Source organism: Zeus faber, assembly GCF_960531495.2.
Source record: "Zeus faber genome assembly, chromosome: 2".
In the NCBI taxonomy this organism is placed as follows: domain Eukaryota; kingdom Metazoa; phylum Chordata; class Actinopteri; order Zeiformes; family Zeidae; genus Zeus; species Zeus faber.
The window spans coordinates 2,637,878-2,709,966 of NC_137189.1; the positions used below are offsets into that span (position 1 = coordinate 2,637,878).

General features: G+C 44.2%; 2 protein-coding genes across 2 annotated transcripts in view; one reads left to right on the forward strand and one right to left on the reverse strand.

Annotated features, from left to right (window-relative positions):
* Window positions 1-2,452: 2,452 nt before the first annotated feature.
* On the forward strand, window positions 2,453-28,453 carry LOC307227311 (interphotoreceptor matrix proteoglycan 1-like; the record flags this gene model as incomplete). Its single annotated transcript, XM_079996592.1, has 15 exons — window positions 2,453-2,465; window positions 3,136-3,351; window positions 5,889-6,071; window positions 7,806-7,936; window positions 8,878-8,979; window positions 9,517-9,666; window positions 10,870-10,928; window positions 14,922-15,118; window positions 15,526-15,686; window positions 15,819-16,215; window positions 17,440-17,655; window positions 18,283-18,971; window positions 26,500-26,719; window positions 27,365-27,575; window positions 28,315-28,453. The coding sequence occupies 15 exons, from the start codon at window positions 2,453-2,455 to the stop codon at window positions 28,451-28,453; spliced, it is 3,084 nt and encodes a 1,027-aa protein (XP_079852718.1).
* A 12,952-nt stretch (window positions 28,454-41,405) lies between these two features.
* The window catches only part of LOC307248231 (unconventional myosin-VI-like), a 146,117-nt gene continuing 115,433 nt past the window's right edge, over window positions 41,406-72,089 (reverse strand). The window contains exons 28-34 of the mRNA XM_080024561.1: window positions 64,241-64,401; window positions 62,658-62,699; window positions 62,207-62,242; window positions 55,112-55,215; window positions 52,870-53,001; window positions 43,847-44,065; window positions 41,406-41,653 (exon numbers count right to left, since the gene is read on the reverse strand). Of these exons, the coding sequence (XP_079880687.1) occupies window positions 41,454-41,653; window positions 43,847-44,065; window positions 52,870-53,001; window positions 55,112-55,215; window positions 62,207-62,242; window positions 62,658-62,699; window positions 64,241-64,401 (894 nt within the window). The 3' untranslated portion in view covers window positions 41,406-41,453. The remainder of the gene's footprint in view (window positions 41,654-43,846; window positions 44,066-52,869; window positions 53,002-55,111; window positions 55,216-62,206; window positions 62,243-62,657; window positions 62,700-64,240; window positions 64,402-72,089) is intronic.

The following is a 72,089-nucleotide window of genomic DNA, read 5'->3' on the forward strand; positions in this document are numbered from 1 at the left end:
AGGCACATATAAGCACTTTGTTGACCTGTTACTTTCCTGGTTTGAGGCCTATCAGCATGTTATTGTTGTCTGGATGAAACAGTCATTTGGAAGTTCAGGAAATTAGCATCTATAGTTTCAACAGCTTTTTATTTAATTAGGTTTTTAGCCTTTGATGTACTTAGTTTGTTTTTGTGAGTTTAACATGCAGGAGAGCGCTGTGGATTAAAGATTCATTTTGTGAAATAAATTGCAACGGTTGAAATCTTAAATTAGATTTGAGTCGTGACTTCAAATGTTAAAAATTCCAATGATGTATCAACGAAAAAAAAAAATTGCATCTGAGAGATTCTGTGCCTTAGATATTGGACATAAAGGATTGCATTTTTCTATCCTCATTGGGAATGGATGCAGCATACAGGGTGTGAATAGTTCTATTTTCAAAGCTTGCACAGGCAAATGTTCACAGAGAATATATTATACAGAATGTAGTCCATAGATATAGATGAATACCTTCTGTTTGCTAGATTACGACAGTCAAGTAGGTGATCCTCTGGAAATTATTATTCATAATGTATAGAGAGAGGGATAGAAGTGTGTCAGCATTTAAAATGCCTTTCTAGTATCATGAACGTTGTTGGTCTCTTCTGATTTGGGGCGTTTAAACTGACCATTGAAGACAGTTAAAACACGCGCTGTCCTCTCCAATAAGTGATCAGATCACAAAGGATGGATGAGTGGCTCCGCAAAGCAGAGAAATTCCGAGGTACTGTATTATGTCAAAGGGGAATTTGCTCTTGGTTTCCTAGGGGATGCCACTAATGGCTAGCAATTTTGATGCCTGTGTTGTGACAGAGGTGCAGCGATTGAAAGATGTGGCCCACTCTGCATTCCCAACACAGTTCCTTCGAAGGAGGATATACCATTTCTCAGCAGGTTTGTGCCAACCCATTGTGACCGGCCACTGTGAACTGGACACTAGTCACTGGGAAATGGCCAAATGCCAAGGCCACAAGCCATTGGCCACTAGTTACATGGCTCTAGCTACTGGGAACTAACCAATGGGAACTTGCCACTGCTCACTAGCTGCTGGCCACTAGCCATTGGTGCAGAACCTGCCTTGTGAAAAGATAAAGCAAACAAACGTTTAAATCCCCACAAAGGGATGTTTGCTATGTTAAAGGACCAAATATTCATAGAATCAACTATACAGCCATCCACCACTCATCACATCCATTAATCCCCTTGTGTTTGTAGTTTCTTGATGAATTTGATGATGAAGAAGGAGTGACCGCTGACGCTGACTTGAGTAAAATAATAGATTTATTACAAAAGAACAGCATCAGACCAGACTTCCCTAGGACGTCCAGGAGAGAACCGAGCCGGATGGATTCTCTCTCGAATGCAACTGGGGCATGTTCTTTTATGCCTGCCCACGGACAACATTTACCATTTGGTTCCCCTACACAGGTCACAGGTCACATTTCACCTCCCTTATCACCAGGACCCCTGGTGATGTGCTCTCTCTCTCGGGACCCCTGGCACCGTCTCTTAGTAATTATCTAATACGATGGGGCTGTCTTGGGACGCCACACATTCCAAGACACCTCATGTTCTCCTGCCAGTGTGCATCCAAACATCATAGATGGGCAACAGGGAAAGGGGTTGCTACACCACAGAATTCAATGATTACATTCTCATGTGCAGTGGCTGCTTTGCCAAAAAGCACTACAGTGATGATCGAGAGAGGGGGAGAGTGTAATTCTCTGCTCGGTCAGGGACTAGAAACGAGCAACAAAGTGGCCACACACTCTCCCTCCAACTTTTCAGCTTCTCCCTCCACATCCGCCTCGAGATATCCCTTCAGTCTTAGTATGAGCAGCCGTGCAGCAGGGCTTACATGAGTGCATTTCCTGTTGGATTTATAGAGGTCAGAGGCACATTATGCATTCATGGCATCAGGAAAAAGTGGCAGGTACGAGCAACTATAACCACATGCAGAAACTGACGGCGGAAAAGTGGCAAAAACTTTTGAAATATGACTGTCAACTGCTATATTCCTGTCATATACCTGTCTGTTGACAGGCGTATATCTTAACTGCCACATCCCATATGCCGTGTTTATCTCAGGGAAATTCACTTTTTCACTTGTCATCGAGTTTTACTACATGGAGGTGCTTCCGTATCTCATCAGGAGTTTTCAGACAGCTGAAAGTGAAGATAGAGATGATTTAGTCCAAAATACTTTCTCTGACATAAATTTCCTGTCCCTATTACCGACATAACATTGCTACTCTGGTTCCAATGGTACCTGCCAAGGGGTTGGATATATTAGGCAGCAAGTGAACGGTCAGTTCTTGAAGTTGATGTGTTGGAAGCAGAAAAAAATGGGCAAGCGTAAGGATCTGAGCCACTTTGACAGTGGCCAAATTGTGATGGCTAGACAACTGGGTCAGAGCATCTCCAAAACGCCATGGGTGCTCTCGGTATGCAGTGGGCGGCTGAGGCTCATTGATGCACATGGGGAGCAAAGTCTAACCTGGACTTCCGATCCCACAGAAGAACTACTGTAGCAATAATTGGTGAAAAAGTTAATGCTCCTATGATAGAAAGGTGTCAGAACACACAATGCATCGCAGCTTGTTGCGTATGGGAGCAGTCAGAGTGTTCATGCTGACCCCTGTCCATCGCTGAAAGTGCCTACAAGGGCATGTGAGCGTCAGAAATGGAACATCGAGCAATGGAAGAAGGTGGCATGGTCTGATGAATCACGTTTTGTTCTACATCATGTGGATGACCGGGGTTAGGGTCCGCTCCGATGGAGCATCTCTGGGATGTGCTGGAACAACATCTATCTGCTATCTGCTGCTAACGTTCTGGTGCCAGATACCACAGGACACCTTCAGAGGTCTTGTGGTGTCCATGCCTCGAAGGGTCAGAGCTGTTTTGGCGGAATGAGGGGGAGCTACACAATATTAGTGGTTATTATTGATGGTTTTAATGTTGTGGCTGATCGGTGTATAAAGGTTTTAGAAATTATAAACATGTAGATAAATAACTAGTAATAACTAGTTACATTTGCTCCAGACCTTGGTTCGTCTCTCAGGAAGCGCCCGACTAACTGAGATGGTTTTCTTTTGTGCCTTTTGTGGTTAGCCAGCGCCGGGTGGGATTTGAATGTGAGAGAGCAGGCGAGCTCTTTGCGCCTGGTGGATCTTTTGAGGAAAACCAAAGCATCCCACAGCACCGTGTCTGAACTGGAGCGACATCGAACAAAGAGGTCGGTCTTTCTTCACTCCGGAGTCAGAATCTGCCCCCAGGAAACCCTGCAGGAAGTCCTCACCAGCCACCAAGCTTATTACCAGCTCAGAGGTACTCAACAGCTCCATTATTCCCTTTTTCCCACAGTTTATTTTTAATTTATTATTATCATTTTTTTTTTTTATTATCAGGGATGGATTTCACTCAGAAGACACACACACACACACACACATACAGACACACACACACACACACGCACACACGCAGGCACGCACGCACGCACACACACACACAATGAAGATGTTCATACATTAATCAAGTAGCTGTCCAGTGTTCCCCCTGAATTCCTCCATTATCTTGCGAGCAGCTTTGCTGCAGTGGCTGGAGGTTGAATGAATGTTGAATGTTTGCTTATGGAGTGACATTTATTTAAATGTTACAGCCGCGCAACTCATTACGTTCAAACACAGAACGAGTGTCATTCTCAGACGGTTCTCCCTGTGGTCTCAACAACAACACAAAAACAACAACAACAACTTAAGGTCTCTGCTAGAGATCTGATCCAAGTTGTTCGGTGTTGATCGTGTTTGCATGCAGTGGAATAATGAAGAAACCGCTTACAAAACATGATAGGGAAATAACAAGGAAAAGGAAGAATCAAAGTGCAGCCTCTCAAAGGATCTTTTTTAATATCCACTGAACTGCAACAGCCCAAGAGAAATTCCCTTTGAATGCATAAATAGCAGCGTTCTTGTCTTATCAGCTGAATTAGAGCCTGATCAGAGCCTCAACTTTATACATTTGAAGATTAAAAAGAAATATAAATATATGTCTTTTACCCAAAATAAGTATTGATAGGAAAATTACTTTTCAAAGATTTGTGGCCAGTGGGATTTTTTTCTTTTTTTGGGTGAGGGTGTCGGTAAATTAGGGATTTTATCTCTAAAAGAAAAACGTCTTCTAGTTGTGATGAGTCACTCTAGGTCCAGATAGATGCTTTAAACCACAGAGGGGCAAATTCACAATGAATGGTTTGCGGTTGCTAATAGCGCCATCAATTGCGCCCCCTATCTGCGCTGTCTCAAGGTCCGATTCAATAATTAAATAATGATATGACAGCGTGAACGTGCCCATAAAGTTCTGCTGCTGAGTGCAATTTGCCCTTGTTTTGCAGCGTCTGGTCGCAGTTATCCATGTGTCAAAGTAAATGAGAGCAATCAGTGTAAAGAAATAAAAATGAAAAGGCAGCGGGGCTTTGATCCGCTCTGCTGCGTGATCAACAATAAGCAGTATACCTGTCAACATTGGGATCTGAAAATAATGGAAATGGTCCGGCACCCCTTGTCGGTGGGTGGGTGTTGGAGGGGAGGGCTTCCTTACAGGGAGACACGCAACAGGTATGGATAATGCGCAACAGGGATTTTGTGATCAGACATGTACCCCTGTCTCGCCCTAGGGGCGTTTGCAGGTGCTTTGTGAATTAGACAGTTGCTTTTTTGTGTTTTTTTTGTGCCATTTTAGCCGCCACAAAAGCCGCGCAATCCTTTTGTGAATAAGCCCCAGAATGTTTGGTTTAAGGCGGGACGATATGGATAAAATCAAAGTCACAATATTTATTGACGCAGACCTCAATATTGATTATATTAACAATATTTTGGGGATGACTATTGGTGCTTTCATAAGATAATTATACACTAGTAATGTGGATATTATGACCAAGCAGGTAGAGGTGTTTAGAACAGCTGGAAAGGTCTATGAATTTCAGAAAAGTGCTTTACTTTACTGTAATGGTCCTTAAAAACAACATTTCACTATATCGTGATATTACAATGACCAAAATTCCAGACAATATCTACTGCAGTTATGTGTAATTTCTAAAGTGGGGACGGTAGCTCAGGAGGTAGAGCTGGTGGTCTAGTAATCTAAAGGTTGCTGGTTGGATCCCAGGCTCCTCCTGCTAGCATGCTGTAGTGTCCTTGAGCAAGACACTTAACCCCTCGTTGCTCCTGATGGCTGCGTCTGTCGGTGTTTGAATAATTGTAAGTCGCTTTGGATAAAAGCGTCTGTTAAATGACAAAATGTAATGTAAAGAGTAAGTTTATTTAAAAGGAAATTCCATCACACTGCACCGGCCGGTCTATCAGCACAGATCGAAGATGATATCTTACGATGCTGAATTACAATTGCCAAGTTGGACTAAAGTTTTAAAATCTGAAGTTGTACTGCCAGGACAAAGGTACAATATCACTCTGACCTTTAAAGCATAAAACAAGCCACCCCATAACAGTAGACGGCAACACGCATGGGAAGGGGTTATATACCTACAGTATACACACAAATCACATTAACCAAATACTTGCATGCACACACACACACACACACCAATCATCGGGAGCCACTTACCCATCCTTCCGTCCAACCTTCCATCCATCACTTTTACAAGCCCATAAAGTTGCATAGGAAGGGCGATAAAACACAGAGCACCCAGCAGCTCTTCCAACTCAAATTTGGTTTTGCAACATCAACACCAACACAAAAAAACGAAACAGCACCGATGCATAACACAAGCTTATTCAGGAGGGTGGATCGTAGAGTTAACTTCCCAGTTAAGCGTGCAGTGTCTGAGCTAACCGGCTGGGACCTTCCAGTGTGCCAGGAGGCCGTGTGGGAAGCCTTCCGGATCTTCTTCGACCGGATCCCTGGCACGGCTGAGTACCAGCACTGGGTCCGCACATGTCAGCATGAATCCCTGTGCATCTCGGACCTGGCCAAGAACTTCAGCGCCTCAGAGGAGCACATTAGCCTGCTCAGTAAGGTGAGGAAGTCCTGGAGTGAGATTTAGAGCCGTTAGTCGGCTGCTTGTGCAGACATACAGTATGTGTGACTGGGGAAGAGTGGTCAGCTCCATGAGACACCCCGGGGGGGAGGGGGGAGGGCGTGTGTCCAGCTCCCGCCCTTTCTGCATTTGTCTTTCCTCTCACTTCTAAATTCATGCAAGAGAGTTGAAACTCTTTGTTCCCCCTTAAAAAATGTGTTTATGTGTAATGACCCGGCAAAACACTAAACAGAACGTTTTCCATCTGCGGTAAAGACCAGAACAGACGTGAGTTGTGGTTTGCCTCCAGGAAAGGCAACAATCATTGCGGCAGACAACATGGTGAATCGGGCATTCTTGTGTTCTAATAGGTCTTCTGTACTTGTTTTGTTAATTTCAGTATTAATGTTGTGTTTCAAACAGAGAATGAACCGAAGGCAAGATGGAAGACAGCCCTCACGGTACGGTACGGTCTGTGTGTGTGTCTGTGTGTGTCTGTCTGTCTGTCAGTCTGTCTGTGTTTGTGTCTCTCTCTCTCTCTCCCTCTCCGTCTGAAAGACAGAATGTGAAACCAGAAATACAAACATGGTCTAATTGAAATTCAGAGGGTGATGTTGGACAGAGACGGCGACGGCCCAGAGAAATTATATTAGCTGGCATCCACCCTACCGAGCCATAATCTTAATGGCTCCAATTAAAAATCTGAGATATTTCAATAACCAGAAAAGAAGTGTTGCAGTCTGTGAGCGTATATCGAACCGTTCCCTTCCTCTGATGCACTCAGTGCCTCTGTAAGAACAATCGATGAATTGCACTTGAATTTGTCAATATAATACTGCGGGTCCAATGGGTTGTCATGTTTTGCTGCAGGTTTTAGGTTTGAACTAGCTCAATAAGACCAGGGATAGAGGCCGCAGTGAACACTTACTTCCATCGTGTGCCAACCTGGGGCGCGGGTGTCTGGTGCCTCAGGTCCATACTGGGAAAGCCCATTGGGAAGTCCGTTCGCACCAGTGCAATGTAGGGAAAGGCCGAGGGAGATAGCCATTTTTATTTGCTCATGGCTAACACACAATGCAATCTTTTGGGTGATTTGAGAGCACTCATTACATTTACATTACATTTAGCAGACGCTTTTATCCAAAGCGACTTACAATTGTTCAAACACCGACGGACGCAGCCATCAGGAGCAATTAGGGGTTAAGTGTCTTGCTCAAGGACACTACAGCATGCTAGCAGGAGGAGCCTGGGATCGAACCAGCAACCTTTAGATCACTAGACCACCAGCTCTACCGCCTGAGCAACCACTCCCCACCCAAAGTCTCCCAATCTTTACCCAAACTAAGTGTGACCTTTGGTGTACGTGCCCAGTTCTCAGCCAGCTACTTCTTCCCAAACCATAATAAAATAACCCTTTATAACCATTTTTTTAAACAATTTATAGTGTCACAAGAGTCTTTTCCTGGTCACAATGGCATTGTTCATTGTGAACCTACTGTTTTCTGGTTCCCAGGGTGATTCCAATCACGGCAGCAAAGCGGGAGGCCCCTGAGACAACAGGTCAGATAACAAACAAAAGACAAATGATAAACAGGAATCCTTGGGTTGTAACTTTCATCATTCCATACTACAAAATAATTATGAAAAAAAAAAAATGTTTTGCCATGTTCTCATTAGATTAGAGACAGAGACCTTCTGGTTTTTTCCAAAACAACAGATTTAAAGTGATTCTAATTCCCTTGCACTTCAGGTTCAGAGGTCCGGGCGACGTCCATGGGTGTCGCAGAAGCTGTAGCGTTTGTCCCCTTCACCGGCATCCTGGTCAGCCCTCCCAGCAGCTCCACAAGCCCGACTCTGGATCCATCCCCCGCCTCGCCTGATGTACAGTATCTTTCCGGCTTTCTTTCTGCATTTTAGGCTTCTATGAATTCTGTGCCCTTGTCAAAGAGCTTTTGGGCAACTGCCCGGAAACAATGGAAGCATGAGTGTGGGCCATCCTATTTAAATACCATCAAGGGACATTAGATGGAGAAGGGCGCAGGGTGGAGGGGATTCAAACACCAGCACCTTTGGGAAACAATTTTTCTCCATTTTCCATTTCCCAGGGCACGCAGCGCTATCGCCATTGGCCAGGGGCCGTTGTGTTCTCAGCAGCGTTTTTAATAAAGACAACGTTTAAAAAAGTATAACATTTGAGGCATGGTTTTTATAACACAACCCTTGGATAAACAATTATGGGTTGACAAACTCCAGCCAATTTTAGTTTATCATTAAATGCACATGGTGTTTGTACCTTTGTGAAATTAAACATGTGCAGAACAGAATAAAGGTTTAGTCTGTAGTGTTAGGGCTTGTAGTACAATTTGGGGTGCACAGTACTCAACTAATTTACACATTATAGGCATCAACTTTCTGCTCGATGTCTAAACAAAGGGAATTTTCCATTATTTGGCTCAATTTCAAGGATGACAGATCATGTTGTCCACAGCAGACGGATCAATATTACACAGAAAGAATCATATTACCACATATTAAAAACCAAAGACCAATTGCTGATGAAGTCAATCCGGTCAGTGTTCCCAATCCTTTTCCAATCTCCTCTTTATTAAAAAGTCCTTCTGTATAATTGCAGCCTGCTTGGGTTGTTTTTTTTTTTTTAAATACCAGATGGGGATTCCTTAACCGCTTAACCACAGATCCTCCCACAATCCCCGCTGTGCTTCCTTTAACTCACTCGCAGCTTTTCCCAGTTCAAAGCTCACGTCGCTCACTGGGATTTGCCGCGTGTCCAGCCCCACGCTGGTTTTTCCTTGATGTTCCAGGGCGTCTCAGGGCTTTATCAGCCCGAACCATATGGTGTGGTGGAGCATCACGCGCCGCTAGCTCCTGTTCCCTCGCAGCACGTCAGCTGCAACGGGAACGAGGTTGTTTCCAAAAACACAACCTCTGTTTTCTTGTCCAGCTAATCGCTGCTGTGAAGAGCAAAACACAGCATCAGTGCATTAATCAAACAAGGACTGAAATTGCCTGGCCAGGAACAATAAATTGTTTCTTTAGTTTGTGCCGGTGAGGGTTTTGCTGGTTATGTTTTTGATGGTTATTCGCTTAAAGAAGACTCACCACGGGCCAGGAGGGCTTTGATGCTTAATTTTAGAGGCGGGTGCAGATCTGCTTCTTCTCTTTCTGTGCATGTGTGTGGGGGGGTTCCTCTTTGTCCTCATGCAGTGGTGTTTTAGTCTTTAACAGATCTGTGTTAATAGAACGCGACAAAGTTATTAGCTTCGTAAACAGCAAAGGTAGACTGGTTGACGTCTTAAAAGCAGTATGTGACAGATGGAATATCACATCCGAAAGGAAGATTCTGAGGCCCGTGTCGAGTCCGTTTGCTGTCTTCCATGACCGTGAATTTGCTTCTTCTTCTTCTTCTTCTTCTTCTTCTTCGTCTTCTTCTTCTTCTTCAGGACTTGGAGCTTCCCAACCTGGTGCCCGAGAGTCTGGTGGAGCGCGTAGTGGAGTTCAGCATTGACCTGGTGGACCCCGGGTACAGGGAGCTGCTGGACGACCCGTACTCGCCCCAGTACATAGACCTGGCTCACCACCTCCAGGATCAGGTGAGGGTTCTGCTGGCTCGTTCAGATCCAAGAGACAGTATTCAAAATATGCAATGGTAGTGCTTGCTGTGATTCTGATGAGGTGCTCGCAGTAGGGGTGTTTGCAGGCAGGAAATTTTCAACTAGTTTAGTCTTTTTTGTTATCTTCCTAGTCATTTTATGCCACTCATTTAATTAAGCCCCTTTTACTGGCTTAGCCTTGGGGGGTCTAGGTGGGGGAGGTTACCCACTTACCCAACCAGACCCTGTCAAAGCTGCCTCCCTACTGTGCCTTCCTCTGGCCTGGTCCACTTCTCTGTGGTTCCATCCATCCCTCCTTCATTCTGATAAAGTAAAGATGAGTTCTTCATGACACGTGACCCAGGATGCAGGAGAGAAACCATGATGAGGCAATCTTTAAGCAGACTATCTTTCATCGTCATGACACAAATTAATGAGCAGTATTTCTGTTCTTCAGATGTGATGGTGATGACGATTTTCGTTTTTGTAAACATTATTATCAATATGCTTGTTGCTGCGGCTGTTTGGGCAGCATCAGCATATAGTCGCCTCTCCAGGTCTGCTGTGCACGGTTCCCAACAGAGTCACACAGCGTTCTTTTCCAAATGGCCACCTGCCGGGGCCATTTGGAAAAGAGGCTTACACCCAGAAGCTGAGGGGCCATGTCAGAGAAAGGGAGCAGAATGCTCAAGGTGCACTTGGGCAGCAGAGGCACTACATCTGCTGAGCTCTCCACAGGGAGTCATCGGGGATGAGTATATAGAACGTCTTCAGTTTAGCTTTTCAGGGATGAGGTGAAGTGCATTTCAAGGTTTTGGGAAAAAGTTGCATGTGCAAGCAAATGGGCTGAGGATGTTCCCTGCCATGGCCTTTAAAGATGATTATGTCATAAGACCGTTCAGGTGCTTAACATGCCTATAGATAGATATAAATGAGGGTTTCCCATTCATGCATCCCTGGACGCGTGTAAACGGATTCAATTAAAGGGATTAGAGTTAACTAAAATTACATTTGCAGAGGGACCATGAAAATCATCTTCAACTGATTCAATTGTGTTGTAGATTTACATATATTTAATATATTCCTATTGCATTCATCGATATTTTTATGTCAATGCTTTGGGTTTAATATAATGTTTTTATTTATATTTAGGCAATAAAATCAACACGGAACTCTATTACCATTGACTGTTTTCTTTTACAGATGCAACATGTGTTTGATAGACTTTCAGGATACAAAGCCATTCACGTCTTGGGCATCAGGTAGGAATGGTGATATACCTGTGATAAACCTGACTGATAAATAAAAAGATTTATGATCACAAATGAGAATGGGACAATGGATGGAAGAATAGATAAATTGATGGATGGACAGATGGGTAGATGATGGATGGATATATACATACACATGTATTAATGGAAAGCTAGACGTTTCACTGTGTGCTTAAGGGTGGATGAATAAACAGGTTAATGGTTGGTTGGAGGGATAGATAAATGGTTGGATGATGGATGCACAGCTAAATTATTGGCTGTGTGCTTAAGGATTGATGAATAAATAAGGTGATGGATGGATGATGGACAATCGGAAGATGGATGGATGGATGATTGGTGGTCTCCTTTAGGATGGATGAATAAATAATTTAATGGCTGGATGGCTGGATTGCTGGATTATTGGCTGTGTACATTAGGGTGGATGAATAAATAAGTTAATGGATGTACCACTGGACCAATGGATGGATGGATGGATGGATGGATGGATGGATGTGAGGAAGGATGGATGATGGTGTGTAATCAAATCCCTGGAGCCGTGGTAACAGTGAGAGCGCGGCATTTCACTGAGCCTTGATAATTTCATTAGGATTTGATGAGGAGATCATTGGAAATTGACAGCCATTTAAATAGAAAAGAGCCTCATCCTCACCTGTGTCACGCTTTGATTATGTGCGATGGTGGCGGAGGAAGATGTGGTTGTGCCCAAAATAACAATATGGGCTCCAGAGGGGAAAATTATTACCTCCCCTGTACCCCAGAAGATAACATAGCGCTGACTCCTCTGTACTTATTCTGTACTGTATGACACCACGTGTCTCACAAAGGAAACTGTTTAAACAACCGTTTAGTTTGAGGCATTAGAGGAATGCAAACAAGTAAAGAATCATTGATCAGGACTGAAAAACACACACAAGCTGTTAAACTACATAAGATATAAACTTGCATTTCTCTTAGGCTATTGGATTCCCAACCTGGGGTCTGAGACCCCCACAGGGGGTCACCAGAGATCTCAGTGGGGGTCACCAGGTCTTGGGACGATTGGAGGCGTATGTTTTCCATATGTTTGACATAAACCAAAATTAGATTTTCATTAAAAATTTTAATAAAAAGTAATATAAATGAGAAAGGAATCCATGGCTATGTGTTGCAATGTATTGTATGTCCTAAAAACCCTGACAATAGGACTAATTCAACACAAAGATGATGTATCTGATAGTTGAAAATCTCAGATTAAATCAGGTTGGATTTAGGGTAAAAACAGATTGTGAACCACTGCTGTACACTGACAGAACAGAACACAAGGTTAAAAGGAGTATTAATTGGCATTTCATTGCCCTGGTGTATGTCATGTCATTACTTCCAGCACTAATATTATTTTCTTTTCCCCAACGCAAGCGAGATCCTGGACACAGACGGGTAATTGAAACATAAACTGTGTGTGTGTGTGTGTGTGTGTGTGTGTGTGTGTGTGTGTGTGTGTGTGTGTGTGTGTGTGTGTGTGTGTGTGTATGTGTGTGTGTGTGTCCCTGTCGGTTTCACAGCTCAGCGCTCAACATCCAGGTTGATATGAATTACCTCATATTACCCCCAGCAGCCTATACAGCTCAATACTACACACCAAAAATGAGCACAATGACCGGCCATTAAGAACAAAATAACCGCTGAGACGTCCTCAAATTAACGGTTAACGTAGCCATATGGGGCCGATCCCCACGTACACACACACACACACACACACACACATACACACACACACACACACACACACACACACACACTAGGGGTTTCACAACTACTGATTTTCACTTGTTGCCAAGTTATTCATACTGTAATAGTAGTCGACTAGTCGATATTTACCTAGTATGTAAGAAAGACAGAGAGAGGAGTTCTAGGCAATCTCAGGACCCATTGGCTACCGCTATTTTTTTGTATTTTACTACTTATCACTTGTGAAACAATCGATAAGAGATTGTTTCACAAGTCTCTCAACTCCAACTCCATTCATGGGTCTCAAGTTTCTGATCGGACTGCAAACAATGACTCGAACATGGAAGACAAAGTTTTGGCCCGGATATCTGCTGGCTACACCGGAACCCCATAATTATTGGCAACTGTATTTTGTACAATTCATTAAGTAGGAGAACATAGCTGAATTAAGATATAAATGTAGATACATATTTTAATGAATTATTTTACGAATACAATTATTATTGTGAATCTGGTGAAATTGATAAAAAATATGTTGTCCACGACTAGTTGACAGCGCCGACTAGCCGTTATAGTAGTCGACTAGTTGGCTACAGTAGTTGGTGAAACCCCGAACAAACACTCATCTAAAAGTTATTAAGGCTCATGGCTCTTTCTCATTCACGGGGGAGGCAGGTGAGCGGAGATACAATCTAGGCTAAGACACAGTAATTGTGGAGCAGCTCCCCTCATTAATTTCTCTTCCTCGTGGTGTCGAGCACTGTCACGGCCAATAACACTGAGGCTGGGCCCCGGGGGGAGTCTGTCCTCTAATCTTGTAACGGATTCTCAACCCCCTTGACCTGTCTGCCAGACCGCTGCACTCACTGAGGCAGACCGGGGGGAGACGAGGGGGAGATACTTCTAATGTCAAATAAAAGAGGGGAGTTTGGCCAGTCAGCTGACGCTACCTGAGGGAGGGAAGGGATGGTTTCAAAACACTCTAAATGAGACTATACGGAGGGGTCAGAGGAGGAGGTTCCGATGGTTCCCGAATTGCGTTTAAATCGGGACGGTTGAGCAGATTTGCTCAGCAAAACACCCAGAACCAGAAGTGGCAAAGGTGTGCAATCAAGGCGGTAGGATGAGGGAACGTGGGAGCGGGAAAGAAGAGGCAAAGAAGTGATGGAGAAGCGGTGAAGGTCTCCTGATTATGGAGCCATGCGCCGCGGCTGGCTTCTAGGGCAGAACGGGAGCGACTCCGCTCGGACACTGATGCGCTATGGACGAGTGGGTTTTCCGGCGAGGCAGCTTCTGCCACACACAAATGCAGGGATATTCAACGTTCAACATCATTACCATTCTTATCAGAATCACATCGAACAAATCAACTTATTCTCTGTTGATGCAATTGGCCCCGCTGAATATTGATGCCACGTGACGCTTCTCTGATGGCATCCTTTTAGTTTTCAGAAAAAAGTGACGGATATACGTGCCCTGCATCCTGAGCGAAATGCATCTCAGTGCGGTGCAGTGCGGACTCCTGATTAATTACCGGCGTTGTTTAAACCAAGGTCCTTGTTGTCCGGAGGAAAGGGTGTTTTTAATTGCTGTGTAAATTGAACGCATACGGGGTTCGTCCTGTTGACACCCACGCAGACAAGTTGACAATTTGGGTTTCATGTGAGTTACACGGAGTCACAAACACAGCACGCTGACGTGCTGCGTTGTTCATTCAACATTATATCTGACACACTTATTATAGCTTTCATGGAACATGTCTCTCTTGGAGGGAGGTGAGAAGGTCGCTACTTTATTTTGACCTTCGTTTTGCTCTTGGCTATGGTTCTGACTGGGTAACAGGGAATAATTTACCACAATAATCAAATTTCCAGAATCCAGCTGTAGTTCATCAGTGAACTATAAAGCCATTTCATTTGATGATATTAAGGTCAAACTACCTTAAATTTCAGGCCTCTTCGTGAGTACTTGTTTGTTGTGTCATATTGTTGCTGTATAAAAATTGCACATCCTGCAAAATTATGATGCATTGATTTCATTGCAATACTGCGTCTCCATTTATCACCCAGCCCAGGCCATAGCCAAAGAACAGTCTGTTTTTAATTACATAATTTACTGACAATTGGAGAAACACAAAGCAGACTACTGTTTGTGCTGAGGATTGTTTGATTTGATAAAAATGTTCACATTTGTTTTATTGAATTTCCGGCAGGTCAGAATTTATTTTGGTCAGTAATCAGATAAGACAAACTCTTCTTTTTTGGGGGCTTTGTTCAGGCCTGGAGGAGTCACCGTGCAGTACTTGCTGCTGTTCGACATGAGCTCCCCTGTCACCGAGGAGTCGGAGGCCGGAGCCGAAGCCGGAGCCAGGGAAGCTCTGTTTGGCGACCCCAGGTTGAGGGAAATAGTGACGAAAGCTTTGCGCGAAGACGCCTCCCTGCCCATCAATCTGAACTCACTAAACTTTGAACCAGGTACACAATACATTTTCCATGAATTGCTGTAAAAAACAAACAAAAAAAAACATCAAAAAAGTATGTCATAGTGGCTATCAGTAGAGTCGGGCCAATACATTTAGAAAGTTTAATTTATACATGATTGTATGACATGACCAGAACAGTCTTAAGTGATTCATATGGGAGGGGATGACTGTATTCATTATATTTTACAGAAAGCCCAGCTGCAACAGCAGCTGTCTCAGCTGAAGAAGTAAGTAAAGAACTTTAACAACCAATTTAATCTTAATAGTTTATAGTCCAGTTTTTAATGTGTCACTTTTAACAATAGCACTAATAGCTCAATTCTGTAATTTCTTCTTCATAGTCTCGTGAGCTGGATTCACACAATGACTTTGACCTTCCCTCTGTGGAACCGGAGGCAGAAAATCCCATCCTGGTCGTTCCTCTGACCCCTGTGGAGAAGGAAAACGCCCTCACGACCCTCCTGGATCCCACAGCTGCTGCAGATGGAGACACTGCACCAGACACTGACGTGACGAGCTGGACAGATCAGGGAGTCGCCGGTGACTCAGAGGCATTTGATGTGAGTGAGCCTGAGCCAGAGGAAGAGGAAAAGGAGGAGGAGGAGGAGGAGGAGGAAGAGGAAGGGGAAGAGGAAGAGAAAGAAGAGGCAATGCCAATCATTACACATGTGATTGAAACCATATATCCAAAGAAAACCGGTGAGCTTGTCAGGGACTACATCCCCACCACCCCAGTGACTCTGGAGCTCGTGACGGATGCCGCAAATATTGACCTCTCTCCCAACCTAATATCAGGGGATGACAACAACAAAGCCCATTCCAGTTTGGATGGTGTCCTGCCGGCCTTCACGACTCAGATTGCCTTCACCGCGGCTCCAGCCGGGGGGTCAGTGTCCAACACAATACCAGCTGTCACAACGCTGTTAGCCATTACAGGCCAGCCGCTGACAGAACAGACAGCAAGCCTTCTGGAGGATGAAGAATTCAACGCTCTGCCAGATGAGGAAGACGCTGACGTAGGCATCACTGAACCCAAGAAACCCAGCGAGTTCTCAGGGGTGAAAGTGGAATTCATCTCTGAATCAGAGAGTGTGGTTACAGTCGGGTCACAAGGGGAGAATAAGGAAGAAATAGCGGAAGTTTTAGAACCAATTGGTGAAGTTGTTGAGGTTTCTCCATCGGAACAAAAAGAAATCGAAGAAGATAAACTTCCTGAAACACTAACAGAAGTTTACAAAGCTCCAGAATCAGAAGACGACTCAGCAATAGAACAGGAGCAGTTGGTGGCTGAAGTTCCGGAACCTCAAGAGGAAGTAGCAGTTGCAGTTGTGTCAGAATCTGAAGAAAAGGAGATTCCAGAACCAACCTCTGAACCAGAAACCTTAAGTGAATCAGAGGACGATGTGATCCAAGTTACCGAACCCGAAGAAGAAGATGTTGCGGTGGTTGAGGAACCAGAAAAACAAGAAGAAACAACTTTGCAAGAGGAGTTAACTGAGGAGTGGTCAGAGCCAGAACTGGATGGAGTAGAAGTTTCAGATCCAGATGAAGATGGGGTTGATATTGTGGGGTCAGTGAAAGATAGGGTAGCTGAGGATTCACAACCACAAGAGGAAGCAGTTGACATTCCCCAATCAGAAGAGGTTTTGTGGCCACGTGATGAGGTCATTGAGGTTGTGGAAACAGAAAGAGTAGTAGTAGAGGAGCCAGCAGAAGAAGTAGATGAGGAGGAGAATGTTGAAGCTTCAGAACTGGACCCAGACAGTAGGGTAATAAATTCCCCAGAACCAAAAGGTGAGGGCGCTGTAGTTGCAGAGCCAGAAGAGGAAGACAGAGATTCAGAAGCAGAACAAGGGGTGGCCATGGCTTCTGACTCAGTTCCAGAACCAGGAGCAGAACCAGAGGAAGGTGTATTTGAGGTTCTGGAACCCAGGGATGAGGTGACTACACCTATCATGCTGGAAGAAGAGTTTGTGAATCTTTTGGAGGCAGAGCCACAACCGAGGGACGGAGAGGAAGTAGTCATGATGTCAGAATCAGAACAAGAGGAGGGGGTAGTTGAGGATTCAGAACCAGACCGAATGCTATACCTCAGGGATGCGGTTGAGGTTTCACAGCCAGCACCAGTACATGATGAAGAGGAAGTTGATGTTGATTATGAACCACAGCTAGAGCCAGAGCCAGAGCCAGGACCAGAACCAGAACCAGAAGAAGAAGAGGGGGCTGTTGAGATCCTAGAACCAGAACCCAAAGAAGATATTACTGAGCCACTGGCTAGATCAATTAAAATCCTTCACCCCTTCCACACTGCAGAAAATCTTTATGTTGGAGAAGAAACCGTTCATGATACGGAGTTCCTTCAGCCCGAGGAACCTGACTACCAGAATCCTCCGAGTGAGGATAATCTACCCATCATGCCAACAGACATTCAGGTCTCTGAGGATAGTAACTACCCCATCGTTGATGACTTCTTCCTTGACCAGGGTGCCAATAGCACAGGTGCACTAGGGGAGCTCCAGACTGAAACAGGTGAGAAGTCAACAGACCAGTTCAGTAACCAAGAATAGGAAATCATTGAAATTGATGGACCAACGAGTAATGGGATGAGCTCAAGTATGTCGATTGCTTAAAGTCTCCTTTTTGTCCTTACACTGAAGTCAATTTGCTCAGTATCATTAGCTAAACGGCCAAAATGTAAATGTGATAAAAAGCAATTAACCATCAGTTGAGTTGTACACTGACATTACAGATAATGATTGCATGTTCACTCCTCTGAGATATTGTTGTTCTATCTTTAGGGGTGGGTGGCTGATGAAAAATGTTATCTGTCATTAATTTTATGAAATGCAATAAACGCAAAACTTCTGACACCTCATTACTTGCTTAGTGGTGGGGATATCAATTCTGTGATACGTGATTCATCAAAATTGCAGATTGACTTGGTGTAAAAGGTTTACTTAAAGATCCTCAGAAATGATCTTGGATATTGCTACAATGACAAAGTGGGGGTTCCAATTTATGAAATGAACACACTATGAATGTATAATGTATTAGTTTGTTGGAAGAGACATCCAATAATCTTTCAAATCAAAATCAATCTTTCAAAATCTTTCTTGTGTGGGAAATCAATTGAGTCTCCTGCTCTGTATTTCAAAGTTCCAGCATCCCAGGGCACCCCAGAAAGCAATGAAGTCAAGGACGACTTGCCTGAAGAGATGAAAGAAAGTATCTCATTCCCAGAAGAAGAAGAAGACATCCATGTGACAGAAGAGCCCGTCTCCTCAGACTCCACCCCAACACCTCCAGCAACTTCTGCCACTGAGTCTGAGGCCCCTTCACCAGCCCCGGCGACCGACTCCAGACTGTTTGAGGTGGGGGAGCAATCCCTAAATACTTCGGATCAGGAGCATGAGGTGGATAAGGCTGCAGGTCCAGTGGAACCAGCTGTGGTCATCATTGATGAAGACATGGTACCAGCGGAGCGACAGGGCGAGAGACAAACTGGCCCGAGCGCCGGGAAGGGAGACACCGTGGACGAGGCCGTGAAAGACCTTGCGGGGGAGCTTGACCGTGCGGACATGGTTGGCGAGGAAGCAGCGGACCTGCTGAGTGAAGGCAGTGGCTTCTCCTTGCCGGGTGAGGACAAGGAGACGAAAGTCTTGGACGATGCCACGGCGCCGCCCCCGGTGAGGTACCGGACCACGCCCTCCACCACCGCAGCCAGCCCCGGCCGGGAGCTGGTGGTGTTCTTCAGCCTCCGGGTCACCAACATGAAGTTCTCGGACAACCTTTTCAACAAGACGTCACCAGAGTACATGTCGCTGGAGAGCACCTTGATGGATGTGGTGAGTAGAAAAACAGGGCTGACAAATTAGACTAGGATAAAAGGCATAATGGTAGAGGACATAATGCAATGAAATGCATTCAAATGTATCTAGATGATACCATAATACATAAACCAAAATATTGGCATTAATATTTTATTTGCAGGATAATTATCTTTCGTATTCCAATGGTAGTGGAAATTAGACCATTAGATCAGAGTGAAATGAGGCATGAAGCATAAAATGTGTGTAATGACTTTTAGTAACAACCATGGGTCATTTGTGGAAAGGTTAGTCTCTGTCATGTCTTGTTTCCAGTTCAGTCAGTTCAGTTCCTCCTGTTCCTTCTGGAACATTGAGCAACGAGTCCCCACCATTTTACCAGAAGGGCGCCTTCTCGTAGTTTCCATAACATGCTTTTTTTTATGGGGTGAGGTTGTTAACCCCACGCCCAACCCCCAACCTGGAGGAAAGACTCCTATTTGGGAGATAACAGAGCACGGTGCCAACAGTGCCCCAGGCGCAGGAATTGAACCCAGGACCTTCTTGCTGTGAGGCAGCAGTGCAATGCACTGCCCCCTTGTTTCCAAGTCAGCAATATTTAATTGCTGCAGAGTTATGGGTAATGCATGGGAGCGACTAAGTAGGGAAGTGACCTCGTAGGCTGCGGCTCCTCCAATTCATGTATTCCATCCATCCATCCATCCATTTTTCTCCGCTTATCCGGGGCCGGGTCGCGGTGGCAGCAGGCTGAGCAACATTTTCCAGTTCCTCCTGGGGGACCCCGAGGCCTTCCCAGGCAAGCTGGTATACGTAATCCCTCCAGCGTGTTCTGGGTCTACCCCGTGGTCTCCTACCAGTTGGACGTGCCCGTAAAACCTCCAAAGGAAGGCGCCCAGGAGGCATCCTGATCAGATGCCCGAACCACCTCAACTGGCTCCTTTCGACGCGAAGGAGCAGCGGCTCTACTCCAAGCTCCCTCTGGATGTCCGCGCTCCTCACCCTTTCTCTAAGGCTGAGCCTAGCCACCCTACGGAGGAAACTCATTTCGGTCGCTTGTATTCGCGATCTCGTTCTTTCGGTCACTACCCAAAGCTCATGACCATTGGTGAGGGTTGGGACGTAGATGGACTGGTAAAGTGAGAGCTTTGCCTTCCGGCTCAGCTCCCTCTTCACCACTCCGGTACAACGCCCGCATCACTGCTGACGCCGCACCGACCCGCCTGTCCATCCCACGCTCCATTTTCCCCTCACTCATGACCAAGATCCCGAGATACTTGAACTCTTTCACTTGGAGCAGCAACTTGCTCCCGACCCGGAGGGAGCAATCCACCGTTTTCCGGCAAAGAACCATGTCCTCAGACTTGGAGGTGCTGACTCTCGTCCGGACCGCTTCACACTCAGCTGCAAACCGCCCCAGTGCATGCTGGAGGTCACGGTCTAATGGAGCCAACAAAACCACATCCTCTGCAAAAAGCAGAGATACAATTCTGAGGTTCTCAAACCGGACACTCTCATCACCTCGGCTGCGCCTTGAGATCCTGTCCATGAATATCACAAACAGAATCAGGGACAAGGGGCAACATTGGTGGAATCCAAAACCCACTGAGAACGTGTTTGACTTTGTGCCGAGAAAACAAACAGAGCTCTAACTTGGGTTGTACAAGGCCTGGATAGCTCGTTCCACGGCCCCGGTACCCCATACTCCCTCAGTACCCCATCCAGGATCCCCCGAGGGACACGGTTGAAAGCCTTCTCCAGGTCCACAAAACACATGTAGACTGGATGGGCAAACTCCCACGACCCCCCCAGGAACCCTGCAAGGGTAAAGAGCTGGTCCACTGTTCCACGTCCAGGACAGAATCCGCATTGCTCCTCCTGAATCTGAGGTTCGACAATCTGCTGGAGCCTCCTTTCCAGCAGCCTGGAGTAAACTTTCCCGGGGAGGCTGAGTAGTGTGATATAATATAATTGGAGCACACCCTCCGGTCCCCCTTTTTAAAAATGGGAACCACCACCCACACGCAACACTAAAGAGGTGTGTCAACCAAGACAGCCCAACAAATGTCCAGAGCCTTCAGCATCTCAGGGCAAATCTCATCCATCCCCGGTGCCTTGCCCCTGAGGAGCTTTTTAACTGCCTCAGAGACCTCTGCCATGCATATGGACAAGACTTTCCCCGATTCTTCAGACTCTGCCTCTTCCCCTGAGGATGTATTGGTCGGGTCAGGAGTTCCTCAAAGTGCTCTTTCCACTGCCCGACCATATCCCCAGTCCGGGTCAGCAGTTCTCCCCAACCGAACACAACCTGAGCCAAGCCCTGCTTTCCCTTTCTGGGTTGCCGAACAGTTTGCCAGAACTTCCTTTAAGCCAACCGAAAGTCCTTCTCCATAGCCTCCCCGAACTCCTCCCATACCCGGGTTTTTGCTTCAGTGACACCCGAAGCCGCAGCACTTCTAGCCTGCTGGTACCTGTCTGCTGCCTCGGGAGACCCCTGGGCCAGCCAAGCCCGAATGGCCTTCTTCTTCAGCTTGACAGCTTCCTTCACCGCTGTTGTCGACCAACAGGTTCTTGGGTTACCGCCATGACAGGCACCAACTGCCTTCCGACCACAGCTGCTACCACTCGGATTCCATGTCCCCAACCTCCCCCGGGATGTACGAAAAATTCTTCCGGAGGTGGGAATGGAGACCTCGCGGACAGGAGCATCCACCAGGCGTTCCCAGTTAACCCGCACTACACGTTTGGTATACCAGGTCTGTCTGGCAGCCTCCCCAGCCATCTGATCCAACTCACCACCAGGTGGTGATCAGTTGACAGCTCTGCTGTCTTGGATCTATCGCACTGGTCAGATTAAGGTCCGCAATATGATTTAGATCTTCCTCCAACCGCTTCTCGTAATCATTGAGTTATGAAAATTAGATGAAATTCGATCATCTGAACAAAACAATGTCCTTTTGTTGAAAGGAGTTTTAATCAGAAACAGAACTTTTTCAGTTGGTAATGGGAGTAGCTTTCAAAGATGGTCTCACCTACAGCATGGCATGTTCATATGGTAAAGAACATTAACCAATCATGTTAACAAGTTTGAGGTTGTTGAGCTTTGACCCAAAAATGGGCCGGTGGTGTTTGAAAACTGTTTATTAACTTGTACAGCTTGACTTCAGGGAGTCATGATTATTATGGAATTATCATTATCCACAGAAGAGCAATCAATCTATACTGACCAACAGATTATAGGGTGAGACAACGACAACATTTTCCAGTGTTTATGTGAAGATCATCTCTTTAGAGGCTGTTTTTAGGGAACATGTACTTGGACTGTCTCTCAGGATTTGGCTGTTGAAGAAAGCTCCTGAATGATGCACATCAAAGGGGATTTAGAACTGGGTATATGCAGACTGAAGAACAATATATATATACACAGTATATATATATATATACACACACACATATATATATATATGTATATATATATACATATATATATATTGTATATATATATTACTAAATATATATATATGTGTTATATATATACTCTATACATATATATACACATACACACATATATATATATACATATACACACACACACACACACACACACACACACACACACATATATATATATATATATATATATATATATATATATATATACATATACATATACATATATATATATATATATATATATATATATATAAATCACATCTCCATCTACTCCAGCTCCACTCTACCTCCCTCTACTCTACCTAAACAGTGAATTGGTGAGAGAATAGATGACAGAATATTTAGATATAATATAGACCATAATTCGATTACTGGGGGTGCACAAGCCAGTGTATCATCAGTGCCGGTCTCAAGCCCGGATGAATAGAAAGCGTTGCATCAGGGAGGGCATCCAGCGTAAAAACCATGCCAAATCAAACATGCAAACAACAAATCTGATGTCCATACCGGATCAGTTGAGGCCCGGGTTAACAACATCCGCCACTGGTGCCGTTAGCCAACAGGGTGCCAGTGGAAACTGTGCTACTGTTGGCCGCAGAAGAAGAAGAGGGGGAAGGCGTGTCTGGAGACAGCAGGAGAGGAAGAAGGATAGGAGAGTAGAGTTGAGAGTAGGCACTTTGAACGTTGACACTATGAAGGGTAAAGAGCGGGAGCTGGCTGACATGATCAAGGGAAGGAATGTAGATGTACAATTTGTACAAGAGACCAGGTGGAAGGGTAGTAAGACCAGGAGTATCGGAGCCGGGTACAAACTGTTCTACATTGGAGTGGATGGCAGGAGAAATGGGGTAGGGATAATCTTGTGTGTTTTGGAGGTGACGAGAGTGTTGGACAGAGTGATGAGCATGAAGCTGGAAATTGATGGGGTGACAATGAATGTGGTCAGTGCATATGCTCCCCAAGTTAGGTGTGAGATGGAAGAGAAAGAAGAATTCTTTAATGAGTTGGATGTACTGGTGGAGAGCGTCCCCAAGGGAGAGAGAGTGGTTGTTGGAGCAGATCTCAATGGGCATGTTGGCGAAGCCGTATGTGAAGAGAAGGTGATGGGTAGGTATGGTGTCAAGGAGAGGAATGTGGAAGGACAGATGGTGGTGGATTTCCCCAAAGGATGGAAGTGGCTGTTGTGAATACGTATTTCAAGAAGAGGGAGGAATACAGGGTGACTTTCAAGAGTGGAGGAAGGTGCACACAGGTGGACTACATCTTATGCAGGAGGTGCCATTTGAAAGGGATTAGTGACTGCAAAGTGGGGGTAGGGCAGTGTGTTGCTAGGCAGCGTTGGATGGTGGTCTGTAGGTTGACTCTGGAGACCAAGAAGAGGAAGAAAGTGAAAGAAGAGCCAAAAATAAATTAGTGGAAGTTGAAAAAGGAGGAGTGTTGCATGCAATTTAGAGAAGAGGTTAGGCAGGCAATAGGTGGGAATGAACCAGATGACTGGGAAGAAGTGGTGAGGGAGACGGCCAAGAAGGTAGACAGGAGTACAAGCTGATGCGGCGCAAGGTGAAGAGAGAAGTGGCAAAGAAAAAGGCATACGAAGAGTTGTATAAGAGGTTGGACAGTAAGGAAGGAGAAAAGGACTTGTCCCGATTGGCAGGATGCTGGGAAGGATGTACAGCAGGTTAGGGTGATGAAGGATAATGACGGGAATGTGCTGTCTAGTGAGGAGAGTGTGTTGAGAAGGTGGAAGGAGTACTTTGAGGAGTGGATGAATGAAGAAAATGAGAGGGAGAGAAGAGTGCATGATGTGGGGATAGTGGATCAAGAAGTGCAGCAAATTAGCAAGGATGAGGTGAGAACAGCATTAAGGAAGATTAAGAGTGGAAAGGCAGTTGGCCCAGATGACATACCTGGGAAAGCATGGAATTGCTTACGTGAGATAGTAGTGGCGTTCCTAACAAGACTGTTTAACACCATCCTGGAAAGGGAAAGGATGCCGGAGAAGTGGAGAATAAGTGTACTGGTACCCATCTTTAAGAATAAGGGAGACGTACAGAGCTGTAGTAATTACAGGGGAATAAAGTTGATCAGCCACAGCATGAAGCTATGTGAAAGGGTAGCAATGTTTGCTTTGAGAATGCTGATGGAAAAGTACAGGGAAGACCAGAGGGAGTTGCACTGCGTCTTTGTGGATTTAGAGAAAGCATATGATAGGGTGCCAAGAGAGGAAGTGAGGTATTGCATGAGGAAGTCGGGGGTGGCAGAGAAGTACGTAAGAGTGGTACAGGATATGTATGAGGGCAGTCAGACAGTAGTAAGGTGTGCAGTAGGTGTGACGAAGGCATTCAAAGTGGAGGTAGGATTGCATCAAGGATCAGCTCTGAGCCCTTTCTTGCTTGCAATGGTGATGGACAGGTTAACAGATGAAATCAAGCAGGAGTCTCCGTGGACTATGATGTTCACGGATGACATTGTGATCTGTAGCGAGAGTAGGGAGCAGCTTGAGGAGAGCCTGGAGAAGTGGAGGCATGCATTAGAGAGAAGAGGAATGAAAGTCAGCAGGAGTAGAACAGAATACGTGTGCCTGAATAGGAGGAAAGGCGGCGAAAAACTGAGAATGCAAGGAGTGGAGGTGGAGAAGGCAGATGAGTTCAAGTACTTGGGGTGGACCATCCAAAGCAGAGGAGAGTGTAGGAGAGTTGTGAAGAAGAGAGTACAGGCAGGGTGGAATGGGTGGAGAGGAGTGTCTGGAGTGATCTGTGATAGAAGGGTTCCAGCAAGAGGGAAGGGGACGGTAGTGAGACAAGCTATGTTGTAAGGTTTAGAGGCGGTGGCACTGACAAAAAGGAGGTGGCTGAACTGGAGGTGGCAGAGTTGAGGATGTTGAGATTTTCATTGGGAGTGACGGATGGACAGGATTAAGAATGAGTACATTAGAGGGACAGCTCAGGTTGGACAGTTTGGTGGAAAAGTGAGAGAAGTGAGATTGAGATGGTTTGGACACGTGTGTAGGAGAGATGAGAGTTACATTGGGAGAAGGATGCTTAGGATGGAGCTGCCAGACAAGAGGAAAAGAGGAAGGCCAAAGAGAAGGTTTATGGATGTGGTGAGAGAGGACATGCAGGCGGTTGGTGTAAGAGAGGAAGATGCACAGAACAGAAGATATTGGAGGCAGATGATCTGCTGTGGCGACCCTTAACGGGAGCAGCCGAAAGGAGAAGAAAGAAGATAGAACATTATTTGATTGTTAAATTTGTCAAAATAAAAACATAATACAATGTAAAATGTCATCAAATATTTGAGGTTTATCTATTTGTGCCAATATTGTGTGCAGTACACTCAGTGCAGGACACTTTAGCAAATTAATCGATTGCAGGTTGAAGGCTCAAATCCCTGTGTATCCAAGCTCTGCTATGTGCTGGAATTATCCCTCCAGCTCCAGAAGAGCTGTCCTGTGGTTCATTTTTATTGTAGTCCCCTCTGGAGGGAAGCAATGGCCATATTTTCTTTAAAGAATCAATAAATGGATTTCAGAGAGACTAACGACTGTGGAGGAGAAGGTGAAGCAGTCAGAGGGAACAGGAGGTTCAAGCCTCTCCGCTCCCTACAGCTGAGGTGCTCATGAGCCGGCAGGAAATGGAAAACCACTGACTGAGTGTTTCTTAGTGGAAAAGACATTGCTTCAAAAAGTAAATGTTTAATCAAAGACTATGACTCGACGGGTTTAATGGCCGCAATTTCAACCTATTTCCGGTGATTGTTATAAACGTTTGGGTAGTTAACACAATGATGGAAACATTGAATTTTGTTTTAATGAGTTGATCTTAATGTGGTCTGCACTTAACCGGTGATTCCCTGGGAGCATGAGCGATGGCTTAGCCAGGCTCAATTTCCACTGGAATTAGATGAAGCTAGGCGTCTAATTGATGTCTACGGCGCAATGGGGGTGATCTATAGCCGGAAACCACCTCGTGCTGGGTGGAGAACGGGTAAGATCTGTAATAACACTGTGACAACACTGTCGGAGTCTCCACTTTGCTTTTGACACTGTTATAATCATGTTATAACACCGTTCTAATTCGCAGTCTCCTCCCTCCAGCTCTTGCCCTACCTGCAGTCCAACCTGACGGGCTTCAAGAAGCTGGAGATCCTCAACTTCCGGAAGGGCAGCGTGGTCGTGAACAGCAAGATGAAGTTCACCAGGTCTGTGCCATACAACATCACAGAGGCGGTGCACTCTGTGCTGGCGGAGTTCTGCACAACGGCCGCCCAGCGCCTTCACATCCAGATCGACAGCCGCTCCCTGGACGTGGAGCCCGGTACAGTCCGATACGCTGGAACCATTTATTCATTTAATCTGTTCACATGCTTAATTTGTCTGAAACGCAAATTTAGTTTCCCGCACATTTACTTAAACACACAAACAACTGAGAGCCAAGTAGTACACACACACACACACACACACACACACACACACAAACACACAGACACAGACACACAGACACACAGACACACACACACACACACACACACACACACACACAGACACACAGACACAGACACAGACACACACACACACACACACACACACACACACACACACACACACACACACACACACACAGATATAGTATGAATTTGCTGTGATATTTACTGGATTATAGATTGTAGCACTCTGCATTTAAATGACAGACAGGCAGACAAACCGACAGATCTTTTGACCTTACTTGCTCTAGCCACGTGGGCCACATTTCACCTGTAATGCCATAAAAAACCCTGAGTAATTTAGTATAATATTTAGTCTCGGAAGCCATCAACGCCAGGGGCTAAATAATACATTTCAATGCAGACAGGAGCTTGAGGATCTCATTGAAATCAAATACTTGAGGGGTAGTTGGGGGGGGGAGTAAACATTTTGCGAATACTAATGTGGGTGGTGTCACCCTTGCCCTCCCCCTTCACAGCCGATCAGGCCGATCGCTGCAAGTTCCTGGCCTGTAGCGGGTCTTCGCGCTGCACGGTGAACCGGTGGAGCGGCGAGGCCGAGTGCCTCTGCGACCCCGGATACATGACCCAAGACGGTCTGCCCTGTCGGAGCGTCTGCATCCTGGAACCCCAATACTGCCCCGGAGGAGGGATGTGTGAGGTCATACCTGGACATGGAGCAGTATGCAGGTACTGTGGAGCCTGGACGGATGGATGGATGGATAGATGGATGGATGGATGGATTGATGGATGGATGGATGGATGGAGGGACGGATGAATGAATGGATAGATTGATAAATGGTTGGACAGACAGACCAATACAGAGAGATGGTTGGAGGACAGAAAGACACAGACAGACAGACAGACAAACAGACGGACAGACAGTTGGATACGTGGTTTGGCAGATAAACAGACGGATAGATAGATGGATAGATTGTTTAACAGACAGACAGATGGATAGATACATGGTTTGATGGACAGACAGATTGTTGGACAAACAGACAGACAGATAGATAGAGAGACAGAGGATAGGCAGGAAATGGAAAACGATTGACTGAGTGTTTCTTGGTGGAAAAGACATTGCTTCAAAAAGTAAATGTTTAATCAAAGACTATGACTCGACGGGTTTAATGGCCACAATTTCAACCTATTTCCGGTGACTGTTATAAACGTTTGGGTAGTTAACACAATGATGGAAACATTGAATTTTGTTTTAATGAGTTGATCTTAATGTGGTCTGCACTTAACCGGTGATTCCCTGGGAGCATGAGCGATGGCTTAGCCAGGCTCAATTTCCACTGGAATTAGATGAAGCTAGGCGTCTAATTGATGTCTACGGCGCAATGGGGGTGATCTATAGCCGGAAACCACCTCGTGCTGGGTGGAGAACGGGTAAGATCTGTAATAACACACAGTATTGGGGTTCCAGGATGCAGACGCTCCGACAGGGCAGACCGTCTTGGGTCATGTATCCGGGGTCGCAGAGGCACTCGGCCTCGCCGCTCCACCGGTTCACCGTGCAGCGCGAAGACCCGCTACAGGCCAGGAACTTGCAGAGATTGGCCTGATCGGCTGTGAAGGAGGAGGGCAAGGGTGACACCACCCACATTAGTATTCGCAAAATGTTTACTCCCCCCTCCCCCCATTTTTGGAGCTACTTGAGAACACTGACAAGTTTCCTGAGTGACACAGATTAGATTTGTGATTTAGCTTTTGCTGTGGACATACTGACACACATGAATGAGCTGAATGTGAAGCTACAAGGGAAAGACCAGTTTGTGCATGAAATGCATACAAACGTCAGAGCCTTCAAAACCAAGCTAGCTTTATTCTCAAAGCAAATGCCAAACAAGTCATTCGCTCATTTCCCCACACTGGCTACGTTGAAAGAGGCCCCGCAACATGTGAAAAATACAGGAAATCACTGGATGACCTGCGTGAAGAATTCTGCCGTCGGTTCTCTGATTTTGGAAAAATTGACAAGGAACTTCAGCCGGTGTCATGTCCCTTCTCACAAGACCCTGAAACGGCGCCACAGGAGTTGCAGTTGGAACTGATTGATCTCCAATGTGACACCGTCTTAAAGGAGAAGTTCAACTCTCTTTAACTGGATGAGTTTTATGCTTCATTAAGCACAGCCAAATTTCCAAACATCCAGAAGATGGCACAGAGGATACTGGTGTTGTTTGGCTCTACGTATGTGTGTGAACAGACTTTTAGTGTGATGAACACCTCAGATCTGTTCTGAGAATTGCCACAACAAAACTAACACCAGACTTGGATGCACTGGCAAAAATGGGTGATCAACAACACTGTTCCCACTAAAAGGTAAGTGTATAAAAACTATAATGCTTTTTTTTCTGTTTATGTTTGATATGTATGCATCTTGTGCTGACCCGGCCCATCTGTCAAATTTTAATCAATTGTCACTGTGGCCCCTGAGCCAAAAGGTTTGCCCACCCCTGGTATAGACACTAAACCATCACAAAAATAGACGATCCTTGATGTGAAAAAGGTTCAGAATCACTGGTCTAGTGTATTAGAAACGACGTCCTCTCTAATACAGATTCCATTCTACTGTTAGTCGATTCTAAACCGATTTTCCGCCCGGCAAAGTTCTCTTTTTTACTTTTTGCTGTTTTGTCTCTGTCTTTTCCCATCTCTGCCGCCACAGAAAGCTAATTTAGACTTTCTTACCTCTTTCTCACCTCTCTGACATGACGACAGCATCGGGGAGTTTTGCCAACCGGCACAGAGACCAACATCAAAACAAAACAGGAGGACGAGGGTCTTTTAGGGAAGGGCGTTGGTATAATATTCATGTTTACTCCGTTTTTTGATCCCTGTCGCTGCCGCACCGCACCATGCCGCCCATCGCTGTCCCCGACGCATTCTGCAACACAAGGCTGGGTGCTGCCAACGCAGAGGTGGAAAGACGACCTGAAATATTTTCTTTCGGCAAACTACTGCAAAAATATTGCTAAGGCTACGACTGAGTTGTCGCTGACGCACAGACCCACGGATGATCAACTCATCCCCCGGCCTGACCACACCCACTTTGGATATCATCAAATAACTTAAATCAGACACCAATGAAATGGCATGAGACACTCAGGCGAAAAATGTATGCAACTTGTGTTTAGAATGTTCTGTTTGGCTTGTCCTCTATTCACTTGCATTGGTGTATGGGCGGGGTTAAACGTTGTTCCCTAAACAGCCACCGGAGACACTAGACCTATCAATTTGGGAAATCAGCCGCACCCCCTCGGTGTAAACGCTGCCAGTAACGTATCCCAGTCACAGCCGTGGATTTGCCACCTCCCATTAACCCTGAACCCTGATCGGATCTAATCCTTCTTCCAGACCGGCCATCAAACTGAGAGAACGAGAGAGAGGGAGAGGGAGGGAAAGAGCGAGAGAGAGAATCCATTCACGAAAACAACAGTAAACAGCGTCCACGGAATAAAACCTCAAAGGCGAATTCTGTGTTTGATAAATCTGACAGAGCCTGCTTGCCTCCTTTAATCCCATTCCGGTGACTCAGCCATGTCCACCACTTGTTAGATTGTTAGATAAGCAATAAAGTTTTTAGCACAAGCATTGATGTGTGAGTGTCTGGGTGACCTTAGAGCGTTTCAATGTTATTCTGGCTCTTTCCAGCAGCTCTGCTGTTTGGTCTTGAGAACGGAATTTTCACTGGCGCGGCCCCCACCCCTCCTGTCAAATGCTGTCTATTTGACGGAGTGAAGTTGCCAGATTTGCTTGTGAAAACACAACACACTCTACATTGTCTACCCAATGGGACCTGGCAACCCGAAGTTGCTCACTTCAAGGAACAAAAGGGTTGGGCGGGGGGTCAAATGTCAACGCAATGAAAATAATCTGAAGATTTTTTAAATCTCAAAGTTGGCAGGTACCATCAGGAGATCAAACGTCATTGACATGAGACTAGTTGCTGGATCATCACTTATTCATTACTCCTATTTGATTCCAAGTTTGTCTGAAGTTAAGGTAAAAAATGCTTACCTGGTGGTTCCGAGGCACTGCTGATTCTGAGATGTTCCACGAAGAGGCCACCTGGGCGAAAAGAGAGACAGTGCTGTGTCAGAGAGGTTGAAGGTTTGACCCCCTTAGGTAGCCGGTGCACGTCCACGAAAGGCTGTACTGTTGGAAATATCCCTGAGCAACACGCCCAACCTACTGTACTGTACTGAGGCTGCACTCAAAAATCCCCAAAATGTCCCAACGCTTGTGTGATCATTTGTTTATTTGCTGGTGAACAGAAATATTCTTTTACCAGCTAGCCTGAGTTCTCTCAGTGTTTTGGACAGTCCCCAAAAGTTTGATTATTTGCACCAAAACACTGACAATGGATTACTGCCTCTTTGAAAGTTTTACCAACCAACATACCGCCACACAGAGGTGGAAAATTCCAGGTTCCAAAAGTCCTGTTTCCATGTCTTTGCTCCAGCCGTGCACTGGTCACGCGCCTGTTTGGCCTGTGGACTGACGCTATGCCGAAAATCGACGTCGTCAACTCAAAATCCTGGAGTAGAGTTTTACTTTCTGAAGCCGGATTTTCCATCTCTGGTGCTATCACGCAGGGGCACATACAGTATACATTGTAAAAGCTCCAACTTACTGTGTTTCATGCCGTGCTTTCACTCCCACTGCTTGCGTTTGTTTTATCGCTTAATCGTCACACAACAGGTTGGTGTCAGCAGGTTGGGATCTGCTCCGTTAGTTCCCCCGGAACGAGGGCTTCGCGCGCTGCTCTTCCAGAAGAACCAGAGTCATATTCCTAAACGCTGCACTGCCAGATCTCAATGTTATAAATTGAGAAACGTTGTCGAAATAGAACAAGACTGTGACATAAAATGAGAAACCAGAGCTCTCTATAAGTGTGTGTGTGTGTGTGTGTGTCAGTGTGCGTGCGTGCGTGCGCATTCACAGCTCATGTTTGAAGTCATGTGACCTCTCTCCTGGGGTGACCACAGCGCCTGAGGGCTTTCTTTCCGATGCCCCCACTCTGTCTTCCCTTCTTTCTTGCCTTTGCAGTTCCCATGTGATATTCTCACCACACATCGCTTCCGTAGCCTCTATGTATATTGCATACCCTATGTTAGGGCTGGGTTCCCCAAACAGGGGTCCTCAGTCCTCGCAGGTGTGTGTGCGTGAAGGAATTGCATACTTCTTTTGTATACATATGTCAATGTAATTTGGAAGTGTATCTCCTATTTTATGATCTGTTCTGATCTTTTTTGTGTGTCTGTTTTCCAGATACAACAACAGCAACTCTCTCCCTGAAATGGCTGGTTAGGAGAAGGTCCTGGATTGGATGGGAACACCAACGAGTAAAAGGTAAGGAGTCTTGCCAAGACTGTCGTTTTTATACTGGTCAGCTCCAATAAACCTATTTTAAAGGGCTGTGGTTATACTGGTCAGCTTGAATTGATCGTATGAAAAAAAAAAACGTAGTGTGTAGTTCTCAGCAGGAGTGTCGACAATAAACTGCTGTGAGTCGTGACACAGTATTCTACTATATAAATGTAAATCAGTAAAATTGGCTTATAGCATATATTTTTTAAAGGTTTCCAATCATGTCTCGAGCTCTGCTCTGAAAACGATTCATACATCCCTTGAGACAGGGCTTCTTCCTGATGCTTTTAAAACTGGTGTTGTGAAGACTCTGTCGTGAAGTCTGTAGTCAAATGTACAACTTTCAAAATGAAATCAACATTTTGGAGAAATTTCAGCCAGGTTTTAGAGCCAATCACAGCACTCAAACTGCTCTCGCCAAAAAAATAAAAATCAATGATTTAAGACTGAGCGCTGATGTCAACAAGGTTTAAATTCTTGCTCATTAAACTTGAGCGCAGCATTTGACGCCATTGATCACAACATTTTCAGAGATGGTCTGGAGAACTGGGCTGGTCTGTCTGAGTGAGTCCTGAACCGGTTCAGAATTTACATCATCTGTCTTGGGGATCATGCATCAGAAAAACATGATTTATCTTCTGGTGTTGCACAAGGGAGCTGCCTTGGGCCCTTGCTTTTCACACTTTCCATGCTTCCATTAGGTGATATTATCAGAGAATATCTATGCCAATGATGCACAACTGCATATTTCCGTGCAGCCAATTCTTGCAGATGTCGGACGGGCTCTCACTACCTGTCTTGCTATAAATGATTGGATGAGTAAAAATCTTCGTAATCTAAATGAAGATTAGAAAGAAATCCCTTCAGCCGACCCCAATGCCAAAAGGGAGGAACTCTCTGCAAGACTTGATAAGCTGAATCCCTGGGTCAAATCAGAAGCAACAAGTCTGGGTTTAAGTTTAAACTCCCATATTAAGAAAGTGACCAGAACAGCATTGTTTCGTCTTTGAAACGTTGCCAAAGGACAACCCTTCCCAATCCAGAAAGATGCTGAAAAGCTAACTCGATATACGCTTATTATAAGTCGGTTGGACTACTGCAATGCCCTTTCTGCCGGCCTTCCTAAGAAGTAATGGACTTCGTAGGAAGGCCGGCAGAAAGGGCAAGAGACTTGAGCTGATTCAGAATTCGGCAGCTAGACTCAACAAAAATAAGAAAGCGGGAGCACGTCACTCCAATTTTAGTTTCACTGCATTGGCACAGTTTCCTTTAGAATTGATTGAAGTCCTAGCTCTTACTTGTAAACAAAGCTCTGAATGGCTTTGGACTGGCCTGCATTACAGAGTCGCTGGTCTTCTATGCTACATCCAGAGCCCTCGGGTCGTCCATTGCTGCCTGTTAGGAGTACAACACCACTAAGTATGCTCCCAAGCTACAGAACAAGCTGCCAAAGAACATTAGAGGAAGACTCTGAAGGTGCTTTCAAGCCGATTCTAAAAGCTAGCTCCGCCTTCAATTGGTCCTTCAATTAATTTTTAATTAAGTTTTTTCTAAATAGACTATTATTATTTTAATGTTTAAAAAGACTTAGAGGTAAGATAAAGGATGTAGGGGGAAAAAAAATATGAATGTGATTTATGGCCAACAGTGTCTTCCTTTAGAAGTCGTTTAGTACTCACGGTTGAGGATCATTGTGTATGATCTGGAAATACTCTGTGGAAGTTTTTTTTTAATTTTTTTAGTTTTTTTTTAAACAGTGTCCTACACAGCAGAGAAACAACCGTGGGCCACCAACAGCCAATCGTACAGCAGGAGCACCGCTGCTTCCTCCACCCTCTCCCCGGCCGCAGTGCTCTCCGGTCGGGCAGCTTGCAGCTGGGATGAGGCCCCCCCAGGAGCTGACGCGACGGGTCTTCCTAAAACCCCAATTTGAACTTGAACTCGCCCTCCCCCCAACCCAAGCCCGGCGCGGCCCTCATCCCCACAAAAGGAGAGCGATTAAAGAAAGAATCAGCGATTTTCAGTGACTTCTGGTCTGAAACGGCCGGAGAGAGTCCCTCGTTCCGCTCCAAACGTCCCTGTGTATAACCACAGGGCGCAGATTCGGGAACCTTGGAAACCTGTAATATGTACCTTACATGACTAAACTGGACCCTGTGTATTGCTCCCTGCAGATATATTTATTATTATTATATATTTTTTTATTGTTACAAGATGCAGCAGCCTAGAATGGCGGGTGGTCCGTGACCAGCTAGAGACAGGTCTGTGTTTATCTGAAAAGAATGAATGGAGATACCCGGCTGGAGGCAGCCATTCTGAGTGGCTGGTACTGTGTATTATATCCTAAATAGTGCCAGTATTTCCAGACGAAGGAGCAAAACACATAAAAACCTGTTTCTGCACTTTTACACCCATCTGGAGAACTCAAGCTAAACTAATGAATCCAAATCTGTGGATATCAGCTAATCCACAAATACTGCACAACATTACCCCCCCCCCCTCATAAATTTCTTCTGACAAATTGGCTCTGTAATCCCCCCTTGGCTGTTCACGGTTTACTGTTGCTCCTTGTGTATTTAACCCCGGCTGAGCTGCACACTGACAAATTAAAGCTCTTGAAAGTGCGTGTGTGTGCGTGTGTGTGTGTGCGTGCATGTGTGTGTGTGTGTGTGTGTGTGGCGGGGTGTCGGGCCTCATTTGGCCCCCGGCGCAATTACACGTCTTTCTGCTCTGAAAGGCGTCTTTTGTGTCGGCCGGCCGCCTGTGAAATAGTTCTTCTTAAAGCACCGCTCTGTTCAGGTAAACATACATCGCCATTTTCCTTTTTTTTTTTTTTTTTTTTTTTAAAGCTGTTCTCCCACCGTCCGCCTTGGCTGTAAAGACCCGAATGGACTGAGCAGCGGTTCCTTTTAAATTCCACACTTTGTTTTGGTTGCTCTTCAAATGGCTTCACTTTCTAATTAAGCTTTGACCGCTGAAATGTAAAAAGGAAACGAGTCGCTTGAAAAAAAAAAACTTTAGAATTTTGCTCTTAACTTCTATTCAGAGATTCACACATTCACTTCTATTCACAGTGATTTTTCTTTCTTTCTCTAATCATTGATTTTCTTCATTGAGGAGAGTAGAGATGCCAGAGCACACTCTTTACATGTTAAGAGGGTAAAGTCGATTATTCAACATCCACAAACCAGGTACTGCGGTCGATCGCTGCGTCATCTTTCCACATCATCCGCCTCCATGGGACCTCCATCCGATCAAGGAACGCATCCTCCAGATCAGTGACTCTCAACCTTTTTCACATCCAGGACCCTCAGTTTGATCACGCATTTCGGCAATGATAAGATTTAGTCTCTAGTACGACTAAATATGAGACGATTTTTGGGATTCAGTCCAAATGCTGCTGTTTGGGAGATGATGGTGACGTTAACTTCACTATTAGTCATTTTGCTAAGGACCCCCGGGCCCACCCAGACCACATGTTAAGAACCACCGCGCCAGATAGAGTCAGGTGACTATTTAAGTACACGACAAAGGTACTTAGTGAGAGTTGCTTTGGGTGGAAGCATCTTTTAAATGGGGAAATAGGCATTCAAAGCCAAAGGTAAACGGTTCTTGGATACAACATCTATTGTGTATTGTTCTTCAATTTGTCAGAAATCACTCAACACCAACCGATCCATCAACCCCCCACCCTTCAAAAAAATATCTCTATGTCTCCACAGCCTCTTTCCTCTCAAGGTAGATAACCACCATTTCTCCTTTTTGGACCGGCATCATTTTCTCCTTCCTCCTTCAACTCAGTTATCTGACAAATTAATGAATGGTTGTGCTGAAAAACAACAGTACCTCAAAAAAACACACGGAGAAGCCTCAACTTTCTATAATGTCTCCGTTTATTATTAGATTTAGCCACCGTGGGTGTGTGGGTGTGTGTGTGTGTTGTTCCGGGGCATCGATTCATGGTCGTTGGAGGTGTAATTAGTGTGATGGACAAGGAATATGAAATTTCATTATAAACGGCATTAGATGCATTGAATCAATTGTCTCCTTCTCTCTCTCTCTCTCCAGATGCCGCGACGCAACAATGGACTTCGATAAAGAACAAAGCCGCTCGTCCAGGACCTGGGCCACGCCCACCCTCCAATTCACAGACCCACGGCCGACCGCTACCAGCCGGTGGCGGATCTCTGACCAAACATAGTCCAGCGACCCCCTCCACACCTCCACCCACATCCTTTCTTCCCCAGAGCTGGAGCTTTGTGGGGCCCTTCTGTCCGTCCGGCATCTGAGGAGGATGGACAGCTCTGACAGACGTTTTCTGCTGGACGTCGATGCGAGCGGCTCCCCACGGACGCCCTCCTCCCGCTGCCGTCCATCAACCCAAAGCTGCCATCGATCGAACCGTTCTGTACCCGTGTGTCTGTGTGTGCTTGCACTGATGAGTTTCTTTGTGTCTTATAGACAATAGGTCTGCGTCGTCGTGTTTGTTGTTGTTGTCAAAAAATGTTGCAGCATCTGAGGGAAAATCACTAAATCACTTTATGCCATAACCTGTGATAGCACTTAGGAGCGGAGCGTTACCTTTCCAAACGAAGGGAGCGGTGGTTGTTAAAGCTCACGTAGAGCAGCATTTCCAAACTTTTTTCTACCACAGCAACACTTTCTACAATGAAATATTACCACGATCCTGTTAACCAATAGCACTAAATAAATATTGTAAATGTGGAACTGTGCTTATTATGACGACCGGCTGGTAGTGATGCACGACTCCTGAACGATTTGTTTGTAGCGAACAACTTTTAAATGAGTAGGGAGTGGTAGAATCTTCAAAATCGTTACTAAATCGTTTTGACGGATCAAATGATTCCTCCAAGAATTCCATTCACAAGTCAAAGCTGAAGGGACTCTTCTGACTCTCGTTCATCGTACAGGAGGTCCTCCCTCACTCACCGCGCGTTACACCGACCGAACCAAACAACCGAAGCGCCGAAAAGGAAAAATAAATCCAACAACTCTTTTACAGAGTATCTGAATCTGAATTTTTTTCTCTACGAATACACGTTTGGCTTTCCGAGTGAAAATTGTCCCGATCAACACAGGGCGGCAGTTCTGCCGAAACTGAGGAATTAGATGAATTATCATAGCCTGGCAGTTTTGATCTTGCAACACAAAAGCTGCTTTCCATCAAAAAGGAGCGTCGATTGGCGAGCTCTCACAGCGGTTGGAAAACCCCGCACAGGGCTGCCTTTCACTATTTTTTTTTTCTTCTCGTTGTCGGATGGAAACATAAATCACCGCAACAGCTCGACCGACAGCAGCAGGGATATTGGGCGGCGCCGCTCTGTTCATCAACACAAATCTGTATATCAACACAAATTGCCGCCATGGATCCACTCCACCGATCGCGCGGGCCACGGGTTGTTTTCCGGTTTGGAGCCGCGCTTCCGCGATATGGGATGACGTGCGTGTTTGGTTGTCCCGCCCTGCAAAACTCACCAACAACAACATATTTTCATATTTTGCCGCTGTCACGGCATGTTTGAATTTGCAAAATACACATCAACAAAGACTGACACATCGACTCACCCAGAGGTGTTTGTCAGGTTGGCATCTGGAAGGTCTCCTCAAGGCTGCAGAGCCGACAACGAGGCGTTCCCCTGTTAAAACCTTATTTCTTTTAACACTGATGGCACTGCGTTAAGTTTCACTAGAGCTGGACCGTTACGGGAGAACCGGGATGTGATGCGGGTTTTTTCATTTTTGCTCTCTTCTGCCCCCCCCCCCCCCCCGGGCCTTTTAAATGTGGAGGCTCCATTTTTTTTTTAGGCAGTGTTTGAGAATAAATGAAGGTGCCGCAGACAAAAAAGTCAAAATGCACGACGTACAGGTGGTAGTTAGACATAAAAGCACCCAGTTTGGAAAATATACATGGAAATACTGGAAATAAGGGCATTGCATTGGACCAAAATGGAGATGACACGTATGTCCAAGCCCTGTTCCTCCAACGTTCCCCCTTCACTAGAATTCTAAACCAGCCACAGTGTGATCGGGAAATTATCAGGATTTTGGGAGCGTAATATCTACAGGGATGCACCAAAACCACTATTGTCACAGCCAACAGGAACTCCAAAAAAACCCAAATAAACTTTGGTATCCCGGGCTTTTACCGAACTGCATTAACCTGTTGATTTGGGGTCAATAGAACATGAAGATTGTGATATATATATATATATATATACACACACACACACACACAGTGGTACCTCGACTTACGACTGCATCTGCTTACAACTAATCCAAGATACGAGCAGCGATAGTTGCGAAAATTTGTATCGACTTGCGACCGACTGCTCCAAGATATGACTGTGGAAATTTGCAGTTGTCGCGTCGGCGGCCAGTCAGCAGTCAGTCAGCAGTCAGTCAGCAGGCGACCTACATCGTGTGTGCACGTAGTTCGTGGCTTATTGATATTTTTTTCATATTTACTGCCTTTGTGCTGTGTATTTTATTTTCACCCTTCATGATTTCATAATCTATATGGGAAAAATTGCTTCGACATACGACTGTTTTAACATAGGACCGTTCTTATAGAACCAATTACAGTCGTAAGTCGAGGTACCACTGTATTTTTTTTTTAAATTAGAAACATTGTGCTTCTATGGAAGAAATCAAGATGCTTTATCTTAATTTTCTGACGTTTGAAATTTAACCCAATCGCTGACCCGGAGCCTGGATTTAGGGACCTTTCTGTTCCCCGGCTCTTCTAGCTCCAATTGAAAGCCACAATGGGAAGGTTTGGACTTTAAAAGGACTGAAGGGAAGAACAACTCTGCCTGTGCAAACGGAGCCTTTGTCTGTGCCGGTGTCATCGCGCTTCTGTAAATATCATGTAAATTGATGATAAACGTCTTTCTGTCCCGGTCCTTGTCTGTAAGTATAAGTATATAAGTCTGTATAGTCATTTACCTGTGAAGTTTTATAAAGTGGATCATTTTCAAAACACATTGAGTGTCAGTGAGAAAACTTTTTTTGTGCCGTTCCGTAGAAATTGTGTTTGCCGTTGTGTCGATCCTACAACCGAATTAAAGGAAAACTAACGACGGTATTTACCTAGAACCTAAACCTTATTCTGTCGGTCATCCAAAGTCATCCTGAGTGCATCAAAATGAATTCAATTGATCCGGTATTGAATGAACAGCTTCAAATGGTTTAAAAAATAATGTAGATAATAAATAAATAAAATAAAAAAGATTTTTCTTCACAATGCACTGATTCCGCCAAAAAAATGCTGAAATGACATGAGGAGTGAAACAAGAAAGTTTGCATTTTTTTATTCATCCGTTAAGAGATTAGCATTAGAAAAACAACAGTGGACAAAGGCAATTCTACCCCGAGGAATGATTGTAATGCGTGCCGGGAAACAGATCATATCAAATGCCAGACATACATACATACATATATATATTTTAATTCCCTAACAGTTGGTATCAGCGACTCTCGTGGGGGTTTGTTGCTGCTGCTGAACCCTGGTGGTCAAGCGTCAGAATGCAGCAAGATGAGGAGCCGGAGTCCTAGTCGTCATCGTATGCGCTTTGAAAAACAATGGATACAATTCAGGAAAGACAAACTCCAGCGTGGAGTTTTGAATTATTGCTTTCACCCAACAATCCCAAGGCTCCATCCCTTCATTCCTGAACCAGACCGCACCCAACTGTCGACATCAGAAAGTGTGCTTTGCGTTGAAAAATAAATGTGTAGATTCCAGTTGGAGCTCGAAATGCGCTTCTCCCAAACAGACATTGGTGGACAGACAATATTCGGTGTCGTCCAGCTTTTTGGGGGGCGGGGCGGGGTTTTGTAGCTAGTGTATCGTACAAGGTGCATGAATTAAAGTCCTGAAGCTTAGAAACGTAGTCTGTAATGGGATTAAAAAAAACACTTATTTCAGAGATATTTTACTTTTTGGGAGTAGATATTGAGCTTTGATATCGATATTCTTTTTTTGGAGAGGAAAGTCAATACGTTTCTTCGAAGCCGTTCAAGTGACACAAAGGTACAAATCTGTGGATCTGGGAGCAGTTTTTGTGTGTGATTTTTTTTTGATCCACCAAAAACTCATGCAACATTAAGTGAATCTGGACATCTCGAGAGGGATTTAAAGTATTTTTTCCCCAGGTCCCCACAAGACTATGTGAATGTTTTATTTGTTTAAGGAGCGTATTAATTGCATAATTCACACTCGGTGGCGCCAGAATCTCCATCGGCCACAAAAATGCATAACAAACAAACCTCGAGAAGAGAATGATTTATGGGTGGAAATTTTCTTTTTTGATAAAAAAAACAAAAACCCGACAGATCGTTGATTTAATGCATTCATTTGTACGTTTTCTTTGGGATAAAGCGAGTAATCTTTTGTGGGGCGGGGAAGGAAATTAAGTCCGAAAACCAAGCCAAACCAATGGGAAGCACTAAAATGAGTCTCATGTTACACTCCGCTGGGAAGACCAAATAAATATTCCAATATATATATATATATATATATATATAAATTAGAGAATGTAGGCAAAGACGGAATGAATGGCGGGTTCCATGGAGGGGTGTCTAACAGTCATGCAGGACCCGATGTCTCCATGTGCAAGAATCCCCCCAAAAATTAACTACGGATGCGCACACGTGCACACAGAATGCATCATGGTGAACACGGACCAATTAATGTCAAAAGTAGAAACAAACTATGGATGGTTTTTTTTGGGGGGGGGGGCAGCTTTGAAATAGTTCTATTTTATTTTATATAGCTTTTGAATCCTGTTTGAGGTTGTTAATTTATTGTTTTCATTTCATTTTAAGGCTTTGTAGTTAAAAACGTCTAAACAAATGTTAAACAAAGAGAGATAGAGAAGCAGAATTCCATGGAAAACAGGAAACGGAACTGGACGTGATCGTTCAGGTGTGATTTTTTTCTTTTTTCGGTGTAGAAATGCAAAAAAATCTTCTTCTACCCTCCCTCCTTCCCACACACCCACCCACTCATCCCGGGAAAGAAATAAAATAAAAATATGAACGTCAAAAACATTTTTTTTGTTTGTTAAAAAAACAAAAACAAAAAAAAAAAAACGCTGTTCACTTGACGCCCTCCCTCCCCTCCTTCCCGGCTGGTGGTGTGTTACTCCCTTTGTGCCTCCCTCCCCATCACTTAAGGGCGCTCTGCAGCATGGCGGTGGCGTAAGTGGGGCGTGCCTGACGGCTCTCGATGGCACTGCGCAGGTAATGCAGGCCACCGCAGCGCTCCCAGATCTCCTCAAACTGCCGCGGCAGGATCTCAGCGCCGCGCTTCCGGGTCAGACCTGTCTCCTCCAGGCTTAGCTCACACATCTCCATGTCGTCCTTACCTGGGAGGGCAGGGGGAGACATGGGGGCGTCAACATGGAGAAAGGACATTTAGCGGACCACCCACCGGACAAACACGGAAGTACCAAAAGGATGCTTCCATATAAAAGTTTGGAAATCCCTGCACAGGTGGAGCTGCGTAGAGTAGAGGGAGAGAGTATAGGGAGGTGGAGTCGAGTAAAAGTAGGGTCAAGGGAGGTAGAGTAGCAGGAGAGAGATTAGAGGTAGCGTAGAGGAGAGTATAGTAGAGGTCAAGTAAAGGTAGAGTGGAAAAATAGGGAGGTAGAGTAAAAGCAGGTACAATAGAGGCAGTGTAAAGGTAGAATAGAGTAGACGTAGAGTAGAGACGTGTGTTAGGGGTTAATACTCCAGCTGGTGCCCCTGACCAAAGGCACTGGCAAAAGAGGTGGCGTGGGTCCCTGGGTGCTGTGTTCCCTGGGTGCTGTAATTCCCCCCAGAGGGGTTAATAAAGTATAATAAATGAATAAACAAACAAATAACTAGAGGTAGGGTCGAGGTCGAGTCAAAGTACAGGCAAAGTAGTAGGGTAAAGGTAGAATAGAATAGAGGTAGAGTAGAGGTAGAGTAAAGGAAGGTAGCGGTAGAGTAAAGGTAGAATAAAGTAGAGGTAGAGTAGAGGTTAGGCTTGGGCAGATTTCATCAGATGATCTCACTTCCCGCTCTACAGCGGCGTGCCGACATTGAGGGGCAGGTGCTCAAAAAAGAAAAGAAAAGGCGCATGGACCCCAGCTCCGGTACGAGGCATTTTGCCGCTCTGGGCAGCACAGTTGCTATATAATCTCATAGAGAATGATTTACATTTATTTTGTTTACTTAGTGTTTTACTTGTATAGAAAATGAAAACATGAATCAAACTCAGAGAATAAGAGCAGATCTATTTATTTGAGTTTGTTTCCTGCATGTATGAAACAAAGTTTTTAAACACAACTGAGTTTAGCGACTGTCCCATTCCAAAAAAAACCTGAGCATCCAGTGTGTTTAAAAATATCAATCAAACAGATCCACAGATCTCTACCAGTTACGAAGGTACATAAATATAAACGAAAACACATACTTTGTAATGTCGAGCCACTACAGAGCGACAGAGGCTACACCGTACACTGTGTCAATCTACATTCTGAATCATAACCTGCACATTTATAGTAAATAGTATGATGAATAAAGTGTCTGGCCTGCTGAATACTTTTTTTTCACTAATATCTGCTCCATACAAGGATGGATTTGGATGAAGTTGAAACCATGAGATGCTTGTGACATACCGGTTTAAATTACACCTCAACCCTGTTAGTAGTTTATGTCATTGTGTTCCAGATACCTTTAGCCGGGTTGGACATATTTTGCCGTTGAATGCATCGGACTGCGTCTGTGATTTTGGTCAAATTTGGTCGGTTTTTCACTAATTGCTGCTCCGTATGCGGATTGATTTTGATGAAACTTCAACCAGGAGGTGTTTGTGACGCACTAGTTCAAACAAGAAGTGATCTGTTTTTCTAGCTTCTGCCGTTCTTCTGTTTGAAATAGTCTTAGATTTAAAAGTTCTGAATTATCCCAGAACAATATCAATGGGGGATCCGGCCCCACAGGCTGAACCGCTAAAAATAAATATAGCAGGCAGCATAAACAATAACCAGCGTAAAGTGGGAACCCGCCATTGACCACAAATATGTTCACAAGTCTTGCGAACATATCACAGCTTCACTGCTTGATTTTGTTTGAACATCACCAAAATCCAGATCAATGTGAACTTATATTCATTTGTGTTTCAATTATCTATACGCCGATAAGCCCGCACTGTCCCTTTAAGAGTTTAAGTCGCAGGGAATCAGCATGTTAACGGATGTGTTATTTATGACGTTACGTTAATTATTTAATCCTACGAAAATGAAAAAAATGAAGACCTTTGACGACTTAATCCCACCCCCCCCAAAAAAAAAGGTTAAGCTCCCATTCTACAACCCCATGGGGGAACAATGTACAACTATACAATCAAAGGAAGACATTTCCTTGACCTATTGCACATATATAACAATATTGGCGATATATAACAATATATTGCATATACAACAATACAATATATTGATGATATATTGATACCAATGATATATCGTCAATGTCAATGTAACCTATCTTAATCCTATCTTAATCTTAATTTTATCTTATCTCCTCGGGCTCACCTGCCACCAGTAGGATGGGGTGCTTGTCGGGGTGCAACTCCATCTGCCGTGCGATCCAGGGCCCGTCAAAGTGGGCGTACCACCAGCCCTTCTTCTTGTTCTGGGGGTCCTTGAACTGGTCGCCCGGGCGGATGAAAGGGATGCGGAAGTAGCGCTGCTGCCTGTTCATGGCCACCTCGTGCTGCCGGGCAGGGATGGGCGGAGCCGGGTTCTGCTGGGCTGTGGATCAGATGAGACGGGACATTGAGGTGTGTCAGGGCGAGACCATGGGACAATCGCAGGCCGAGCAGGAGAGCGAGGGGGAAATGCAGCCTGGTGGGCTTTAATGGAGCTGGATGACCCCGACTAAGAAACAAGGAGAGGGACGTTTGTTTTATTGTTTAATGGAGCTGGCTAATCCTGGTTAGGCAATCAGTACTTATGTTAACTGATAGAACCATTTTGATTTCAATAAAGTCAAAATATCATTCATTGTTTTTTGTTTTTTTTTACTATTTTAAGCGAGACATGTGATTTTGGGAAAATGGGGAAAATCCACCATACCACAACCAGAAAACTTAAAGCCACTACATCTGCATTGTAAAACCAGTGCCGGCTCAAAACTGCTCGGCATTAAAAACAATTAGATCCACTCCAGCTTTCAAACTGCTACCATGGGGTTTGAAGGGATAATGGATTGGCCGTCCCCCCAGCAAAGCAAGGTCCTGCTGCTGCAACCCAAAGTAGTGCGGGGCGGGGTGGACGCACTAGGTGATGAGCGCAGCGCTGATCAGAGGTAGTAGAAATCAAAGACAGCGTTTACGAGGAGGGTCCTCGTCGCTTATAAGAAAACATAACACCGTATAGATTTCTGCGTCTGTCTACAAAGTGGAACGGGAAAAAGGGAGGTTTTCTCGGAGGAAGAGGAAGGGGGTGAGGATTAAGGGGGTGAGGTGTTGCATTGCTTGAGCTGGTTCCATTACGTCAACGCTGCTGCTTCAAAAAAATAAAAAATAAAAAAAAATCAATTTTGATTTGACCTTGTGATGTGGTGACAAGGGGGAGAGGGGGTTTCTGCTCTGCTTCCTGATTCAAGAAGAAGCGTCGTTTGGAGGGAGAGGGGTCAGATTCATCCCATTTCAACGTACTTCATGGGGCAGAATAGTTGCCTTCAAAACATAAACAAAACAAAAAAAACAACAACAAAAAAAATATATATATATATATATTTTTTTTTTGCGATGGAACCAGCCACAGAGAGGAACTTCCACCTTCACCAGTAGAACGTCTCCTTTACACGATCGTCCTCAAAAACAAAAACAAGAGGGGGAAAAAAAAAAAAAAAAAAAAAAGAAAATGACCCAGTATAACCCAAAACCTTGTTGAGGGCGAGTTTGTTTACTGTTGAATTAAGAATATTATTGTGGCAGCCTGTGTTTTAATCAAAATAAATTGTGCTCACACAAAATATGGGATGATAACTGTGCCCAGACTCCATCAGATTTAAAAAACATTAACCCTACTAACACTAACCCTAACCCATTAAAAAACATCCACGTATCTGTCCAATTAAATCCAGCTTATCACTGGGTATCACTGTTTAAGGGCCAAATAATTGTGTGTTGCCTTTATTAATCTCTCAATAGAACTACTCAATCTGAAACACTGAAATGTCTTCAATCAATATTCTTCCGTTTAATTTAGAGGAGATAAAGGTCCTACTTGAACTTTTGGTGACTCATTTGTTGATCCATTGTCATTTCCTTTATTTTTAGCATGATCTCCAATTTTTTTAAATTCAGAATATGATATTTGAATGATTTGTTATATATTGGTATATATGTATATAATATTTACCTGTATCTTTTTATTACATATTGCATGTCAGCTGCCTACTTTCTCCTTGAATATGATTATTATTATTATTATTATGACATTATTATAGGCTGATATGCACCTCTTTATTGCTGTGGTGGGTGCATTCATTCATATTTTTATATAATTTTAATTTAAAACTCAACGGAAATTATCTTTTATTTTTTATGACTGCTGCTCCAGAACAAGCTGCTTATCTGGACGAGGTGTCAGTCAACAGCTGAACTTCTCCCCGGTCCAGAGGGACCAACGGCTCAGACTTGGGCTGCCATGACAACAAGATCCCAGATCCAGACCCAGAGCAGCTGGGGCTGTCTGGTCACAATCATTCAATTCTACTTAATGATTAATTGTCATACTAATTGTCTTTTTGGTTCATTTCATCCCGACAGCATAGTAAAAGCCTAAAGTAGTGTTATAATACACATCTACCTATTGCAGATGAGTCATCTATTGACATTAAAACCTCAAAACACAAAAATTCACCAAATTCACATTCTATAATGCAACATTTCTAACATTGATTTTGAATTTGCCTTACATTTGGATGGAAACATATTGTGACATCTCTATCCGTAAACAAGTCTAGTCCACCGGATTGACTAGAACATTGTAATAAAATTAGCATTTTGGGAGGCAATGCTCTTTTTGAAAACATCCTGATGTATTTAAAAATGTAATTTGGTCCCGGTCGTTGAGTTTATTCAGGCTTCAAACTCTCTTGGATACGATGAACTGGAGCCGATAACTAAACAAGATCCATCTGACTGTAAGAGGCTTTGTAGCTTTCACCGTGTACATTTGGTTTGGTTATGACGTGAAAAAGTCGGAAAATCAGTGCTTTCTCCATCCAGCTCTTAACAACCGGCAACGGGTCCCGTGGCGCCGCCACCGCGAAAAGGCTACAGTGTGTCGCACTTTTTATCAGTTTAAATGATATCTTGTTGGGTTACCCTTGACGCCGCCGAGCACCTAGATGGAGGCAGCCGTTGCCGTGGAAATTCCCGCACCAAACATCATCCCAATCCCCCTCTTTCTTTCTCCATAACACCAAGGAAAATCTCTTTGTCCCCACCTCCACCCCCCACCCCGTGGCCACCAGCCCAAGCGCCCCGCTGTTAGCAAGTTAATGGGACTCTCTAGGCGTGGGAGCAGTGTTGGGTGGCGGGGTCCACTTACATGCAGCGCTGACTGCAGCAGAAATATCTGAAAGTAAACATGCAGGTTACACACACCACAGAAACCAGTCACACCAGTTTTGAACGTATACATAGGTGGTCTGGTTGCCCCCTTGTTTGTCAACCACCCCGTCATATGTTAAAGGGATTAAAGGGATCAAATTTTTTGGAAATTTAACAGGAGCTAGGCTAGTTGACCCCATCTGCAGCCATGCATTGATTTAACACCGTTAGCATGCGGCCAATTGCTATCACTAGACACACAGCGATGAAATTGGTATCGAACTTCTTGTCTGAATCTGGGTAATCTGGGACAAAAACCAGTAAAATATCCTCAACAAAAACGGTAGTGTCCCTTAATTGAAGGAGATACAAGCGTGGTATACCTCTGTATGTTTCGAAACTTCTGCCAAGGCAAGTGGGTTTTCCTTTCACAAAAATGGTAAAAAATGTTGAAACAAGTGAGAATATTGAATTACGATTATTATTATACAGGATCAATATTACTCAACTTAACCAAGAGCTGGTGCCTGGTTGGTAACTTGGCAATCACTTCCAAAAGTTAGTGTCAGGCCCTGAGGTTGTTGTATTTCATGGTATCTACCCTCAATAATAGTTATTATAATCATAATTAGAACATTTCAGCATAACACAAGACTACTACTATGACTGATAATAATAATAATAAGAAGAAAATATCCATTCATTTTTATTTAACCCAACAACAGCCGTATGATGGTGTTATTTTTTTTAATCAGTCTGCTTTCTTTAATTTCTTTTTTTGTTATCACATTTTTGTCATGGTCATGATGACCATACGGCACAGCTGGAAGCGGCATTTCAAAGTAAAAGCACAGCATCGGAAACTCACCACGCTTTAATAAATAAATAAATAGACAAATAAACAAACAAATTATTTAATTAATATACACCGCATTCCAAATTATTATGCAAATAAGTTTCATAAACATTAAATGTTTTGTTTTTTAAACTCATGGATGGTATTGTGTCTCAGGGCTGGATCACTAAAATCAATCTCAGACACCTGTGATAATTAGTTTGCCAGGTGAGCCCAATTAAAGGAAAACTACTTAAGAAGGACGTTCCACATTATTAAGCAGGCCACAGGTTTCAAGCAATATGGGAAAGAAAAAGGATCTCTCTGCTGCCGAAAAGTGTCAAATAGTGCAATGCCTTGGACAAGGTATGAAAACATTAGATATTTCATGAAAACTTAAGCGTGATCATCGTACTGTGAAGAGATTTGTGGCTGATTCAGAGCACAGATGGGTTCCCTGCAGATAAAGGCAGAATGAGGAAGGTTTCTGCTTGACAAATTAATCGGATTAAGAGAGCAGCTGCTAAAATGCCATTACAAAGCAGCAAACAGGTATTTGAAGCTGCTGGTGCCTCTGGAGTCCCGCAAACCTCAAGATGTATGATCCTCCAGAGGCTTGCAGTTGTGCATAAACCTACTATTCGGCCACCCCTTACCAATGCTCACAAGCAGAAACGGTTGTAATGGGCCCAGAAATACATGAAGACTCATTTTCAAACAGTCTTGTTAACTGATGAGTGCCATACAACCCTGGATGGTCCAGATGGATGGAGTAGTGGATGGTTGGTGGATGGCCACCATGTCCCAACAAGGCTGCGACGTCAGCAAGGAGGTGGCAGAGTCATGTTTTGGGCCGGAATCATGGGGAGGGGGCTGGTAGGCCCCTTTAGGGTCTCTGAATGTGGGAAAATGACCTCGGTAAAGTATATAGAGTTTCTGACTGGTACAAAAAGAAGAACCGTGCCTTCCGTAGCAAAATCATCTTCATTCATGACAATGCACCATCTGTATGACCGTATGTATATGTATGTGACAAATAATCTCTTGAACTTGAACTTGAACTTGAACTCATGCTGCAAAGAATACCTCTGTGTCATTGGCTGCTATGGGCATAAAAGGAGAGAAACTCATGGTGTGGCCCCCATCCTCCCCTGACCTCAACCCTATTGAGAAGCTTTGGAGCATCCTCAAGCAAAAGATCTATGAGGGTAGGAGGCAGTTTGCATCAAAACAGCAGCTCTGGGAGGCTATTCTGACATCCTGCAAAGAAATTCAATCAGAAACTCTCCAAAAACTCACAAGTTCAATGGATGCAAGAATTGTGACGGTGATATCAAAGAAGGGGTCCTATGTTAAGATGTTACTTGGCCTCTTAAGATGTTTTTGATTGAAATAGCTTTTGATTTCAGTAAATATGACCTGATAATGCTACAAATTCAACAAATGACCATTTTCAGTTCTTTACAACCTATAAAATGTTTTGAAACTCTGTTGTGCATAATAATTTGGAACAGTGTATTTTGAGTTTTTTATTTTTGAAAAATATACTGTCATCATTGGGAGGTTTGTTCAATTACATATGAATTATACCCTAACGGTTGATGACTTGAAAATTATACTGACTGTCATCTGCATTGACTATTTAGGAAACTCAGAAAAAAATATCATTTGCATAATAATTTGGAATGCGATGTATATATTAAAATATATATATATATATATATATATATATATATATATATGTATGTATAAACCACGCTCTAATACAGACTCCAGTGGACTGAACTCTGGTGACCTTTCACCCCTGGACTAAACGAAATACATTTGAAATATTAAATGTGTGTCCCGGTGTGATACAGTGGTACCTCGACTTACGACTGCATCTACTTACGACTAATCCAAGATACGAGTACCAATAGTCGCGAAAATTTGTTTCGACTTGCGACTGACTGCTCCAAGATACGACGTGGAAATTTGCAGTTGGCGTGTCAGTCGCCAGTCGACAGTCAGTCAGCAGTCAGTCAGCGGGAGACCTACATCGTGTATGCACGTAGTTCGTGGCTTATCGATATTTTTTTCATATTTACTGTGTTTGTGCTGTGTATTTTGTTTATTTTCACCCTTCATGATGAGTCCTAAGAAGAAGGATGATGGGAGCGTGGTGTATATGGGAAAAATTACTTCGACATACGACTGTTTTCACATACGACCGTTCTTATAGAACGAATCACAGTCGTAAGTCGAGGTACCACTGTATGAGGTTAACCCCATTCCATGGAGACGTGATTGTTAGATCCAAAACCCCGCACACTGACACAATCTGTATCAGTATTCCCCATGAGAACCAGCATCCATACGAAGAATCTGAGCAGACCCACAACCAGCAGGACGGGTGTATGTGTGTGTGTGTGTGTGTGTGTGTGGCTCTGGGTTTAATCAGTAGTCCAAACAGATCTCACAATAACAGCGTTGTCTGCACTTGGCGAAGAACGAGAGCTCTTTGTTGCCATGACAACTTGATGTGGGGTGTGCTGCGAGGAGGGAGGGAGAGAGGGAAAGAGAGAGAGAGAGTACATTTGAACAGGGTCTGGACAATGAGGAGAAATGGACGAACTGAATGAAAGTCTCCATCAGCCTCTCAGAGCTCGATGATCAAAGCTGTTGGAACTATTTTGTTTCCCCCCCTGGTGTGTACGTACAGATTTCATTTTATGTATGTACATATGGATGCAAACTTGCGCTATTTCCTATTTTTGTCAGAAACTGAATTGAATCTAAATGTGAGCAGAGGTTTATTATTTATTTTTAGGGATTTTCTTCTTCTTCCTTAAAATTCTTGCTTATTGGTTATTTCTAATTGTTTCTTAAGCTATTAGGTTTACTGCCAATTGTTTTCTCATTTATTGTTTAATTTAGGGTTTATTTCTATTGTTTATTTTGACGTTTATTTTCACTGATTGTTTTTAGGTTTATTTTTTTTGTTTATACATTTTTTGGTTTATTTGAAATTTTTTCTTGTTTACTTTAAGATGTTTTTTTATCGTTCACTTTTAGGTATATACTGTAATATATCCACAATTTTGTAGTTAATTTAAGTAAGTAATCAATAAGTATGTAAGTACGTACGTATGTAAGTATCTATATAGCGTGCAACAGAAGAACAGGTCATAATGTCGGAAAAAAGCTCAGAGGTCACCGAGTGACCAAAATTATAAACTAAGATAAAAAGAGAAATAAAAGCCAAATCTTTCTCTTCCATCGCTCCTCAAAACAAACCCTCGCCTGAGGAACTTTTGTGTAACACGGCCGAGCTGCAATTCACCGTTCTGGTTTCCGTGTTATTGGGAAATAATTATATTTTTTCATGATGTGATGAAGGATTTTAGGAGCAACGTTATTGGCAAGAAGATACGACCTTGATTGATTTTGTTCCATGAAAGCAATAACTATACTTCAGATAACAGCTGTTCTTTGTTTCCTCTTCTACTTTCGGCTGCTCCCGTTAAGGGTCGCCACAGCGGATCATCTGCCTCCAATCCCTTCTGTTCTGCGCTTCTTCCTCCTTACACCAACCGCCTGCATGTCCTCTCTCACCACATCCATAAACCTTTTCGTTGGCCTTCCTCTTTTCATTTTGACTGGCAGCTCCATCCTCAGCATCCTTCTCCCAATGTTACCCTCTTCTCTCCTACACACGTGTCCAAACCATCTCAATATCGCCTTTTTCACCAAACTGTCCAACCTGAGCTGTCCCTCTAATGTACTCATTCTTAATCCTGTCCATCCTTGTCACTCCCAATGAAAATCTCAACATCCTCAACTCTGCCACCTCCATTCAGCCACCTGCGTTTTTGTCAGTGCCACCGCCTCTAAATCGTGCAACATAGCTGGTCTCACTACCATCCTGTAGACCTTCCCCTTCACTCTTGTTGGAACATTCTGTCACAGATCACTCCAGACACTCTTCTCCACCCACTCCACCCTGCCTGTACTCTCTTCTTCACCTCTCTCCCGTACTCTCCGTTGCTTTGGATGGTCGACCCCAAGTACTTGAACTCATCTGCCTTCTCCACCTCCACTCCTTGCATTCTCAGTTTTTCGCCGCCTTCCCTCCCATTCAGACAAGAGTATTCTGTCTTACTCCTGCTGACTTTCATTCCTCTTCTCTCGAATGCATGCCTCCAATTCTCCAGGCTCTCCTCAACCTGCTCCGTACTCTCGCTACAGATCACAATGTCATCTGCGAACATCATAGTCCACGGAGACTCCTGCCTGATTTCATCTTAACCTGTCCATCACCATTGCAAACAAGAAAGGGCTCAGAGCTGATCCTTGATGCAATCCCACCTCCACTTTGAATGCCTTCGTCACGCCTACTCCACACCTTAATACTGTCTGACTGCCCATATACATATCCTGTACCATTCTTACGTACTTCTGTGCCACCCCCGGCTTCCTCATGCAATACCACACTTCCTCTCGGCACCCTATTATATGCTTCCTCTAAATCCACAAATACACAGTGCAACTCCCTCTGGCCTTCCCTGTACTTTTCCATCAGCATTCTTAAAGCAAACATTGCATCAATAGTACTCTTTCCTGGCATGAAACCATACTGCTGCTCGCTGATCCCCGCCTCTCGTCTTAACCTAGCAACCACTCCCCTTTCTCATGGCTTCATGCTGTGGCTGATCAACTTTATTCCCCTGTAGTTACTACAGCTCTGTACGTCTCCCTTACTGTGCAAAGAAACTTTTTTATTTTTATTTTTATCCGATTTAGGGTCCCAATGGGTTCAACAGATTGAATACTTTTTGGGACTTTATAATGAAGAACAGATCACTCCAGACACTCTTCTCCACCCACTCCACCCTGCCTGTACTCTCTTCTTCACCTCTCTCCCGTACTCTCCGTTGCTTTGGATGGTCGACCCCAAGTACTTGAACTCATCTGCCTTCTCCACCTCCACTCCTTGCATTCTCAGTTTTGTGCGTCAATTAGTGATTCTGGTGCAGCAGGGGATCATAGGTGACTGAACCAAAACAAGAAATACAGCTCAATCACATGACCACACTCCTGCAGCGTGCATGCTCCACCCTGCAGAGTGCACAAGGGGTGTGCACGAGGGGTGTGCATGGTGGATCTGGTCTTACCGTAATCGGTTACGGACTTGGGCGCGCGCTGCTCGCTGTCCGTATTGCGCTTCTTGTTCTTGGACTTCCAGGCGTGGTAAACCTTGAGCCGCCGGTGGAACTCCTCCCTGCAGGCGGCTAGCAGCTCAATGTCTGAGATGGGGAAGAATAATGATTATGATAAGAGTAATACAAAAATAATTCACATACACATTTTTTAAATAAAAGTGTGTGTGTGTGTATATATATGTTGGGCATTTTAGCAATGGCATTTTAGCAAGCCTTTTCATAAAATTTATTATAATTTGCACTACAAGTAGTAATGTTATTACTATTATATTACAGTTGTAATGATATTAGTATTACCCTTTGTATTAGTGTCTAGATACACAGACAGACACATAGATACAGAGATGTTAAAATTGGAAAGATGTATGCTTCTCAATTTTAACACCTCTATCTTCAGTGAACCAGCATAAAAAAAACATGATGGTAGATGCACTAATAGACACACACACACACACACACACACACACACACACACACACACACACACACACACACACACACACACACACACACACACACACACACACACAAAGAAAGAGAGGTAGAGAGGTCACTCTCACACTCCATGGCCCATGAGGAACATTCTCCCACTGCTGCATCAGAACAACATTTTTTTCTTTCTTTTTTTTTTTTTAGGTCAATTACGTCAGTCGTGGGAAAAGAGAACCCTCCATTATTGAGAAGATGTAGAACCAGATACTCAATGCTCACTTAGGGCAACAGTGATGGAGAAAGACGTTTTACAGGCTGACAAATGGAGAGCGTCCTCACAGACAGAAAGAAAATAAACAAAAAAAACACAGCAAACACCAAACTCCTGTCACTCCACACTCGTCACACACAAATTTTCGAGGGACACAGCGAGGGGATTCAGGTCGTCCACAGAGGGACACAGATGACTCAGCGAGGGACACATTGAGGGACACAGATGACTCAGCGAGGGGACGCAGGTCGCCCATGTGCACAGCAAGTGGACGCAGATCGTCCAGGTCCACAGAGGGACAGAGCTGTGTCCCTCTGTGGATGTGGACGATTTGCGTCCCCTCGCTGGACGTGGCCATGAATGTTCACAGCCAGAGACGTGATCGTCCACAGAGGGGCGGCGCTGCTTGCGTATTCCGCTGGCGTGGCGTCTCTCTGAGAGATGAGGTGAGTGGCCTGCTGAACAGCCAGAGGAGACGCTGCGATGTGGCTACGTGCGCCCACCCACCGCCAGGAATTATTAGGCCCATTAATTTCCTGACTGCTGTTGGGGGCCGGCCCACACACAGAAAAATAAATAACGAAATCCACACACATTCACGCACGCGCACACACACACTCACACACGGGCTTGGACACAGTAACTGCCAGACGGGAACGGAGGAATGTGCTTGAAGACAAAAACACGTTACTCCTGTCTGGTTTACTTTGTGTTCCATCTTTCTTGGGGGTTTCTTAGCACCTTTTGAAGAGCATTAAATGCACAATAAAATAATATTGCAATATAATATGATGTCATGTCGTAGGAGATGATGATGAGGGTTCTTCAATGGGTGTGGGACGGCATCAGCATGGTGTTACACCAACAAAAAGCTAGGTGGGTTTGGTCTTGGATCTTGAATCCTTTTAAGGATCCTTTTGGATATGATTCATTGTCTATACTCTAGTCAAGGGGATACCAGTGGAAATAGGATTGAAAACGGTCATTATACTCTATTGTAACTGTAACGTCTTGTAAATTGAATGATTGTTGGATTATTTTTAACTATTAATCATTGTGATAGTGGGGAGTGGTTTTGGCGCCATCTGTATGTGGGGAGAGCCAGAACTGGCAACCGGAAAGGGGTGCAGCTGCAGGAGTCTTTAAAAGCTCTCTCCTGACAGCAAGGCCGGGCTCCCACAGTGGCGCCCAATGTGACAAGTTTCTGTCGGCTGCGGGGTAGAGATGGACCAGGAGACAGGCAAACAGTGGCCTTAGCTGCTCACTTATTTCAACAGAAATAATGTTTGCCTTTCCAGACAAACTTATAATTCACCACCGTTGGGTGCAGTCCAGAATGGGAGCCCAGCCTCACTGTGAGGAAAGAGGTGAAACCACTCCACTCCTGGAGATGGAGACGGTTGTACCTGGAATTGTTCCAAACATTATGGAGTGAAGAGATGGATGGTTCCATCAAAGGAAGAAGAAAACAATCCAAAACAAGCATCTTACCACATGAGGTATTGATGGCGTCCCTGAGCTCCGCGTACTTCCACTTGCTCAACTCGTACTTCTTGGCTCCGGCGGCGGCCTTGGTGGCCTGGACCTGAGGACCTCTGCACAGGAAACACAAAAGCAAGAGACAGGAAGTCAGGGAAAGAAAAAAAATAAAAAAGAAAAAAAAAAAGCTTGGCTCTTGAGCTTCCTCAAGGCAAATCTGCAGCCGTTTGTTTTAACTACACTGGAAGACCGGATGGGTGGGGCTGGGTTTCCACAAAAGTGAGAGTTTTTTTGAAAAGGAAATTTAACATTTTTGTTTACCACTTCAGACTCAGCACAGTAAGAGCTTGCAGCAGAGTGGTAAGTTTCTCAATAGTAACACGATGGGAATAAATGATGCAGAGGGCACTACATTAAATCGTTTCCTTTGCATCTGCAACGCTGGAGAATTTAAGAAAGATCCCAATACGATTTCATGGTGATTTAGAGCTTGTTTAAGTCTACTTGACGGGGCAGCCGCTTCCGTTCGTTTAAAAAAACAAAACAAAAAAAAGACCACCCACAACGAGTCCACTGGAGGTTAAAACAAACTGAGCCCTATTCTCAGGTACGAATGTGTTTCCTGCTCCGGTTGCATCTCCAGGTTAATTGCAAACCGCTGAAGTGAAGTCAAGGACAAAGCACAAAGAGAGGGAGGTTTTCAGATCAGCATGGTCTTTGTTTGAGTGAGTGAAAAGAGCTCTATTATGGCAGAAAGAGAGAGCGAGAGTTGGGGAGAGAGAGCGAGAGGTTCTTTGTTAGAGCGCATGCTGCTTCAGTCTCCAGAAAGTCTAAGTAAAGGCGTTCTCGCACCGAACAGTTGTGGGGACTCTGAGGGGAACTAGGGACTGGGGAGGTCCCCCGAAAACTAAATACCTTCAAGGGCTTTTTTTCTGGTTGCATTCGCACCGGCAATAGGAAGTTACATCAGCGAACGGGGTCTCAGCACAAGTTCCGTGTTGTAATTACTCCGTAACTTTCTTTTTTTGTTTCATTCAATTAACGTCGGAAAATAAAATAAATGAAATAAATCGACAATAAAAACACAAATTGTTCTGTATCGTGTAACGCTCTGGGTGCGGACCAGCCCACGTGCACTCAGCGGTAATAAAATATAACCAATGCAAATAAAAAAAACAATAAAAATGGTATTTAATTGTAGATGTATTTATTTCATTTTCGGACATTAATTGAGTGGAATAACTACGGAACAAACCTTTAAATTATGTCTTGTAGATCTAATATGAGTGATTATATTATACGAGTGAAGATTCAGCGACTGCATTGCTTATTTCTCGCCTCAAATTTGTTCAGAAACAGATTTTGGTGGACTGATAAGGTGAAATAAGTGAAAGTGACGGAGTAAATAGAACACGGAACACGTGATGAAACGCCATTGGTTGACGTCACTTCAGAGTTCCTGTTGGCAGTGTGAATACAATCAGAAAAAATACCTATACCTAATACCTTGAAGGTATTACATTTTTGGGGGACCTCCCCAGTTCCTAGTTCTCAGGGAGTCCCCACAACTGTTCGGTGCGAGAACCCCTTTTAACAACTTTAACCCTGTTATTCCCATGACAAAAGAAAAAATAAACAGATTATATCATATAAAAAAATATATATACAGTATACACTCACCGGCCACTTTATTAGGTACACCTGTTCAATTGCTTGTTAACACAAACAGCTAAACAGCCAATCACATGGCAGCAACTCATTGTACTTAGGGATGTAAACATGGTGAGGATGACTTGTCGAAGTTCAAACCGAGCATCATAATGGGGAAGAAAGGGGATTTAACTGACGTTGAACGTGGTATGGTTGTTGGTGCCAGACGGGCTGGTCTAGGTATTTCAGAAACTGCTGACCTACTGGGATTTTCACGCACAACCATCTTTAGGATTTACAGAGAATGGTCCAAAAAGAAAAATTATCCAGTGAGCGGCAGTTGTGTGGATGAAAATGCCTTGTTGATGTCAGAGGTCAGAGGAGAATGGGCAGATTGGTTCAAGGCGATAGAAAGGCAACAGTAACTCAAACAACCACTCGTTACAACCAAGGTATGCAGAATACTATCTCTGAACGCATATCACGTCGAACCTTGAAGCAGATGGGCTACAGCAGCAGACGACCACACCGGGTGCCACTCCTGTCAGATAAGAACAGGAAACTGAGGCTACAATTTGCACAGGCTCAACAATAACGGACAATAGAAGATTGGAAAAATGTTGCCTTGTCTGATGAGTCTCTATTTCAGCTGCGGCATTCAGATGGTAGGGTCAGAATTTGGCGTAAACAACATGAAAGCAACGGTTCAGGCTGGTGGTGGTGGTGGTGGTGTAATGGTCTTGGGACACTTTGGGCCCCTTAGTACCAATTGAGCATCGTTTAAACGCCACAGCATACCTGCGTATTGTTACTGACCATGTCCATCCCTTTATGACCACAGTACCACAGCAGGATAATCTATCATGGAACAATGCTCAAATCATCTCAAACTGCTTTCTTGAACATGACAATGAGTTTATGGTACTCCAATGGCCTCCACAGTCATCAGATCTCAATCCAATAGAGCACCTTTGGGATGTGGTGGAACTGGAGATTCGCATCATGAATGTGCAGCTGACAAATCTGCAGCAACTGCATGATGCTATCATGTCAATATGGACCAAAATCTCTGAGGAATGTTTCCAGCACCTTGTTGAATCTATGCCACAATGAATTAAGGCAGTTCTGAAGGCAAAAGGGGATCCAACAAGTGGCCGGTGAGTGTGTGTGTGTGTATATATATATATATATATATATATATATATATACACACACACACACACACACATTTTTTTTGTCATTATTTGTTTTTCATTCTTCAATCATTAAAATGTGTCATACACTTTACAAAAAAATGTATTTAACATATAAGATTGTTTTATTTTACAAATAAATGTATATACATTTTCTAAACTGAATTAGGTCTCTCGTGCAAACCTTCAACCGAAAGAAGGCAACACTAAAATAAAATTGTGTTCCAGACAAGCATCGGAGGCATTAAAGAGCAGGGATATTTTGTGCAGCTCTCTCCAAACTAAAAAAAAGAATATCTAACAATTGTCTATTCAACTACTAAAAGTTGTGACCCCTGGGCAAAGGAACTTGTACTGTTCTCTCTGCAGTCAGGAGGTTCAGTGATTTTGCTCCTTTTCTAAACCTGCGTCTAAGCTTGTCCCATGGTCCTCTGCGCCACTTTCTGATTCCTCCGACTTGCAGGCCCCAGAGTGCATGGGCTCCTACAGTATCTCGCCACTGCACACGTTGCGTTTGCTTTATTTGTAACTTGAAGGACACACCGTCTCTCTACGCTTTGGGCACAATTCCCCGCCCCTTCCTCTGAGCTACCGCGGACAAGCCTGACTAATCCAATGACCGCGATTTGCCCCTTTTAGACAGGTGGAAAGCCGGCAGGCAGTCGGGTGGGCGCTGACCATCTCCTGGGGTATTGGCAAACCCGCCAGTCCGTCACGATTAGGCCATTGAAGGAGTCACGAGAAGCTCACGGTGGCAAGGAACTTCAAGGAGCCCGGAGCTACCTTAACCTTGTGCACCTGGTTTCCTGAGGACGTGTTGGTTGTGTAGTGAGAGGCAGCGCTAAGCCAATTAGCCCTCAGACAGGGAAATAGAGCGGCCCCGGTAGGAGAAACTGGCATGTGGCCTCGGATTGACGTCACCCACGCACCTAATGTTCCACACTGAGCTAATGAGGCAGCGGTCCCACATCCTCCTAATGAGTCATCTCAGATAGATAAGAGCACATTAGCCGCCGAGCGCCCATTGTGACTTGTCCGTCACATGGCTATTATCTTCACGGCGCTTCGGAAAAACCAACGTTGGTGTGGGGAACTCCTTTTGTTTTTTTATTTTAATTAATTTATTTATTTTGTTAATTATTTTAAACCAAACTGACCCACCAAATGCACAAATTTGATGACCTCATTCGGATTTGAAATAACTGTACCTGCAGTGGGAAGAGTCACCTTGATGGCGGCAAACTCTCGTTGATTCGGTTTTATCACTGAATTATCAGAATCAATCGGAAGTCTTGATTTGAGAGGAAATGTCTGAATTGAGGAAATTATCACAAAACACCAACATCAATACAAAAATACAAATATACAATTTTTCTCCAAAAAAGAAAAAGTTCATTTCTCAGGATATTCGAGCAATCGTGAATAGTTCCATGGAATCACCCGGTGTGGTTAAAAGGAGGGGAAGGTTCTCTACCCACCTAGCGAGAAGTTCAGTCATTTCCTTGGCCATTTCCTCCCTAAAAGAGCACGGTAGTCCCGGTATAAAAACAGTTAGTTCAGTTAGTTCAGAGTGGAATCAACTAGCCAGCATTAGCATATGAGTGTCTTTCCAAGAACAACAAACATAATCCCTGCGTCCAAAGTGGCATAATGTGCACTATGTCCTATGTGCTACATAATATATACTACATGTGCAAACATTCAAGTCATCCTGGCACTTCCCAGTGCAGACATATAAATAATAGTAATTGTCTAATTTGTGATGTCAGACACAGGGATTGTCTGGTGCACATTTTATGATATAATAAGACCAATGTGTGGAGATGGAGAAGGGAAGATGAAGAAGAGGAAGAAGAAGAATGCAAAGAAGAGGATGAAGGAGAAGAAGAAAACAAATGAGAAGGAGAAGAAAACACCCGAACAAGAGGAATACAGAAAAAGAGATGGACACAGGATGAAATGACGTAAAAATGGATGGCGAGCTCTGGAAAGTTGGAAAGATGGAACGAAATAAAGGGAAAACACATCAAAGAGAGGGACAGAGTGAGAAGGAAGGGTGGCAGAGGGTAGACAGGGGAAAAGAAATGTGAGATATAAAAGAAGAGGAGCAAACAAAGACAAGGTTATAGAGGAAAAAACTTAAAACCAGAGAAAACAGACAAAAAGATGAAGAGAAAGGAGGTGGAGGAGGTGGAAGAGGAGGTGAAGTGGCAGCAGATGAAATGCAGACTCACGGCCCGGCAATATTTTGAGCGTGAAAAATGAGAGAGCAAGAGAGAGAGACCGACGGAAAAAAGAAGAAAAAGCAGAGGCCCGGAGAGGAGGGACGGAACCCTCCGTCTCCACCTTCACATAATCCATCCCTCCATCCCTGCATCCAGGAGCTACTGTGACTCACATGGAGGTGACGGATTGCGAGGCGTCTGGACACCAACATCGCGTTTCTTTTCCCTTTTGTCACTTGATTTAACGGGTCAAGCCCGTCTCTCCATCTTCGACTCCCCCCCGGAGGAGAGGTATGAGAGGAGGATGAGAAGACAACACCAGTGTCTAATGGCTTCTCACGAGCAATGACTAGATTGAGCGCAGGGCAGAAACAACAATCCGAGAACAGGCGGCGGTGGGGATGCAACGGCATGAGGTCTTCACGGGACCCGGAAAATAGGACCCGAAACCTGTTGGACCCGGGAAACTTGTCCAATTGGAACCAACCGTAAATTATTATAATTTATTTAATTAAACACTCGGACCAGTTTTTTTCCCTTCCCCAAATATAGAACCGACCCGATGCCGATGTCTGAGGGGAGAGAGAGCCAGATCTGAGTCAAAATCCGAAAAGATCTGCTTATTAAAACTGCTGTTTTTCTACTTTAAAAAGCCTCTCAGGTCCGCTGGGGTATTACACATAAAGACTCAAAGTTGAAGACCTGAGCCCAATTGGCCCTTATAAAACATGGACTGCAGCAGGCATGTAGTGAGCGCTTCTGTCATTCAGTTGGTGATTTTGAGTGGAGTTGGCCTTAATGCCCACATGTAGGCGATAAAATATGAATAAAAAAATACATCATTGGCCAGGAGACTCAGAGAACTTGCCTCAGTCTCCCGGAGGAGAAAAAAGGAATTCCTGACATGCTGAAAGTACAATAAACCACAAACAAAGACGCTGAGGATGTTATTTTGGTATGGTTGTAGGATTGGCGTTGGTGTTTTGCTGCATTCCATTGAGGGCGGAACTTGGAAAAGAAAGAATCTGACCTCCTACGTGGAAAAGTACGAAAGGAAAGGCCATTTAAGTCAGAATTCCAAGTCGGAATTTCAGGGGTGAATTAAACCCTTTTAGCTTGGAAGTGGAGACAGCCGACTCGGAATCACCGAGGCAGCGGGTGATGCATGATGGGTAAAGGTGACGGTTCGGGAAACAGTGCCGCCCTCCCAGACCCCAACACGCACAAGTCCTCGGGGACCAGGGGGGACTCGACCCCTGAAGACCGCCACCGCGGCGACACAGTGTGACTCAGAGCCTGATGCATCCGACTCCGGAGCTCTGAAGTGGCCACGTGTGGGTCGCTGGAGGGGAATGCGCACGAGGCCGAGGAGCCGGAGCGGTGAACACCCAGACCGCTTCCATGCGCCAGCTTCGGCATCGGACCGGCTCGGAGTGAGAAGGAAGGGTGGAGGGAGAGAGGGGATGGAAGGAGAGAGAGAGCGGTGTGTTGTGTTGCAAGCAAACTAAATATTTTCTCTATGAACAGAGTGGTTTTGTAGCACTTGCACAATTTATTGAAAAATATTATTTTCAGAAAAAAATTATGTTTTTTTCATGAATAACCTTAATTGACTTTGGAAATAAGCAATAATAATAATTAATATCATTATTATTACATTATTAAAGATATGCAATATATATTAAAATACTTTTTGCATTTTCAAATTCATTCCAAAACCAACTGAAATGCATCAGGGCCAATCAATTTAGCAATAAAATTCAGCGATAGCATCATCCAAAGTCTCTACTTTCACCTCCTCTCATTGTGAGACATTCATGCATTTCCTTTATTTGTCTTTTTGTGTGTTTGTGTGCCAGCTTGAGTCTCTCCTTGGTGAAATCTATGGAAAATATCAATACCATGATGGTGACAAAATCCTAGTTGCTCTAAGTGGTGGTACTCCCCCACCCCGACCCCCACCCCGCCCGACCACACCCCACCCCACCCCACCACACCCACCGAGGTGCCCGGTGGCCCAGTGTTGTGAGGAAACCTACATGGTCAAGCTCTTCAGCTTTGGAGCTCCAGCGCCGCTGAAAACAGAGGATTCATCCGTTAACAAACCAAAAAAAACACAGCGACGGGAACTCAAAAATGAAAATAGAAACTAAATCTAAATCGATCAATCAGCAGCGAGGGAAAGGTGATTTCCTTCCGAACTCTGATTGAAGGACACGGTGGGTGTCCTTGGTGAAACCCGTCCTTATTACCCGGGATGAGCTGAGTAACAAATTAACGAGAGCGGCATTTCAGCTCGGCAGCGTCATTAGATGGAGCAGCGTCGTAGTTAGCGAGGAGCTAATTAGCTTAGCTCGCAGATCGGTACAGCATGCGGAAGGAGGGGATGGTGGTGTGTGTGTGTGGAAATGGGGTTACAATTGAGGTTAGGGGTGAAATTTAATTATATAAAAAGGTGGGGGTCAAAGGGTTAAACCGCTGGATCCTTACGCTGCTCTCTCTGGAGACGATGGACCACCTGAGGTACCGTTACTAGGAGAGAGAGGGGGGGGGGGGGAGTGAGAGGGGAGAGAGAGGCGAGAGAAAGAGAGAGAGACAGAGAGGGAAGAGATTGAGAAGGAGAGAGAGAGAGAGCGAGACAGAGAGAGGGGAGAGAGTGAGAGGGGGAGAGAGAGGGGAGAGAGGGAAAGGGGGAGGGAGGGAGGGAGAGAGATGAAGAGGGGGAGAGAGAGGGAGAGAGAAAGAGGGGGGGAGAGAGGACGGGAGAAAGAGAGAGAGAGGGGAGAGAGGGAGAGAGAGAGAGAGAGAGGGAGAGAAAACGGGCAAGACGGAGAGGGAGGGAGACAACAAGAGACGGAGAGAACCAACGAGTGGCAGCGAGGGAGGGATGAGCGAGAAAGAGGTTGATGGAGGAGAAAGGGAGGGAAGGAGAACAAGGGAGAGGGAGATAGAGCGAGGGGGGAAAGCGGTCAATAGAGGGAGGGAGCGAGAGGCAAGATAGAGAGACAGAGAGGCGAGAAACAGAGAGAAGAAGAGAGTGGTTACACATGGTGGAGGTGAAGAACGAGTCCTTTACTCTGATGAGAAAAAAAATGGATAAGGCATTTTGGTACTTTCTTTCTTTTCTTTTGAACGTGTTATCTGAAGTTTAGCTTTTCAAGGTGCTCCTCGGTTGGGCTTTGTGATCTTTCAAATAAAGCCAAGTATATGTGTGTTGATGTCGTTCCCTAGAAATGATGTGAATTTATCTGTGTCCTTGCTTCGCGGCTGATGTGTCGGCACTAATATGTGGCGCCATTATGGAATAACCACATATTTGTCACATATTTGGTCTCCTTGTACTGCGCTTTAAGGTTTTTTTTTGGGGGGGGGGGGGGGGGAATGCTTGTCTGGTTGGGAAGAGTTTTAATCTCTATCTCTTTAAGTGATGACATTTCCATCATGATGAACATGTTTTTTTCTTTTAAATACTATAGTTATGTTAAATATTATGAGTGGGGGGCCGAATATTTTATGAACATGGTCCGAAGTCCTTATTTTAGAGCAGTCATGTGTTGAAATGTGAGGGTAACTGGTAGTAATTGATGGTAATTGGCTTGTAATTGGTGTGCTAATTACACGCCATTATTATTACATTATTACCATGGAATACATTGGAGATTGCTTTATTTCACTTAAATTCTATTTTTTATTTCATTGTGAATCTAAACAGTTACTAAACTTCTGGAGGTTTCTATTATTTTTTCATTTTGTATATTGTATTAACATACCGTTATAAGGTCTGACTTTCTGCTGTATGTTATAAAGTACTACCTCATCTTATCGTATCTCATCTGCCTCAGCCAGGTCTTTGTCAGAGACGGGATTTTTAATCCAAAGGTTAAATTAAGCTTATACTGACTGGTTAAAAGAAAGATTTAAAAGAAAAAGGAAGGTCCCCAAGGTTCCCAAAAACATTTTCCATCTCTTTTATAGCTTTGAAGATTTTCTTGGTTTGTTTTGTTTTGTGTTATGTTTGTTTGGTGTTCGGTGTGTGTGTGTGTGTGTGTGTGTGTGTGTGTGCATGTATCTACCTGCGCAGGCCGGCGTCACTCTGCGTCTCCTCTGGGATGAGCTCGGACTCGCTCTGGGCGATCCTCAGCGCCAGCTCGCGGTCCCTCCTCTCTTGCTCCAGCACGGTCTGGCGCGTCGACTCCTCCTCCCGCTCAGCCTCCAGCTGCTGCTCCATCTCCAGCTGCACGTGCGCGCACGCACGCACGCACGCACACACGCACACACGCACACACGCACACACGCACACACGCACACACACACACACACACACACACACACTTAAGGAAAAAGTAAAATATGCACTTGGTATTTTCTTTTAGATATTTTTTGATATTCTTTTTTATTTGGAATCTGAATATAAGTTGACCAACAATTAGGCCAATGTTAATGCTTAACCAAGTATCAACATGTCTAATGTTACTAATACCTACTAATACTAATAATGGTACTAACATTAAACTGACAGTTTATAATCAGTTTGATCAGTATGATTAGAGTCATTGTCATCAGACTGCCTAAATCTGAGCCATTTCACCCGGGCCATATCACAGCTAAACAGTTGGCATTGGGTTAGAAATGGTTAGGTATTCAGTTTAAGAGGGTTATGGCTCAGGTTAGTGATGGTTTAGAGGTAAGGTTTGAGATGGTCAAGGTTAAGGGTTAGGGTTAGAGATGTTTACGTTAGTTATTAGGTTAAAGATTGTTCAAGAGTAAGGCTAAGGTTGGAGATGGTGAAGTTTGGGTTTGGTGTGGTTAAGGCAAGGGTGAGTACAGGCACGTGCAGGGGGCGGGGGGGTGTCTGAGAACCCGCCCTTCATGTCATCAGTGCCATCGGTGCCCTTTTTATCTTTTTTTTTAAAGAATGAATGGGCATTGAGGTGCGCACAGCGGAGCGCAGATCGCGGGTGCTCAACTTTGTGGCTCCATTTCCTTATGGAACAAAACCAAGCATTGTGCGTAATGGGAACAGTACCTCACTCACTCTCTGGGGAGCTGGGGGTCCATGTGTCTATTCTTCATATTGAAGGGGGGTAACCAAAGCCAAATGCCAACTATTTAAGGATTCCCCAACATGCAGACAAGCTGAGGTAGAATTAACTTCAACATCAACTGTGAGACTCAACCGATAGTCAGTGGATAGCGAGTGGATTTGAACAGATTAAGTCAGGTTTTAACAGAGTGCTGGACAGGTTAGGACATGCAGTACACGCAAACACACCAAAGGTCACTGTGAATTTGTTAAAGGGAAACCTGTGGAAAGAGTGGGGAGATGATTAATGGTCTCATCTCTCCCATGTCTTAAGGCTCCAGGCTTCAGAAAGTAAGTCACTGTGATACACACACATAGGAGTTAACTGGACTGGAGGGGCTAAGGGCGTAAATATAAAAGGTCACCTCAGCCGGGCGACAGCAGTGGAGGTTCAGGATTGCTCCTCCCTTGGAATTTGGTCGAATATAATGGAAAATACCATTTTTGCCTCATCCTCTATGAAGAGAAATTCCGCTCTCTTATAGAATGAAACAAAATCCAAAACACCTCCCTACATGGAGCGAGTCACGCGGAGAAAAAACCCCTGAAACAACCATTGTGTTCTGGCATCCATGCAATGGATCAGAGGCGGAAGCTTCTGGGTTAAGAAAGTAAAAATCCTGTTTCCATGTTTCCACCCATGCACTGGTCTACCGGTCCCCCCACCCGTTGGACCTCTGGGTTGATGCTGATTAGCAAATCAAGACGGTTGACTCAAAATCCTGGAGTGGAATTTTACGTTAGTGAGGTACCGTATACACTGTTTGGACATAATGCCTCTGCTGGTTCTTTGGAGAGATTAGTTTGGCGAACCACAAAGGAAGACTTGATCCGGAAAATTTTCAACAGATTTTAATGGAATCTGATGATGATTTTGCATTGGGATCCTAGTTGTTTTTTTTTTAATTATTATAATTATTGAGGTCTCAGGTCTTGAAATTCTTCTTTAAAAAGAACCAATCCTGGTTTCTGATCTGGGCTATCAGATCACTTCCCTCATGATATTTCCCTTTTTGTTTTCTTAAATGGATGATATCTTGTTCTGGATTTCCAATGGCTTCATTCAAATGACCTTGATGATAAGAAAAGAAGAGAGGAAACAAGGAAGCTCCATCACGGTTCCAAGTTCCATGACTAATGTCATCTCTCTTAAATTCTGGACCCCATAAAAAACCTGCAGGAGGAGGGTCATAAATATTTAGAGGAGAGCTGCGTGCGCTGAACTCCAATTCGAAGCAGGTCAAAGTCAGGGAGTTTTGAGAGGAATCAGGACCATGGGCCACCTGCCCCGGGCCCTTTGCCCCAGGACGAGGGCCAGCAGCTTTGATCTTAAAGCCCAGAACCCAGGCCGGGGCCACGGCCTCTGGCACCCACAACACCAGAGCAAAACATGGGGTACATGGGGCCAAACAGCGATCCCCAAGATCCCCTTAGAACAACGCCAATCTATGTATGTACTGCCAGAACACATACACATCAAAATATGTATGAATATATTTCTGGACATGAAGGTACATAATGCAGGACCATAATATGATTGTTTTCTATATACTTGAATTATTTTCTAGTGTATACTGTCAAGCAGCTGATGTTGACAAGTTTTAAGTTGTTGTATTGACATTATGCACTAACAAGATATGAGTACTTATAACATACATTTATGGGTAAATCATTGCAATATTCACATATTATGTAAATGAAGAAGCAAAATATGCAAATATGCTGAATTGATTTTCAATCGCAAATCAATTGTACTATATTTACTGCATTTTTAAGTGAAGTCTGTTGTAAACACAGTCAAGCAATGTGCTTCAAGTCTTTATGTATTTGAAAAACTTTATGAAAAACTTTTGGCTTAGTATTTTATACCTTGGTTACAAAAAAAATACATACACAAAATTCATATATAAATACACAGACACACATACATATAAATATATATATATATATATATATATATATATATATATATGTATATATATATATACATATATATATGTATGGATAATGCAACGCAAGAAAACTTATCGCAATATATTGCAGTATCCATTTTATACCCCACCCCTACATTTATCTATGTTTCTTTTTCAATCTTACCAGTATCACTACCACTAGAGAAAGTCAGAGTCAAAGCTGTTATAACCTGCATTACATCAGCACTATATATATATATATACACACAGATTAGCCACAACATTAAAACCACTGACAGGTGAAGTGAATAACATCTTGTTCCAACTGCACCTGTTAAGGGGTGGGATATATTGGGCAGCAAGTGAACAGTCAGTTCTTGAAGTTGATGTGTTGGAAGCAGGAAAAATAGACAAGCGTAAAGATCTGAGCCACATTAACAAGGGCCAAATTGTGATGGTTGGACGACTGGGTCATAGCATCTCCAACATGGCAGGTCTTATGGGGTGTTCCTGTGCAGTGGTTAGTACCGACCAAAAGTGGTTTAATGAAGGACAACCGATGAACTGGCGACAAGGTCATGGGCGCCCATGGGCTCATTGGTGCACGGGGGGAGAGAAATCTAGCCAGTCTGGTGTGATCCCACAGGAGAGCTACTGTGGCACAAATTGGTGAAAAAGTTAATGCTGCTATGATAGAAAAGTGTCAGGACACACAGTGCATTGGAGCTTGCTGTGTATGGGAGCGTACATGTTGACCTATGTCCGCGGACTCTCCGCCCAAAGCACCTACAATGGGCACAAGAGCATCAGAAATGGACCATGGAGCAATGGAAGAAGGTGGCCTAGTGTGCTGAATCACGTTTTCTTCTAATCATGTGGAAGGCGGGGTGGGTGCGCGTTGTTTACCTGGGGAAGAGATTGCACAAGGATGCAATATGGGGAGAAGGCAAGCTGGCAGAGGCAGTGTGATGCTCTTGGCAATGTTCTGCTGGGAAACCTTGGGTCCTTTCATGTACATTAGATGTTACTTTGCCACGTACCAACTTCCTAAAAATTGGTGCAGACCAAGTACACCCCTTCATGGCAACAGTATTCCCTGATGGCCTCTTTCAGCAGGACAATGCACCCTGTCACACTGCAAAATAATGTTCAGGAATGGTTGGAGGAACAAGACAGTGTTCAAGGTGTTGACTTGGCCTCCAAATTCCCCAGATGTCAATCCTATGGAGCATCTGTGGGATGTGCTGGAACAACTAGCCAGATCCATGGGGGGCCTCACCTCGCAGCTTATGCCATGGGCACACTACATGACTTTCAAAGTTGTCAGATCTCTGTACTGTTCAGACTACACAACTTTGTATCTTGTGATTGGGAATCTTGAAGTTGTTGTGGTTTCACACTACATGACTGATTGGCCACAGGGGGTCACATTACAAGATCTTTGGACAGGAGGAATCCCCGACGAGTCTGTCTGGTCTCCAAAGTACGTTTTGTCACAAAATCATGACGATACCATGCGACACAACACGATACCGTGGATTATTCATTTTTTTTATCAGTTTCTCGTTCACTGTAAAAAACAACGAATGAAAGCAGAATTTAAATAATAAATATATCAAAAACATAGAGAAGAAAAGTAAAATAGGTGTGTTTCTGCCTGCTGCTCTGTGCACTCCCGTCTCCCCTTCTCGACTCCTCCCCTCCCCCGTCACCCCGTGTCTGCTCTCATTGGCTGTAGCTCGGTGCGTCACTCCCGACTCAATCCTGACACGACCAGATATTAAACATGCTTGGTATCTCGGCGCGTCTGCAAGCCATGATTGCTCGACGAGCGGTCGAATCGTGTTGTTCACACCACATGCTCATCGCTCACGGGAGAGCGCTATGATTTTCCTCCGATCCGGGGCTTTGCTCGGCGATCTCCAAAAAGCTGTCGTGAGTGGAAAATCAGGCCAGAATTAGGTAGTCCGAACTCTCCATTACAGGACTTAAAGGACCTGCTGCCAACGTCTTGGTGGCAGATACCATTGGACACCTTCAGAGGTCTTGTGGAGTCCACGCCTCGATGGGTCAACTCTGTTTTGGCGGCACAAGGGGGAGCTATACAATATTAGGCAGGTGGTTTTAATATTGTGGTTGATCTGTGTATATATATAATTAACAAATGGGCTAGCAATAATTTAATGACTCTTACAACGTTGAACAGAAGCAAAACACAAAGACTGATATAAGAATCTAGATGCACACACACACACCCACTATGATATGTGTATTTGTGTGTGTGAGACAGAGCCAGGTGGTCTGAGGTGGTAGTATGGACAGATGGTATGTAGGTCTTTCCCTGCAAGAGCTTGCGCACGCACGCACGCACGCACGCACGCACGCACGCACGCACGCACGCACGCACGCACGCACGCACGCACACACACACACACAAAGACATTCATGTATGCAGGACAAGATCAGCACTGAAATGTAATGAAGCAGGTGTGTGTGCACGTGAGCACAGTCTCATGTGCAAGGCAACACACACACGGTATTCCTAAAACAGAACATCAGGATCGATACATGCACATCTGTCTCTGTGGGTGTGTGTGTGTGTGTGTGTGTGTGTGTGTGTGTGTGTGAACATGTGTGTGCACAGACAGCACACAAGCACTAAATTAAGGGATGCAGCAGTTTGAAGCAGAGGTCACACACACACACACACACACACACACACACACACACACACACACACACACACACACACACACACACACACACACACACACACACACACACACACAGTGACAGCCATTAACACTAAAAGCCCAAAAGCACTTGTTAATTGGCGACGAGCAAATTTTAAAATTGAAATTTGGCCGACGTGGCATAATGTTTGAATTATGGATAACCCCCCAGCCCCCGACACTGTGAGCAGCACAGGAGTAATGGGCTGTTTAGCATCCCAGAATAAACACTCCACAGAGACCCACACGGATCCACATCTGCATGTGCACGACGCTGGAAAAGTCAAGGAGGACTCGGAAGGACTCGCTGGAGATGGGTGTTCCTGCACAGAAACAATGGCTACTGCAGGAAGGTAAATTATGCTGAGTCGTCCGACATGAAACACTTCACCTCTGAGACAGGATGAGAGAACTTGGAGGATACCACCTCAAGACCTTGTGTGTTGAAACGTGCAACTCAGTCAAATATTTACACACCTGTTCTCCGAATTTGAAGTCACCAATAATGATAATAATAATGAATAAAATAAATCACAATTGTGTCTAAATTGATACCGATGTAATACCATAATACATAGTACTATAGTAGCTCCATAATAATAATAATAATAATAATAATAACAATAATAATAATAAAAAATAAAGAAAATCCACAAAAAATAAGCTGCTTTCATACATGAACTCCGGACAATGTCCATATAATCAGGTCCAGACATTGTCTGGAGTTGCCCTTTCACACATGTAGCTCACAACTGGAAATTGTATCAGATGTATTTACACTACCTGGAAATACTCTGTTTGGTTTAAGCGAGGGGCGGAGCCTGGATATAGCGTGCAGGAGGCAAAATGTGACGAAATGACGCTGCAGAGTTTTACCACACCCAAGATGGCGGACGAGGCTACAGACTTATCTTTTTCTGTGTTGATCCTCCATGCATTAGGTCTTATCTGCAATATAAACCAAAGAGTGGAAAGGAACAATAGAGAAAGCAGAAAGGAGTATGAAGCAGCTACGCTCTGAAAAGCCGCACAAAGGTAAATAACTGCCGCATGGTAGTGTCCGGACAATTTCAGGGTTGCAGTGCATGTATGAAAGCAGCTATCGCTGTAGATGTTCCAATAACGTTTTTTCCTTCACAATTCTGAGACCAATACCTGAACTTGCGTATCGGCCGATACCAAGTATCGCTACAATATCAGTGCGTAAAAAATAACAATTTAAACAACAAATAACAATTCCTTTAAAAAAGTAGTTAAAGTGGAGCCACAATTTAGTTAAATAAAAGACATTTAAAAGTGTAAATAGTACAGTAAGAGTATAAAACAGTCGCGTAACAGCAACTTAAAACAAAATACATTTCGGAGTACAATTGGCACTGTAGCGACAGCACAGTGTTCTGCTTTACGTTAATGTTTGTGACAGTGTAGTGTCTGCTTTACATGACTGGTTTTCCGTTGTGAACTGAGTTGATTAAATAGAGTACGCTGAACTATGGCTACATTCTCCGTTATTCAACATTACAATCATCACGTTATAAATTACGTGATATGGGATCGGTGCATGCGTACTCGCCGATACCCGATCCAGTATTTTATGCTGTGTCGGAGGCACATCCAATACCGATACTGGTATCATAACAATTGTAATATAAAACATCATGGAGAATAATAAGATCTATTAAAGCAATTTTAAACAAATAAAATCCAAGATCAAGCGTTTGTAATGGCTGAGAGTGGCGATAAGAACTTTGAATTCAAAAGAGGATTTTCAGACTGTTCCACATAGAGGGGGAAATACAATAGAACAGATAAAAATAAATAATTATCTGTTCTGTCTGGTGAAACATGGAGAATGAGTGGATTTCGTGAAGAAAGCTAACTTTTCACATCGTATTCGACAAGTTCTCTCATGGAGTTGACAAGCTCTTGGGTTTTGAAACACCTTTCCGAGCAAACTGTGTTTTCCCCACTGGATCTGATCAGCATTTTTGTTTCATTCAATAAGGAAATATAGTCCAAGAAAGAGAGAGAGGAGAAAAAGTGGTGGCAACAAGGGGCTGAGTGAATCAGCTCTAGAATGTAACACGATTTTACCCATTTTAAATAATAAAGAAAAAATCTAAAATGAATATGTGGCAGTCAATGTTGATATTGTGGTAGACCACCACAAATAAATCAATGTATGGGTGGCACG